The following is a 68149-nucleotide window of genomic DNA, read 5'->3' on the forward strand; positions in this document are numbered from 1 at the left end:
GTTGCTTCCTAAGGCCATTGGTCTCCTGTGTTAGTCTTTCTACAAACATAACATGAAACATAACAAGAAGCCTATCGGCCGCAAAGTTCCAGAAAAGTAGAACGCATGAACCAGACACTCAAGCAGTTACTGAAGAAATATTGCCAAGAGACTCATCGTAAGAGGTCAAAGGAAAGTCCCCTCTTAAATCAAACCAGGGTCCCTCCCTTTTACTAAGGGCCTATTTCTCTGTATTTTGATGCTCGTCAGGCAGCAGACCAAGACTCCCCTGTCCGTGGTAACTTACCTTTAGAAAGATACTGTAGAAATGACAACAAATATGTATGCATGCCAAGAGTAACTCTACCTTGTTCCCCTAGGACCCCAGAAAAAGATTGTTGGCATTGCATATCGTAGCACCCTGGCACACAACAAAGGTCAATTATGCTTACCAAAATGCCGGTGAAACCAGATTTGAAGCAAAAACCTGTCACCCTGTAAATGTCACCATTCTAAAGCCAGACATACCCACGTAGACTGCAGGTCACCCCACACACGTCTATATACACACACACTCAGCAACCTACGTCTATGTCATCAGAAAAAGACCCCGGACCCAGCCAGCCCAGCAACAGTTCCAACTCTTAAATCATTCTATGAGCAAGAAGACCAGAAGTTACCAGAGCCTACTCCTTTAGCTGAAAACCTGTTTGCTCAGCTGGCTGAAAACACTGCTGGCAGCCCAGGCGTTTCATGTTATGTTTGTAGAAAGACTAACATAGGAGACCAATGGCCTCAGGAAGCAAAAGAGTTAATGCCACAAGATAATTTAACTCTCATTGACTCTTCCCCAGAACTGATGCCCACAAGTTCAAGTGTCTGGCTCTTAAAAACTTCTATTATCAAGAGATACTGTGTTGCTTGCTGATGCAGTAGGAGAACTAACCTGCTTAGGACAGCAATATTATATTGAAACACTAAAAAAAAACTTTGTGGCGAGGCAGAGATGACTGCAAAGCACCTCATCCAAATCCATTCTCCTGTTTCTCTCCTGTAAACCACACCTGATATCAGCTTGAAGCTCCAAATGCTTGGCAAGCACCCCCTGGTCTTTACTGGATCTGTAAGCCACAGGCTTATTGACAGTTGTCAGCTAAATGGACAAAGTCCTGTGTGTTTGAAACAATTAGACCATGTTTTTTCCTACTCCCACTGCAACAGGGAGAAACTTTAAAGTATCCCATCTATGATGAAGTTAGAAGAAGCAAAAGAGATGCAGACATAAAAAGAGATACAGAAATAGGAGATTAGAAAGACACAGATTGGCTCTCTGAAAGAATAATTCAATACTATAGGCCAGCTACGTAGGCACAAGATAGGTCATGAGGATACCGCACTCCTATTTACATGCTTAGCTGCATCATAAGTTTGCAGGCAGTACTTGAAATGATCACTAATGAAACAGCAAATGCATTCGATTTACTGGCCCAGCAAGCCACAAAAGTGAAGAATGCTATTTATCAGAACAGATTAGCTTTAGACTACCTCCTAGCCCAGGAAGGAGGAGTATGTGGAAAGTTCAGTCTAACAAATTGCTTCCTGGAAACCGATGACAATGGAAAGGCAGTTATAGAAATAACTGCAAGAATGAGAAAATTACCCCATGTTCCAGTCCAAACTTGGAAAAGGCAGTCTCCAGATTCCCTCTTTGGAGGCTGGTTTTCCTTCTTCAGTGGATTTAATAAGAATAGTCCTGGACATACTAAGAGTTTGCCCAGTACTCCCTTGCCTCTTACCCCTCCTTGTTAGAAGCATTCAGTGAACTATAGAGGCAACAGTAGCTAAGCAAACCACCACTCAGCTAACGGATCTGTGTAAATACCAGCCTGTGCCTAAAGAAGAAAACTTGTCTCTTCAGGCAGAACTAAGTAATAGTGATGCCTTCTATTAAACTTCTTTAATAAAAGGCATCAAAAGGAGGAAACTGAGGCACAAATTTAAAAATAAATATGCATTCATTCACTCCAAGAAAGGTCACAGGCAAGGCAAAGGTTAAAAAGAAAAGCACAAGCTTTCCTCTGCCTAGTAAGCTCACTTCAAAGACAGTTATAAGCTAACACTGTTTGAGAAGCCAAGGCCAAAGGAATAGGCTCCAGACAACCCCCACTTCCAGAGCAAAGTTAAAAGAAAACAAAAGACAGAAAGACAAATTCCTTTACTGTTACTGCTTTCCCTGGCTTCTTAAGCATGATGATGTATTTACAAATGTCTGTATTTAGCCGGTTCTTATTTTTTTTTCGAGGCAGCTACAAGGTCACTGGCTACGCAAGGCCACAAGTTATGCCAAGTCAACAGTTCCCTATAGATTACGTGACCGGTCACTGTATGATTAACAGCTTTTGTTTTGCTTCTGAGTTTGCTTATAAAAGCCCTGCTCCGTCTTTGTTCAATGCTCAGCTTTTTAGACATGAATCCACGAATCCGGTGCATACCCTCAAATAAACAATCCTCCTGTTCTCCATATTGGGCTGCCTAGTCTCTCTAGTCCTCTATTTCCCGCAACACCAGCACTTTTGAAGGCCAAGGTGGGCAGATCACTTGAGGCCACGAATTCGAGACCAGCCTGGGCAACATGGGGAAACCCCATCTCCATTAAAAACACAAAAATTAGCCGGGCGTGGCGGCGCGCGCTTGTAGTCCCAGCTCCTCTGGAGGCTGAGGCAGGAGGATCGCGTGACCCCGGGAGGTGGAGGCTGTAGTGAGCTGAGATCCCGCCACTGCCCTCCAGCCTGGGAGACGGAGGGAGAATCCGTTAAAAAAAAAAAAAAAGTTTTTTCTGTAACAGCAACACTTAGAAGTAAAAAAGAAGTAAGATTACTTGCTAATATAATTGACCAGTTGGCCGCATTCGAATTTTCCCAATATTCCCACAATGTGCCTGGTTGTCAAACCAGGATTTATTAACCAGATTCCACGTCTGTCAGGCGGGGAGACGCCAACCCCGACCCGTCCCCGGCTCCGGCTTGGAACAGAATTTCCCGCCTCGGTACCGCAGTGGCTCGTGGGAAATGCCGTCGCGGCTTCCAATGACGTCACCAGCACTGGACGGTGGGAAGGGCTCTTCCGGATGGCCTTTGCGCATGCGCCGCCCCGTCTACTCCACCATCTTCCGCCTGAGAAACCCGGCTCCTGCTGCCGTCAAGAGGCTGCTCTGGAAGCTCTGGGGTTGGGGTGTTCATCCCTGCAGGCTGGTGGTAGGATGAAACCGGAGACAGCGGGCTTGGAGGCACCATAGGGAGGCGGGCGACGTGCCACAGTTGGTGGGAGCAGAGGCGTGGGCACATCTCGAGGGGGCGGGGCCTGACGCGCAGGTGCAGGCGGCGGTGTAGCGCTGGGGCTAAAAGGGCGGCGCTGCTGGGAGGGCGGGCGTGGGATCCCGGCACTGAAGCCAGTTCCAGAGGCGCCGGAGCGGGTGGGCGAAGCGGGTGGCGCGGGGACGGGATCTGCAGGCCGTCCCACCTGGGAGGTCTGCGGGGAGGCTGCGCTCCGGCACCGCATGGACCTTGTGCGGCATTCCCTGCACCCCCTTGTAAGGTCGGCATACGGACAGTTCTAGGAAGATGCCCCTCATTCCCAGATGAGGAGTACCAAGCGCGTGCACACCGTCCTACTACCTGGCGAGTGTATTAGTGGGGTTTCCTGGTGTCTTTTCAGCAAGTGAAGATTCTGCTTGTGTCCCCTTCCTACGCATCCCATCCCCGCTTTAGTTTATAGGAGTTTATACAAGATCTGGTTTCTAGGGAAGTTGGGGGTGCCAGATGATGGTCCTGTTTTCTTTATAATAAAGTTTGGAGGAGGGCGCCTTTTAGGAATCCACCTAAAAGAACACCTCTCTGGACTAACCCTCTCACTAGTGCTTCAAAGCAGGGGAAGTGTCACAGGCGAAGATTCCAGTTTGTATGACCCAAGCAATTATTTTCCCACTCCCCAGAGTGGTCCAGATTTGGTTGATAATACCTTATCCAGTAGCTCTCAAATACTGGCTGGTAGCGGAAAGTTTGGACCAACATTCAGAAGGAAGAGGGGAGTTTGGCTGCGGGTGACAGGCAAGGGCCAAAGAGATGTTACTTACTGGAGGGAACTTAATAGTGTTGTCCTGGGTGGAAAAATAACCTGTTATACCTGAGAGGATTTGTCTGCAGTACTCTGTAAACACACTTTAATTCGTTCAATCTTTTCTCATTGTTTCCAGTGGCTGAACTTTCTTAAAAGTAGTCTAGGTCAAGGCGGGAGGATCACCTGAAGTCAGGAGTTCGACACCAGCCTGGCCAACATTTTGTGAAACCTTGTCTCTACTAAAAAATGCGAAAATTAGCTGGGCATGGTGGCGCACACCTGTATAGTCCCAGCTACGTGGGAAACTGAGGCAAGAGAATCACTTGAACCCGGGAGGTGGAGGTTCCAGTGAGCTGAAGTTGTGCCACCCTGCTCTAGCGTGGGCAACAGAGCGAGACTCTGTCTCTCAAAAAAAAAAAAAAAAAAAAAAAGCCTATCACAAAATTTAGCGTCCAGTGATATGCCGAAGCTCCCGCTATCCTGGTAGCTCTTCCTGGCAGTTCGGTAAGGTTTTGCCAAACTATTTCCACCTTATGAGAAAGATGAAAAAAATTTGGCTTTGAGGAGCTGTGACTTGCCGGGGTCACATGATATGCAGATGTTATGCTTCCTGACTTTTTGGCTAGTGTTATTCATTTTGCCCCAATTAAGTCAGAAGTTTTTTTTTTTCTTTTTTTTTTAGATTTTTGTTGACACTGAAGTCAACTAAGAACAAACATTGCTTTAAAGTACTTTCTCAGCCCCTCCGTGCCTGCCCACCCCTCCCACGGGAAAAAAAAATAATAAAGTACTTTCCCTTGCCGGGCATAGTGTCTCACAGCTGTAATCATAGCACTTTGGGAGGCCAAGACAGGAGGATCGCTTGTGCGCAGGAGTTTGAGACTAGCCTTGGCCACATAGGGATACCCTATGTGTTTACAAGAAAAAAAAAAATTAGCTGGTTGTGGTGGCGTGCACTTGTGGCCCCAACTACTTGGGGGGCTGAGGTGGGAAGATCACCTGAGCCCAGGAGGGCGAAGCTACAGTGAGCTGTGGTTGTGCCACCGCACTCCAGCCTGGGTGAGAGAATGAGACTCTGTCTCAAAACCGACCAACCAACCAACCAACCAACCAAGCAGAAACATTCCGTTAACCATCTCTCTTCCTGTTATCCCCAACTCTTCCTGTGAATTATGTGACCTCAAGGGCAAATAACACAAGTGTTTCCCACTTAGTGTCAGTAATCTGTTCTTGGAAATCATAAATTCTGTAGGAAAATAATAGCATATTTTACATATTTAAAAAGGGAAGATTAGACTGTGTCTCACTTCTGTTCCAAACCAGTGTCTTAAAATGTAAGTAAAATACAGTACAATGCTTACTTATAAGAGATCCTTTTTGTGTATTATGTTTTTTTAAAGTCAACAGACATTTTTATGATGTGAAGAACCTTAAAACACAATTTACTAATATGCAAAGAGTTGCTTTTTACGATTCACATCGTCTCTTAGCACCAGCAGTCTCACTGATTTCCGTCAAGTTGGCATTGTGATTTGCAAAACTTCAACATAAGGTTGTGATGTTCTAGTGATTGTACTTGACAAGTAATTTCACATTATCTCCTTCACATGATTTTCTTAAAAACATTGAGTTCTGGTGGCGTAGGTGTATCAGTTACTATTTTCTGTCTAAAGAACCAATGAAACTCACTGGCTTAAAAAGAAGTGACCATTTTATTTGATAGAAGTTCTGTTGATTCACATTTTGGTGTGTGTTCACCTGGGCATTTCCTTTGCTAATGTTGTCTGGATCACAAATGAGGCTTTAGTCATCTGGTGCCTTCACTCACATGTCTGGTGGTTCATGCTGACCCTTGTCCGAGAAGGCAAGCACCAGTGGGCAAGTACTTTTCCAGCCTATATTTTCATCATATTTTCTATGTCCCATTGGCAAAAGCAAGTCAAATGGCAGAGCCCTGGTCGTTATCGGAGCATACTGTATGAGGTCTGAGATACAGGGAGACATGTCATTAGGAAACATTACTAAGACAGTATATCCCAAGAAATATACAATATGTACATTTTCCCCCTATATAATTGTGGGCAAAAAATGTTGGGTTGCAAGATGCATCCTTTCAGTGATGCATAGTTATATAAAAGATGCATCCTTTCAGTGATGCGTAGTTATATAAAAGATGCATCCTTTCAATGCTGCGTAGGTATATAAAAGATGCATCCTTTCAGTGATGCGTAGTTATATAAAAGATGCATCCTTTCAATGCTGCGTAGGTATATAAAAGATGCATCCTTTCAGTGATGCGTAGGTATATAAAAGATGCATCCTTTCAATGCTGCGTAGGTATATAAAAGATGCATCCTTTCAGTGATGCAAAGGTATAAAAGCAAGGTGTGTTCTAGTGGAAACACCTATATGGAATCGTGTAGAATCTCCGTGTTAGTAGTGAAATAGTTAATGTGTGAATTATATTTCTACAGTATTAATTTCATTGAAGACTAAGTGTATATTTCTTTGGTTTAAATTTTTACATTGTTTTTTTGGGCAAATTAATTGTTCCTAAATCAGTAGGTAATACATGTTTTCATTAATCCAAAAATAAGTTGTATGTATCTCTACTAGTTAATGTACTTGTGGGTACATCTTCGGTGGGATATTTGTTGTCCCTTATTGAGGCATGAATGACTGTTCTGTCACAGGGAGGTTTTGTTGTTGTTTTAGTCTTTTCCAGCTATTGTGTAGAGCATTTTGGGCAGGAGAATCTAGGACCAAGCCACACCAGTTCTCTCCTTAACCCACTCCATTCGACTGTTTTCCCAGCTATGCTTCCAGAGTGCTCTGTGCGTTTCCACAATCAACAAACAGTGAATAAATCTCTGGTGAGTTATTTGTTTATATATTCCTCACTTTGTTTTACATTGCATTTTTTGCCTTTATGGAGTCCATGGATTAAAATGAAAAAAATAGAAATAAGTAAAATTCAGGTTAAAGGAAATGCACATAAATAAAATATTGCTGGCTTGTAGACATATGCAGGTTATAAGCCATGGAACTTGAGTGCAGATATGTCTCTGGTCTTTCTGATGCTGCAACAAAAAGGCAGTCACATTTGTTACGTGATTGGAATGGAAACTGGAAAGTACGTGCTACATTCTCATGGGACGAGAAGACTTGCTGTCACTAAAGTCTGGAACATTGACTGCATTGGTCACAGAGATGATGTAGTGAAAAGTTTTTTTACTGCCAACCTGGAAATAAACACTATTAGCATTTTGCAGTAGAAATAGTCACTTAGTGCTAAAGCACAACTCCCGTAATGAGGTTTTTCTGGAGTTGCTGAAACAGTGTGATCTCAGACAGCTTTTGGAAGGCCCTACTTAATTCATGGCTAAAACCTAGAACATCTGGAGGATTGAGTTGACCACAGGTCCTTAACTAACCCCCCATATGTTTCTGTCAATTCATCTGTACATGGAAAATTTGTAGCAGATTGTTCACAATTGTATTTTCTGACAAATATTTCCACTGCTCACTTGCGCTTTCATTCAGTGTAGTCTTAATTCGTTTATTCTGATGCTCACCATTAACCTAAATCATGTGCAAATCCATTGGCTATTCTCTAGTCTGCCTTACTTGAATCTTGTGCCATACAGTTATCCCCCTTATCCACAGTTTCGCTCTCTGTGGTTTCAGTTACCCATAGTCAACTGCAGACAGAAAAGACAATAAGATATTTTGAATATCTTGAGTATTTTGATATTTTGAATATGTTGAATATAGTAGAATAAGATATTTTGAGAGACCACATTTCTATAAGTTTTAGTATAGTATATTGTTATAATTGTTCCATTTTATTGTCGTTAGTATCATACTGTGCCTAATTTATAAATTAAACTGTCAAGGGTATGTATATATAGGAAAAACCATAGTGTATATAAGGTTTGGTACTATACAGTTTCAGGGATCTGCTAGGGGACCTGCAGTGTATCCCCCGTGGATAAGGGGGGACTCCTGCATTTCAAATTATCGTTCATGATTTTTCTCCCGGAAATTCTTCTGTGTTAGTTTCTATCATGACCTCACTGATGCTGCTTGTCTTTTTTTTCCTGAATTATTCTCCTTCTCCTTTACATAACTTGTCCAATTGTTTGATCCAATTCCCCATCCATCCCACTGTGCAGTTCTTTTGTTGTTGTTGTTTGTTTGTTTTTTTACCAGTTCTGCTCTCTGGTGTAGCAGTTGTGTTTCTCTCCAGCTTGGACTTCTCCAGCCTTTAGACCAGGGATCCCCAACCCCCAGGCCATGAACTGGTACCAGTCTGTGACCTGTGAGGAACTGGGCTGCACAGCAGGTGAGTGGCAGGCAAGCAAGCATTACTGCCTGTGCTCTGCCTCCTGTCAGATGAATGACAGCATTAAATTCTCATAGGAGCATGAACCCTAATGTGAACTATGCATGTGAGGGATCTAGGTTCCCTGCTCCTTATGAGAATCTAATGCCTGATGAACCGTTTCATCCCAAAACCATGTGAGGGGTCACACCCTGGTATATGGAAAAATTGTCTTTCACAAAACCTGGTGCCAAAAAGGTTGGGGATCGCTGCTCTAGACCACAGGTTCAACTCTCCATTGAATGATTCTTTGTAGCTATCTGAAAGGCACCTCAAGCTTAACAAATCCAAAATAAAAGTTACATCCTTCTCTCTTCCTTTACATAGGGTATTAGATTAGAGAGTAATTAGCTTCTACCTTTCAATAAGAGGGATAGTGAGAATCTGTAGCAGTCTTTAGTAAACCAGTTTTCCCTCTGGCTATAAATTATTTACATTCCTCCCATGTGCAAAATATACTTAGCTGTAAAGTATTCGCCCATGGAACCATCACCACAAACAGTGCGATAAACAACCTTTGCCTACATGAGTTTCTTCCTCCCCACTCCCCACCCCTTTTGGGATACAACCATTTGACATAAGATACATTCTCTGTATAAGTCTGTTCTCCCATTGCTATAAAAAACTACCTGGGACTGGGTAATTTATAAAGCGAAGAGGTTTAATTGGCTGACAGTTCCACAGGCTGTACAGGAAGCGTGGCTGGGGAGGCCTCAGTAGACTTACAGTCGTGGTGTAGGATGAAGGGGAAGCAGGCACGTCCTCTGTGTCTGGAGCAGGAGGAAGTGGGTGGTGAAGGGGGAGGTGCTGTACACTTTTAACAACCAGATCTCATGAGAATTTACTATCACAAGAACAGCAAGGGGCAAGTCTGCCTCCTGATCCAGTCACCTCCCACCAGGCCCCACCTCCAGCCTTGAGGCTTACAGTTTGACATGAGCTTTGGACAAATAAACACATCGAAACCATACCATCCTCTTAACAAATTTTTTTTTTTAATTGTTTTTTTTTTTTAATTTTTTTTTTTTTTTTTTTGAGACGGAGTCTCGCTCTGTCGCCCAGGCTGGAGTGCAGTGGCGCAATCTCTGCTCACCGCAAGCTCCGCCTCCCGGGTTCACGCCATTCTCCTACCTCAGCCTCCCGAGTAGCTGGGACTACAGGCGCCCGCCACTGTGCCCGGCTAATTTTTTTCTATTTTTTAGTAGAGACGGGGTTTCACCATGGTCTCGATCTCCTGACCTTGTGATCCGCCTGCCTCGGCCTCCCAAAGTGCTGGGATTACAGGCGTGAGCCACCGCGCCCGGCCAACAAATTTTTAAGTATGCAATTCAGTATTAACTACATGTGTTGGTCTGTAGATTTGATATTTAGAACTTACTCATTGCATAACTAAAACTTACACCCTGTGACCAGTACCTCCCCAGTTACCCTTCCCCCTCAGCCCTTGGTAACCACGATTCAGCTCTATGTTTTTGTAAGTTTAACTGTTTCACATTTTTATGTACATGGAGTTCCACAGGCTGTACAGAAAATATAGCTTCATTTGTGCTGGAACAACAAAATACTTCAGACTTGGTAATTAATAAAGAACAGAAATTTGTTCTTAACAGTTCTGGAGGCTGGGAAGTCCAAGATCAAGGCACTGTCATCTGGTGCCTGATGAGAGACTTCTTCCTGTATCCTTACATGGTGGAGGCAAAAGGGTGATGGAGAATGAATGCACTCCCAGCCCATTCAAGAGGGAAGAGCCCTCACCTCATCACTCCCTGGAGGCCTCACCTTACAGTACTGTCACCTTGGTGATTAGATTTCAACATAGGAATTTGAGGGGAATACATACATCCAGACTATTGCGTACATGCAGATGGGATTATGTTACACTTTGTTCCTGTTTGGCTTATTTCTTCACTTAGCACAATATCTTTCTGGTATGTGCATGTTTTTGCAAATGGCAAGATTTTCTTTTTAAGGCGGAGTAATATTTCATCGCGTGTATAGACCACATTTTCTTTATGCATTCATTATTATTGAGAGTTCTTATTACAAATGGGGAAGTGGTCTTTAATATTGGTTTAATTTTTGTTATTGAAAACATTTTTAGATGGTTAGATTCTTTTTGAAAATAAATATACTCTGTTAAGGCAGTTTTAATTTTACAGCAGAATTAGGAAGTACATAGATTTCCCATATACCCTGATCCACATATATATGTAGCCTTCGCCCTTTTCAACACCTCCCTCCACCATAGTAGTACATTTGTTAAAATGAGGAACCTACACTGAGACATCATAGTTGTCCAAAGGCCATAGTTTACATTAGGGTTTACTCTTGTGGTTTTACATGCTATGGGTTTGAGTAAAGTTTAATGACATGTATCCAGCCTTGCAGTACCCCACAGGACACTTTCTTTGTTCTAAAAGCCATCCCTGCTCTTCCTGTTTATTATTTATCATCCCTAACCTTGCAAACCATCTTCATCATTTTGCAGAATGTTACACAGTTGCAGTTACATGGTAAGTAGCCTTTTCAGACTGCCTTCTTTTACTTAGTAATATGCATTTAAGGTTCCTCCTTATCTTTTGAGGACAAGATAGCCCATTTCTTTTTAGTGCTGAATTATGTTCCATTGTGTATACCGTAGTTTATCCATTCATTTACTGAAGGGCATCTTGGTTGCTTCCAAATTTTAGCTATTTTGAATAAAGCTGCTATAAACCCTGTTTACAGGTTTTTATGCTAGCATTTATTTTCACCTCCTTTGGGTAAATACCAAGAGGTGCAGTTGCTGGATCATATGGTAAGAATGTGTTTACTTTTGTAAGAACAACCAAATTGTCCTCCAACTGAGTGACTATACTATTTTGCATTTCCACACTCTGAAGGAGAGTTCCTGTTGCTCCACATTCTCACTGTCAGTTGTTGTCAGTGCTCCAAATTTTGGCCATTCTACTAGGTATGTAGCGGTATCTCGGTATCTCGTTGTTTTAATATGTTACCCTAATGTTACATAATATACTGCATTGTTTTATGTGTTTATTTCCTGTATGTTTCTCATCATTGGTGAGGTACCTGTTAAGGTCTTTGGTCTGTTTTATTTAGTGGTTTTCTTACTGTAGAGGTTTCAGTGTTTTTGGAATGTTTTGTGTAACAGTCTCTTTACCCAGGTATGTCTTTTGCAGATATTTTCTCCCAGTCTGTGGCTTTTCTTCTCATTTTTGTGACATTGGCTTTTGCAGAACAGAAGTTTTCAGTTTTAATGAAGTCTTGTTTATGAATCATTTTAAAATGGATCTTGACATTGGTGTTATATCTAAAAACTCATTACCTTTCCTAGGATCATCTAGGTTTTTTCCTTTGTTATTTTCGACAATTTTTTACTTTTGCATTTTACGTTGAAGTCTATGATCCATTTTGAGTTAATTTTTGTGATGGGCATAAGATCTATGTCTAGATTCAGTTTTTTGTTTTTTGTTTTTTTAAATGTGGATTTCTAGTTGTCCCCACACCATTTGTTGAAAAAAGCAACTCTGCTTTATTGTATCAGTTTACTGTATTTATGTGGGTGTATTTCTGGGCTTTTTATTCTGTTCCATTGTTATGTTTGCCTACAATGAATCTATATAATAAGGCTTAAAGTTAGGTAGTGTTAGTCTTCCAACTTTGTTCTTCAGTAGTTGACTATTCTTTTTTTTTTTTTTTTTTTTTTTTGAGATGAAGTCTGGCTCTGTCGCCCAGGCTGGAGTGCAGTGGCGCGATCTCGGCTCACTGCAAGCTCCGCCTCCCGGGTTCACGCCATTCTCCTGCCTCAGCCTCCCGAGTAACTGGGACTACAGGCGCCCGCCACCTCGCCCGGCTAATTTTCTTGTATTTTTAGTAGAGACGGGGTTTCACCGTGTTAGCCAGGATGGTCTCGATCTCCTGACCTCGTGATTCGCCCGTCTCGGCCTCCCAAAGTGCTGGGATTACAGGCGTGAGCCACCGCGCCCGGCTGTTGACTATTCTTGGTCTTTTGCTTCTCCATGTGAACTTTAGAATCAGGTTTACTTGTATTTTGTTTATTAAGGTTTTATTTCCCATATTCCTCATATAGATCTTGTTACATTTGTTAAATTTATATGTAAGTATTTCATCTTTTGGGTGCTAAATATAAGTAGCACTGTGTTTTTCATAGCAAATTGCACTTGGTTGTTGCTGGTGCATTGGAAAGCAATTAACTTCCTCCTTTAACCTTGTATTCTGTAATCTTGCTTTTCAGTTCCTGGAGGGTGTTTTTTTTGGTGTAGTCTTTTTTCTTTTCTTTTCTTTTTTTTTTTAAGATTTTCTGCGTAGACAATCCTGTCGTCTGTGAACAAAGTTTTATTTATTCCTTCCCAATCTGTATGCCTTTAATTATATTTTCTTGCCTGATGGCATTCGCTAGTATTTTCAGTATGATATTGAAAGGGGTGATGAGAAAGTAGATCTTTTTCTTCCTCCTGATATTGTGGAAAAGCTTTGAGTTTCTGATTATTAAGTATTATGTTCACTGTAGTTTTGTGTAGATATTCTTTATTAATTTCAGGAAGTTCCCCTTTTAGCTTATTGAGAGTTTTTATCATGAATGAATGCTGGATTTTGTCAACTGCTTTTTCTGCACCGGATCATGTGATTTTTCCTTTTCAGCCTCTTGATGTAATGAATTACATTAATTGATGTTCAAATGTTGAACCAGCCTGGTATCCCCAGGATAAATCTCACTTGGTGATGGTGTATGATTCTTTCTATATATTGTTGGATTTGATGTGCCAATGTTTTTGAGGATTTTTATATGTATTTTTATGAGAGATCATGGTCTGTGGTTTTCTATTTTGAAATGTTGTTGGAATAATGCTGGCCTCACAGAATGAACTAGGAAGTATTTCAACAGCTTCTATCCTCTGAAATAGATTGTGGGGAATGGGTATAATTTCTTCCTGAAATATTTGGTCAGTTTACCAGTGAATACATCTGGGTCAGGTACTTTCTGTTCTGAAGGTTATTAAAAAATGGATTATTCGGATTGTGTTTCTTCTTCTTCTTTTTTTTTTTTTTTGAGATGGAGTCTTGCTCTGTTGACCAGACTGGAGTGCAGTGGCACGATCTCGGCTCACTGCAAGCTCCACTTCCCAGGTTCACGCCATTCTCCTGCCTCAGCCTCCCGAGTAGCTAGGACTACACGCACCCGACACCACGCCCGGCTAATTTTTTGTATTTTTAGTAGAGACGGGGTTTCATCATGGTCTCCATTCTCCTGACCTCGTGATCCGCCCGCCTCGGCCTCCCAAAGTGCTGGGATTACAAGTGTGAGCCACCGTGCCCGGCCTGTGTGTTTCTTCTTGTGTGAGTTTCAGTAAATTGTGTCTTTCAAGGAAGCAGCCCATTTGAACTGGATGATCAGATGTATGCGCAGAGTTGTTCAGAGTATTTCCTTATCCATTTAACATCCACGGGATGTGTGGTGGCATCCCCTCTTTCATTTATATTATTATTATTATTGTTATTTTTTTGAGATGGAGTCTTGCTCTGTCGCCCAGGCTGGAGTGCAGTGGCGCAATCTCAGCTCACTGCAAGCTCTGCCTCCCGGGTTTACACCATTCTCCTGCCTCAGCCTCCCGAGTAGCTGGGACTACAGGCGCCCGCCACCTCGCCCGGCTAGTTTTATGTATTTTTAGTAGAGATGGGGTTTCACCGTGTTAGCCAGGATGGTCTCGATCTCCCGACCTCGTGATCCGCCCGTCTCGGCCTCCCAAAGTGCTGGGATTACAGGCTTGAGCCACCACTCCTGGCCCTCATTTATGATATTATTAGTTTCTATTTTTTTTCTTAACCTGGCTATAGGCTTTTTAATTTTATTGACCTTTTAAAAGAACCAGCTTTGTTGTTGAGAATATTCTCTTGATTTTTCTGTTTTCAATTTCATTGATTTCTGCAATAATTTATTTTCTTCTTCTTACTTTGGATTTAATCTGCTCATTTTTTTCTTTATTTTAGATCATTCTTATTTTCTAATATATGCATTTGATGCCATAAATTTTCTTCTAAGCCATGCTTTTGCTGTATTCTACACATTTTGATACGTTGTGTTTTTATTTTCATTTTTATTTAGTGAAAATATTTGTTAGGCCCAGCATGGTGGCTCACACTTGTAATCTCGGCCAGGGAGGCTGAGACTTGGGAGGCCAAGGCAGGAGGATTACTTGAGGCTAGGAGTTTGAGATCAGCTTGAGCACCTATAGCAAGACCCTGTCTCTACAAGAACATTTTAAAAAGTTATCAGGGAGGCCGGACGCGGTGGCTCACGCCTGTAATCCCAGCACTTTGGGGAGGCCAACGCAGGCGGATCACGAGGTCAGGAGATCGAGACCATCCTGGCTAACATGGTGAAACCCCGTCTCTACTAAAAATACAAAAAAAAAAAAAAATTAGCTGGGCGTGGTGGTGTGTGCCTGTAGTCCCAGCTACTCAGAGGCTGAGGCAGGAGAATGGCATGAACCCAGGAGGCGGAGCTTGCGGTGAGCTGAGATGCTGCCATTGCACTCCAGCCTGGGCAACAAAGCAAGACTCCGTCTCAAAAAAAAAAAAAAAAGTTATCAGGGAGACATGTGCCTGTATTTTCAGCCACTGGTGAGGCTGAGGTGAGAGGATTGCTTGAGCCCAGGCGTTCAAGGCTGCAGTTAGCTTTGATCATGCCACTGCACTCCAGCCTGGGTGACAGTGAGACCCTGAATCTCATAATAAAATATTAATTTCTCTTGAGATTTCTTATTTGATCCATTCATTATTTAGAAGGTGTTCTTTTGTCTCACTATATTTAGAGATTTTCCATTGTCTGTCTATTGCTCATTTTAAGTTTTGATTTCATTGTGGTGTACGAGTGCATATGGCAAGATTTGTTATTTTAAATTGGTTAAAGGGTATTTTATGGTTCACAGTGTGGTATATCTTGGTGATTATTGAGCCTGAAAAGAATGTATATTTTACTGTTGTTGGATGAAGTCTATAAATAGCAATTGTATTTGTAATAATTAAATAAAGAGGAGAGAAACATGAAAGGTGTCTTGCCAGTTAAGACAGATTTATTTTAGAGAAAACAAACCTGAGAGACGCCTTCTGGCCGAGTTAGGTCAGAGGCTCACTCTTACAGACGGAGTTTTGAGGATTCAGGGCGGGAAAGTTTATTAAGGCTTGGACTGCTTCTGTGTCTGTGTTGTGCTTCTCTGGGAGGGAGAGTTGTGTGTCTGTCCCCGTGCATCCTTCTGCAGCTGCAGGCATGTCCCGAGTCTGCTTTTAGTTTCCCTGTCTGAGTGCACCTGAAGGGAAAGCCATGTGCTGATTAAATTATCAAGGCCCACTGTTTTACTGGGCCTGTTGTATGAGGGTGAAGTTTGGCAGTGGAACTTTACCCAAGAGACTTCCCCTCACCTCCCTCTGGGGCTGAGCTGTCTTCTCGGTATTTTACTGTCTGCTCTGTCTGGCTACTTGTAGTTAGAAGAGAAATGATTTCCTTGAAGTGCATGAGGAGAAGGGAGCTGGAACTTAAAGCGGCAGTGTTTGTCCGAGGTGATGGTGCGCCTGCTCTGTCAGTATCCAGTTTATATTAATACTGAATTCAACTATATTGTTACTAATTTCTGCCTGCTGGATCTGTTTCTCTTTTCTTTCCTTTTTTTTTTTTTTTTTAAATTATGCTTTAAGTTCTGGGCTACATGTGCACAGCATGCAGGTTTGTTACATATGTATCCATGTGCCATGTTGGTTTGCTGCACCCGTATTTATCCTAATGCTATCCCTCCACCCTCCCCCCACCCCATGACAGGCCCCAGTGTGTGATGTTCCCCTTCCTGTGTCCAAGTGATCTCACTGTTCAATTCCCACCTATGAGTGAGAACATACGGTGTTTGGTTTTTTTGTCCTTGCGATAGTTTGCTGAGAATGATGGTTTCCAGCTGCATCCATGTCCCTACAAAGGACAGGAACTCATCCTTTTTTATGGCTGCATAGTATTCCATGGTGTATATGTGCCACATTTTCTTAATCCAGTCTGTCATTGATGGACATTTGGGTTGGTTCCAAGTCTTTGCTATTGTGAACAGTGCCGCAATAAACATGTGTGTGCATGTGTCTTTATAGCAGCATGATTTATAATCCTTTGGGTATATACCCAGTAATGGGATGGCTGGGTCAAATGGTATTTCTAGTTCTAGATCCTTGAGGAATCGCCACACTGTCTTCCACAATGGTTGAACTAGTTTACAGTCCCACCAACAGTGTAAAAGTGTTCCTATTTCTCCACATCCTCTCCAGCACCTGTTGTTTCCTGACTTTTTAATGATCGCCATTCTAACTGGTGTGAGATGGTATCTCATTGTGGTTTTGATTTGCATTTCTCTGACGGCCAGTGATGATGAGCATTTTTTCATGTGTCTGTTGGCTGCATAAATGTCGTCGTCTTTTGAGAAGTGTCTGTTCATATCCTTCGCCCACTTTTTGATGGGGTTGTTTTTTTCTTGTAAATTTGTTTGAGTTCTTTGTAGGTTCTAGATATTAGCCGTTTGTCAGATGAGTAGATTGCAAAAATTTTCTCCCATTCTGTAGGTTGCCTGTTCACTCTGATGGTAGTTTCTTTTGCTGTGCAGAAGCTCTTTAGTTTAATTAGATCCCACTTGTCAATTTTGGCTTTTGTCATCATTGCTTTTGGTGTTTTAGACATGAAGTCCTTGACCATGCGTATGTCCTGAATGGTATTGCCTAGGTTTTCTTCTGGGGTTTTTATGGTTTTAGGTCTAACATTTAAGTCTTTAATCCATCTTGAATTAATTTTTGTGTAAGTTGTAAGGAAGGGATCCAGTTTCAGCTTTCTACATATGGCTGTCTGCTGGGTCTGTTTCTTTTTCTTTTTTTTTTTTTTTTTTTTTTGAGACGGAGTCTCGCTCTGTCGCCCAGGCTGGAGTGCAGTGGCGCAATCTCGGCTCACTACAAGCTCCGCCTCCCGGGTTCACACCATTCTCCTGCCTCAGCCTCCCGAGTAGCTGGGACTACAGGCGCCCGCCACTGCGCCCTGCTAATTTTTTCTATTTTTAGTAGAGACGGGGTTTCACCATGGTCTCGATCTCCTGACCTTGTGATCCGCCCACCTCGGCCTCCCAAAGTGCTGGGATTACAGGCGTGAGCCACCGCGCCCGGCCTGCTGGGTCTGTTTCTAATGGAGAGTGTTGATGTCTCAAATTGTGATAGTGGATCCATCTATTTCTCCTTCCAGTTTTGTTTTTGCCTCATGTCGTTTGATAGTCTGTTGTCAGGTGCATACACATTAAGGATTGTCATCTTTTTGGAGGATTAACTGCTATGTCATGATGAAGTACCATTCTTTTTCCATGATAACTTTCTTTCTTTGAAGTCTACTTTGTGTGAAATATAGTTACTCTTTTTTTTTTGAGACAGAGTTTTACTTTTGTTGCCCAGGCTGGAGTGCAAGGGCGTGATCTCAGCTCACTGCAACCTCTGCCTCCTCGGTTCAAGCGATTCTCTTGCCTCACCCTCCTAAGTAGGTGGGATTACAGGTGCCCAACACCATGTCCAGCTGACTTTTGTATTTTTTTTAATAGAGACGTTTCACCTTGTTGGCCAGACTGGTTTCGAACTCCTGACCTCAAGTGATCTACCCACCTCAGCCTCCCAAAGTGCTGGGATTACAGGTGTGAGCCACTGCACCTGGCCACTCCTGCTTTCTTATTGTTAGCATTGTATATTTTTCTCTATTTACTTTTAATTAATGTGTGGCTTTATATTTAAAATGGGTTTCTTGTAGACAACATATAGTTGGGTCTTGTATTTTGATCCACTCTGACAATCTCTGTTTTAATTCGTGAATTTAGACCATTGATATTCAAAGTGATTATTGATATAGTTGAATTAATATCTGCCGTATTTGTTATTGTTATTATTCCCATATTGTTTTGTCTTCTACTCTTTCTGCCTTTTGAGATGTTAACTGAGCATTTTATATGATTCCATTTTCTCTTCTTTCTTAGCATGTGTTTTCTTTATAGCTATAATTTTTAAAACTTTTTGTACTAGTTTAAAAAGTTGCCCTAGGGTTTCAATATACACTTACAAGTCCAGTTTCAAATAATACTGTACTGCTTCACAAGTAGCGTGACTATCTTCTAACATAATTTTTCTCTTCCATCTTCCTGTCCCTTGTGTCGTTGTCATCATTCATTTCAACTACATGTAAGCACACATAATCGTGCATGTGTATATGATTGCATATGTTTGTACATAATATGTAGATTGGTTAAGATACCCTCATTCTTTCTTTACTGCTCTTCCTTTCCTTATGTAGATCCAGGTATATGACCTATATCTTTTTCTTCTCTCTAAATAATTTTTAATAGTATGAAAGCGATAATTTTAAAAATTGGTTTGATTGATACTTAGTGCATACGATATGTTAGGCTTGATTCTAAGCCATTGCACGTACATATTTAATAGACATGATACATAAATGTTTAAAATTAGGAACCCAGAGATTCATTAGTAGCAACAAATTGACAAGTTTTAAATCCTATTTGGTAACTGTAAAACTATCGTACAAATTTACTATTTAAGTTTACAGTAAATGAACATACCATTGTTAAAAATTTTATTAGAAAATTGGACTAACTAGGCTGGAAGATAAATGGGTAGCACAATTGAACAGTAAGCAGAGGATACACATTATTAGCTAATGATAGACAAAAATATTTTAGAAGAAAAAATACTAGGACTAAAAAATGCGACTGAATTTGTAACAGCAGAAATACAGCAGATCACTTTTTGAGGCATGGTGATATACTAACAGAAGCTATCATTTAATGTGTAACCACAGTCCATTGTGCTCCTCATTACATCAAATAACTTTTTGAACTAATAAACGAATTAAGTAACATTTCAGGATATTGTACCAATGTACCAAAAGTATCACTTGCATTTCTATATCCTAACAATATATCTGACAAAAATCCAGAAATAAATCCATTTAACATAATGTCAAAAAGAATAAAGTACTTAGGAATAAATATAACCAAGATGGTGAAGGATCTATACATCAAAAACTATAAAATATTAATGAAAGCAATTTTAGGAGACACAAATAAAACAAAATATGTTGTGTTCCTGAAAAAGGTTTCTTTAAACATCCGTAGTGCCCAAAGTGATATACAGATTCAAATCAGTCTATCAAAATTTCAATAGCATATTTCACAAAAATAGAAAAAAAATTCTTAAGTTTAGAATCATAAAAGAGTAAAGCAATTTTGAGTAAGAAAGGCAAAGCTGGAGGCATAATATTTCCCGATTTTAAACTGCATAGCAAAGCTGTAGTCATCAAAACGGAATGACACTGGCATAAAAACAGACGCATAGACCAATGGAACAGAATAGAGAGGTCAGAAATGTATCAGTCAGCCTGGCCTGAGTCAATTAATTTTCAACAAAGGCATACAAATGCACACGAGAAAACAAACTCTTCAGTAAATGATGGGCAATCTGGTTATCCACATGCAAAAAAATTGGACCACATTTTACACCATACAGAAAAGTAAATTGAAAATGGATTATGGCAAGATATGAAAACAACCTGAATGTCCATAGAAATATAAGTGAATATAGAAAATGTCATATAGTTGCACACCATGGTTTGTGTCTCAATCCTAATACTTTGGGAGGCTGAGACTGAAAGACTGCCTTAGGCCAGGAATTCAAGATCAGCCTCGGTAACACAGTGAGATCTCATGTCTACAAAACAACAACAAAAAAATTAGCTGGGCATAGTGGTACACTTCTGTAGTCCTAGCTACCCGGGAGGCTGAGGAGGGAGGATTTACTTCAGCCCATGAGGTTACAGTTATCTATGATTGTGCCACTACACTCCATCCTGGGTGACAGAGTGAGATCCAGCAGCAGGATTGTCTAGGTGGCCCTTTTCTCTGGGGAGAGGCTGGTGCTGTGAAGGTGCTGCGAGCGCCTCTGCTTAAACAAAAGGATTACCATGTGTGTACCTGAGAGCAGCGTGAGTCTCGTAAGGCAGACGTCCCTAATTTTTGGAAAACACAATAGGAACAGCTGGGTTTCACACTTTTCCATGTGTGAGCCCATTTTTCTAGATAACTTTGGCCTAGTCGATTGTGTGGTCTCAGTGTTTGTCATCAAAACAGGTATCTCCCAATAGTCCAACCTTGGTAATCACTTGAATTTGTATCTTCCAAATCTTGCAGTAAAATTAGAGGTTAGGCTTCCAAGTAACGATTTTGCGGGGACACACACTTTTAGACCATAGCCGAAGTGGTCTGTAGTCCTGTCAACAGGGCTTATTCTTTTAGTGAGCTCTTCTTTCTTTTGAACTGTGAACTTCACAAGTGTTGCTCTTTTTTTTTTTCCTTCTATTTTAGGTGCGACATGATGGCTAGAGTGGGTTGGAGTTGGGTATTTCCCTTCACTTAGGTCATTGAAGCTGTTAATACCACATCAGGCTAGGCTCTGGTTAAGAAGCAATGCAGTACTCTTTCATATTTCAAAATGATTTGCCTTTTCCCCTCCTGCCTGCAGGTGGAAGCAGGAGGGGAGCTGTCTCCAGTATTTACTGTAGGAGGCTACTTAAGCTCCTAGCAGTAAATTTCACAGTACTGTGGAGTCACCCTCATGACTGGGTCCCCCTGGAGTTTTTAACTTTTGGAGTTGTTCGCACTGAGCCTCTCACAGTTTGTCAGTTACAGTTCAGAATTTCCTCCTCCTGCACTGGTTCCCATGGTGATTTTTGCTAGTGAATCTCTGTTCTTGTTTTTGCCTGTCTATATCTCCAATCTTGGGGCAGTGGATTGTCCTGTGTTCTCCCTCCCTTACAGATCCAAGAAGAGTTGCTGATTTTTCAGTTTCTTCAGCTTTTCATTTGTTGTTAAGATGGAATGATGACTTTCAAGCTTCTTACATGCAGAAATAGAAACCCGGAATGTGTTTCTAAAAGTACGTTGTGTATGTCTATGTGCAAAATTGAAGAATTTTTCTTTATAGAACTGTGAATATGGTTATATTAGTATACTTATTAATATTGAGCTTTATTTGTAGAATAATCTTAGAAAGTTTGTCTTGGTCAGTGTTTCTGTAGATTCTGCATTTGTTCATTTTTTCTTTTAATCTCTTAAACTGTGATGGCTACGAGTACCTTACAAATTCTGATACTTTCCACGTATTTATCTTCTGCTTAGATATCTTTTCTGAACTCTGGAATTGTATATCCAGTTGCTAATTGGACATCCCCATGTACGGTACCTCAGATGTTTCCAATATGTTCTAAGTCTGTGTCACTTCTGGTCGTCATATTTTTAATTTTCTAAATTTGCAGTGCCATTACCTCACTAGACATGATTCTGCATCATCTGAAAGTGAAACTCCCCATTTTACCCTCTGCACAGCAAATTAGCACCAAATTCTTTTTCTTTTCCCCTTTTCCTTTTTAAGGATTGCTTCCCTGTTCTGTATTCTTACTGCTCTGTGATAGGAAGAATGTGGTCATCTATCACTCTGTTTTCTTCCCCTCTGAATCTCCCCAAAGTCCTTACCCATTCTCCCTCTAGGCGACTGTGAAAATGCATATTTGGTCATGTAACATACTTGTTCTTACAGGTATTTACACGCATTACACTCACAGATGAGTGTAAACATTACACAGATTTACACATTATTTACACCGGGTGGTTAGGGAAATAGGAGTGTTCACCCTAAGGGTGGACACAAGTGGTCATTGGGCATGAGGAAGGAAATGTTCAGATGCTTATGTACATTATTTTAATTTATAAATAATTTTAAAATAATTTTTGGAGTTAGGTCAGGTATTTACATGCAGACTCACTCCATAATCAGTTCCTTCAGTGTTGTGTTCTCTCTCATCACAGCCCGGGATCATTCAGCTAGATATGGTGCTGTGTGCAGTTCCGTTAATATGGCATGTGTTCTTCGTGTCCTTATGACTAGACTCCGGTGTTGCCTCATAGTCACGAGAACACATGGTTCACATGAAATACTAAGCATCTTTGGTTTTTCAATGAAGTGCAACCTTCTAATGCAATATAGAACTGTATTTTCTCCTTTCTTACTGCAGTCGACATTAAACTTATGTCTCTACTAATTCATCTATCATGTTGTTCTAGGTATGTGTTTATAATTTTTGTCGTCATACCAGATCACAGAATTTTTTTCTACTTTTATCTTTCACAATAAGGATGATTCTACATCTACAAGGTAAACTTTGTAATCTATTTTATTTACAAAACATGATAGTGGCATGAACAAACTATGCTTGTTCTTTCTCCATATAGAGTACAGAGAAGCTGCCGTTTATGTAAGATACACATAAGAGACATGCCGCTACAGAAGAATGAACTCTGACATTCCTATCTTGTGACCCTGGGCTGATGACTTGAGGAGAAATGTGCCATTACAGGGGTTGGTGTCCTTTGAGGAGGTGGCCGTGCACTTCACCTGGGAGGAGTGGCAGGACCTGGACGATGCACAGAGGACACTATACAGGGACGTGATGCTGGAGACCTACAGCAGCCTGGTGTCACTGGGTGAGTGAAGCTGCCCAGTAACCCCCAGAAGCAACACTTACTTCCATGTTGGTAAATATAGGAAGCATTTATAAGGTTTAATGCTATTCCATGTGAAGAATGTGTCAACCCTCTCTAACAAAAGATTCAAATAGGCTCCTTCATTATACAGCTTCTGAAACCGAGCTGTTGTCATTCTGAAAAGGACCTTACTTTGCAGTTTGGCTAAGTCCTCCATTATTTCCCATTACCAGGCCATTGCATTACCAAACCTGAGGTGATCTTCAAGTTGGAGCAAGGAGCAGAGCCATGGTTAGGAGAAGAATGGGCAAACCAGTGCCTCTCAGGTGAGTCAACTGCATCCTGGGCAGGGAAGCCAGGAAGAGTAAAGCCGGGCAGATATTTGCATCGTTGACTTGTTTTCACCACTTTCTCTCCCAGGTCCCATACCTGAGGACAGCTGGTCTTTATGCATCAAACGTGAATTCTGTCATCTCCAAGGAGGGCTTTCATGCATATATCCCTGCATTTTATTTTGCGAATATTTTAAAATATTTACTCAGTCTAGTCCCTACCTTGCTCTTCTTAGACATGTTTGTTTGCTATTCGTTTTCTCAATTTTCTCAGTTGTTTTCTTTTCCTGCATTTTCATGGACTGTTTTTTTCCCCCGGACATTTATTCATACATCCGTTGATTCTTTCAACACATCTTAATCGAGTAGCTTGTAAGCCACGGTAACTTTATACTTGGCGTTTATAACAGCAGTGGTCAAAATAATGTCTTTTTTCATAAAGTGTACATCGTGATAAGAGAAAGAAAATAATATATGTTAAGTAGTTGTAAAAGAACCATGTGGAATATTTAACCAGAGTGAGTAAAAAAGGGATAAAATCTAGGAAAGATGGTAAGACAATGCAGTGTCAGAGGCGTTGTGAACTTTGGCATAGCTCCAGTTCAATTTAACTCTTTTCCAATTGTGGCACATAGTAGGTGAATATAAATATATATGTAAAGAGTGGACATCACAATTGGAGATACAAACTTAAAAATCGGTAAGTCAAAGCTGGTGTTTAGAATCATAGAGGAGGTCACCTAGGGAGTTGAACAACAAATAAGAACAATCTCATAGTGAGGCTTTTTTTATAATGACATCAGAAATCCTTACAGTGAGGAGGACCCAGCATCAGAGCATGGAACAGGATAGGCCTGGAATTTGGAAGAGAACCAGGAGATTCTGGATTCCAAAGCCTATTGAAGCAAAGGTTTCATGTTGAAGGGCTGAGATTTCTGTTTGGCAGTAGACAGTGAGAAGTGTACAAGAGACCCCATTTTTCTGTGAAACTAGGAGACAGCTGAAACTTGAACACACAAAAGCCTTCAGAAGCGTTGAATTATGAAGCAGGGATGGATGTGCCAAGAATTTGGGGGGAGAATATCAGGTCTATTCATCTCGGAAGGAGCCAATAAATGATTTTTCAAAGATGGTGAACCCCACCCGAGTTCCAGAACTGAATCCTTAGGACCAGCAGGGAGGGGATGCCCACAGTGGTGGAGTGGAGCTTCATGTACCTATTACAGTTCTGAGAAGCTAAGCGAGTCAGGTTAAGTTAGAAATTTGAAAGAGGCAGTCTTCACCTAGTTTGGAGGAGAGATTTTGTATTTGAAAAATGCCCAGATGCCTATAGACATTCCCAGGGAAGCATGAAAGCTAAAGAAACACTGGTGTAGGGCCGGGCGCGGTGGCTCAAGCCTGTAATCCCAGCACTTTGGGAGGCCGAGATGGGCGGATCACGAGGTTAGGAGATCAAGACCATCCTGGCTAACACAGTGAAACCCCGTCTCTACTAAAAAATACAAAAACCTAGCCGGGCAAGGTGGCGGGCGCCTGTAGTCCCAGCTACTCGGGAGGCTGAGGCAGGAGAATGGCGTAAACCTGGGAGGCGGAGCTTGCAGTGAGCTGAGATCCGGCCACTGCACTCCAGCCTGGGCAGCAGAGCGAGACTCCGTCTCAAAAAAAAAAAAAAAAAAAGAAACACTGGTGTAAAATCTGGTCCTGAAGACAAGTGGCCATGGTGGGCACCTGCAGGTAGCTGATCCAGGAATATGTTATCATCTTCAAGGTGGAGTGAGAAAAATAGCACAAGATGCCTCCCATTGTTACAAGAATGAAATGGAGAAAAACAATAGAGAAAACAGTTGGCAGGTGATAAGCCCTTAGGAGAAAATGACAACTAGGTGTAGGTGAATATTTTTTACCAAATATTTTTAATGAAACAACAGTGAAAAACATAATTTCACATTAGAAAATCTAGTAATGTAATTTCTTATGTTAAGTTAGTAGGAACAGCCATGTGCTTATAAAACCAGTCCTGATTATTGATTTTTAAAGAATCTTATGCCACTAGGAGAGAAGGTAACTTCATTGAGTCTTTATATAAGCATTCCATAACAAATGCTTGTGTCTGCTTCATGGATTTTTGTTTTGCTTTGTTTTGTTTTGTTTTTTCTTCGTTACAGATGTCCAGACAGTTGATATAATTGAAAGAAGCCAGGAAATTCATCATAGACATATATGGCAAGTTGCAATCACCAACAGCAAAACATCAACCAAGGAAACAGTTGAATTAGGGAAAATACTTAATTTGAGCTTAAACCATATTCCAGATGTGATGGTAAATAACGCACACTATTCAGGAATGAGGCCTGAGGAGTTAAATGTAAGTCAGAACATACATATCTCGATTGAGCCTCATGAAATGCAGGCAGGAGGAAAACCTGATGCTCGAAGTATAACTGGGAAATCTCTCACGTGTCATGAGTATTTTAGTCACCATAACAAGATTCATATGGAGCAGCAGCTTTTTGAGTATAGTAGACAAGGAAAAGCCTTCAGCACTGAGGCAGAGAAGGGTCACGGTGGAAAGACTGCATGTACTTATAGTGAGCGTGGGAAATCCTGTGATAAGTCAGCACTCATTTGCCAGAAGATAAATATCGAATGTTGTTTATGTGGGAAAGTGTTCTGTAAAAAGTCTAAGCTTACCAAACATCAGAAAATACACACAGGAGAGAAACCCTATAAATGTGTACAATGTGAGAAATCTTTCATTAAGAAATCATACCTTGCAAATCATCAGAGAACACATACACTGGAGAAACCCTTTGCATGTACCAAATGTGAGAAATCCTTCTGTCAGAAGTCAAACCTAATTGTTCATCAGAGAATCCACACATGGGAAAAGCCCTATGAATGTCATGAATGTGGGGAAACCTTCTGCCAAATGTCAGCCATTATTTATCATCACAGAATACACACAGGAGAGAAACCCTATGGATGTATGGAATGTGGGAAAACCTTCTACCAGAGGTCAGCCCTCAATGTACATCAGAGAATTCACACAGGAGAGAAACCATATAGGTGTAATGAATGTGGGGAAACCTTCTATCAGAAGTCAGTCCTCACTGTACATCAGAGAACTCACACAGGTGAGAAGCCATATGAATGTGAAGAATGTAAGAAAACCTTCTACCATAAGTCAGCCCTCACGGTACATCAGAGAACTCACACAGGTGAGAAGCCATATGAATGTGAAGAATGTAAGAAAACCTTCTACCATAAGTCAGCCCTCACGGTACATCAGAGAACTCACACAGGTGAGAAGCCATATGAATGTAAAGAATGTAAGAAAACCTTCTACCATAAGTCAGCCCTCACGGTACATCAGAGAACTCACACAGGTGAGAAGCCATATGAATGTAAAGAATGTAAGAAAACCTTCTACCATAAGTCAGCCCTCACGGTACATCAGAGAACTCACACAGGTGAGAAGCCATATGAATGTAATGTAAGAAAACCTTCTACCATAAGTCAGCCCTCACGGTACATCAGAGAACTCACACAGGTGAGAAGCCATATGAATGTAAAGAATGCAGGAAAACTTTTGCTCAGAAGTCAAAGCTTACTGTACATCAGAGAACTCACAAAGGAGAAAAACCCTATGAATGTAATGAATGTGGAAAAACATTTTGCCTGAATTCAGTTCTCATTATACATCAGAGAACTCACACAGGTGAGAAACCATATGAATGTAATAAATGTGGAAAAACCTTTAGCCAGAAGTCAAACCTCAGGATGCATCAGGGTACTCACACAGGTGAAAAACCCTATGAGTGTAGTGAATGTGGGAAAACCTTCTACCAGAAGGCAGTTCTCACTAAACATCAGAGGACTCACACAGGGGGAAAACCCTATGAGTGTAATGAATGTGGGAGAACTTTTAGCCAGAAGTCAAACCTGAGGATGCATCAGAGTACTCACACAGGGGAGAAACCCTACGAATGTAATGAATGTGGAAAATCCTTCTACCAGAAGTCAGTGCTCACCACGCATCAGAGAACTCACACAGGAGAAAAACCCTTCAAGTGTAACGAATGTGGAAAAACCTTTCGTCAGAGGGCAAACTACAGCAGGCATCAGAAAACTCACACAGGACAGAAGCCTTATAAATGTAATGGATGTAGGGAAACCTTCTTCCAGAAGTCAGCCCTCACTGTACATGAAAGAATTCACATGGGGAAGAAATCCCATGAATGTAAGGAATGTGGGAAAATGTTCTACCAGAAGTCATCCCTCATGATACATGAAAGAATTCACACAGGGGAGAAGCCGTATGAATGTAAAGAATGTGGGAAAAGCTTTTGCCAGAAGTCAACTCTCAATAGACATCAGAGAATTCACACACGTGAGAAACCATATGAATGCAAAGATTGTAGGAAAGCTTTCTACCAGAAGTCAGCCCTCACTGTACATTACAGAACTCACTCAGGTGAAGAGGCCTGTTAACCTACTGAAGGTGTGAAAAGCCTTAGTAGCAAATGAAATCCTACAGTGTATCAGTGGATGCATACAGGAAATAAACCCTTTGCATGTAACCAGTGTGAGAAATCCTTCAACCACAAGTCAAGCCTTACTACCCGTCAGAGAAGTCACACAGGGAAAACCCTGTGGCTGTATGAGTGTTGGAAACACCTTTTAGCAGAAGTCAGACCTCAGGAAGCATCAAGAAATTCATAGAAGGGAGAAAGCCTAAGAGTGTAATGAATGTGGGCTGGGCACGGTGGCTCACACTTGTAATCCCAGCATTTTGGGAGGCCAAGGAGGGCGGGGAGGCCAAGGAGGGTGGATCATGAGGTCAGGAGATGGAGACCATCCTGGCTTACACGGTGAAACTCCGTCTCTACTAAAAATACAAAAAAACTAGCCAGGCAAGGTGGCGGGCACCTGTAGTCCCAGCTACTCAGGAGGCTGAGGCAGGAGAATGGTGTGAACCTGGGAGTTGGAGCTTGCAGTGAGCCGAGTTGGTGCCACTGCACTCCAGCCTGGGCGACAGAGCGAGACTCCAATCTCAAAAAAAAAAAAAAAAAAAAAAAGTGTAACGAATGTGCAAAATCCTTTTGTCTGAAGTAACACCTCAGCAGGTATTAGGGAATTCACACAAGAGAGAAATCCTGTGTGTCAGAGACTGGCTAAATGTGTTCTACAAAATTCACACCTTTTTCTGTTGGACACACAGATGGCATTTCTCAGCCCTCTGTTTTTGTGGGTGCTTCAGATAACTGAGCTCTGCAGTAGAATATGTACCCATGTGGCTGGGAGTGGTAGCTCACGCCTGTAATCCCAGCATTTTGGGAGACTGAGTTGGGCAGATCACGAGGTCAGGAGTTTGAGACTAGCCTGACCAATGTGGTGAAACCCCATTTCTACTAAAAAATAGAAAAATTAATAGCCGATCATGGTGGTGTGCACCTGTAATCCCAGCTACTCTAGAGGTTGAGGCAGGAGAATTGTGTGAACCCGGGAGGCAGAGGTTGCAGTGAGCCAAAATTGCGCCTTTGCACTCCAGCCTGGGCGACAGAGCAAGACTCCGTCTCAAAAACAAAACAAAGTATGCAAGTGATGATCCTTACGGGCCTGGCCCTTACACAGGACGACATAAAACCTTCCACATTTTCTCAGATCCTGTGGTACTGAAGTGCTGAGGACCCCTGTGATGGCCTTGGGAGCCATAGGTGGGAGAAGGTGGCTGCTTTAAGACTGAAGGAATCACATACACCTGTGTCCCAACAAAAATTAAAAATAAAATTATCAAACTGAATGTCTGTCCTTGGCTTACTCCTTTAGGACGTGTGTTAATCCATGGTAAGTGGTGCACACAAGTGTGGCAACGTTTTTCCCCTGAGTACAGTAGTTTAATGGGGAAGAGCAGTATTGAAGAACGTGTCAAAGACAGACACCTGCTGAGGCAAGGTAAGATATACAGGATCTTGACGAATAGGATTTTGCAGCAGTGGAGTGACACAGCTCGATTCCAAATACGGCATGGTGAAATGGGAATGTGTAACAAGGGAGCAGGGTTAGGGTCACTCAGGGTCACGGCCTAGAATCCAAAGATAGGTTTACAATTGTTACGGTGAGAATTAGGGTTGCTGTCAGTGTGAGGGTTAGGATTAGGGTATAATGTTGGGGTTGGGGATGGCATTAGCATAAGGAGTTAGGGTTTAGGGGTTGTGGTTAGGATTAGAATTAGGGTTGGGGGTTATGGATTAGGTTACGTCAGCTTTGGGATTTGGGTTGCGGTTACATTTTAAGGTTAGGGTTAATGTTTTGGGTTAACAGCAGTTACGGTGAGGGGTTGCTGTCGGATTAGGGTTAGGGTTTAGGGTTTGGGTTAGGGTTAGGGTTATGGGCTACAATTAGAGGGTTTGTGTTACGGTAAGGGTTGGGGTTAGGGTTAAGGCTTAGAATTAGGATGAGGGTTAGGGTTAGAAGGTTAGGGATGTGGGTTCAGGTTCAGGTTACGGATAGGGGTTGGGGTTAAGGTTTAGGGTTGGGGGTTGGAGTTAGGGCTAGGGTTAGGGGTTAGGGTTAGGGTTGTTAGGGTTTAGGACTTAGGGTTAATGCTAGGATTAGGCTTGGGGTTAGGTATTAGGTTCAGGGCCAGGACTGGGGTCAGGGTCATGTTTAGGGGTAAAGGTTAAGCATAGGGTTGGTTTAGGGTTAAGTGTAGGGGTAGGGCTAGGGTTTGATTTAGGGATTAGGGTGAAGGTTAGGGGTTAGGGTCAAGGGCCTGGTCGGGGCTTGCAGTTAGGGTTTGGGCTTCAGGTTAGGGCTACGGGTTAGGGTTAGAGCTAGGTCTGTGCTAGAGCTAGGGCTTGGGTTAGGGCAAGGGTTTGGGTTAGAGGTTAGGGTTTAATGCTAGGTGTTAGGGGTTTCTGGTTAGGATAGGATTAGCGTTAAGAATTAGGGCTATAAGGCCGGGCGCAGTGGCTCAAGCCTGTAATCCCAGCACTTTGGGAGGCCGAGACGGGCAGATCACGAGGTCAAGAGATCGAGACCATCCTGGCTAACACGGTGAAACCCCGTCTCTACTAAAAAATACAAAAAAACTAGCCGGGCGAGATGGCGGGCGCCTGTTGTCCCAGCTACTCGGGAGGCTGAGGCAGGAGAATGGCGTAAACCCGGGAGGCGGAGCCTGCAGTGAGCTGAGATCCGGCCACTGCACTCCAGCCTGGGCGACAGAGCAAGACTCCGTCTCAAAAAAAAAAAAAAAAAAAAAAAAAAAAGGGCTATGGGTTAGGGTTAAGTGTTAGGGCTAGGGGTTAGGTGTAGGTGTTAGGGGTTGTGGTTAGGGTTAGGGCAACGGGGTTCGGAGTTAGGGTTCGGGTTGGATTAGGGTTAGGGCCATGGGCTGAGGTTAGGGTAGCTTTAGGGTTTGGGTAGGGGTCAGGGGTCAAGTGTTAGGGTCAACGTCATGTTCAGCATTAAAGGGTCAGGGGTCTGGTTAGGATTAGGATTGGGCTAGGGTTAGGGCTGGGGCTAGGGTTATTTAGGATTAGTGTTAGGGCAGGGTTAGGGTCAGTGGTTAGGGTTGGGGTTACGGTTAGGTTTAGAGGTTAGGTTTTGGGGTTGGGTTAGGGTTAGGGTAGGGTTAGGTTTAGTGTAGGGTAGCGGTTAGGGTTAGGCGTTCGGGTTAGGCTGGGGTTGTGTTGGGGTTAGGATTAGGGCTAGGGCTAGAGTTAAGTTTTATGGTTAGAGTTAGGGGTTGGAGTTGCGTTTGCAGGTATGTATTGAGTTTATGATTATGGGTTGGGGTTGGTGTTAGGGTTTTGGTTCATGTTAGTGGTTAAGGTTAGGGTTTGGTGGTAGGGTTTAGGGTTGCAGTTGGTGTTGGTTTTGGATTGGGGTTAGTGGTTTAAGTTAGGCATAGAGTAGGGTTAGGAGTTGGAGTTGGGGCTAGGGTTTAGGGTTAGGGTAGGCTTAGTGGTTAGGGTTCGGTGGTTAGAGTGTTAGTGTTAAAGGTTATGATTTGGGTTTCGGTTCGGGTTTGGGTTAAAATTAGGTTTAGTGGGTTAGGGTTAAGGTAGGGTTGGTGTAGTGGGTTGAGGGTTAGTGTTAAGGGTTAAGGGTTAGAGTTGGGGTTGTGTTAGGTTAGACTTTGGTGTTGCAGTTGGGGTTCGGGTTTGGGTTAGAGTTAGATTTAGGGGTTTAGGGGGTCAGTAGTATGGTTTGGGTTAGAGTTTAGGGTTAGGGTTATGTGTTAGGGCTAGGCCTATTAGTAGTGCTAGGCTTAGTTGTTATGGTTAGGGTTAGGGTTAGTGTTAGGTGTTATGCGTGAGGGTCAGGGTAAGCGTCAGGGTCAAGGCCATGGCCAGGTCCAGGGGTTAGGGGTTATGGGTTAGGGTTAAGGGTTAGGGTTTGGGGTTTGGATTAGGTCTAGGGCTCACGCTAGGTGTTAGGATTAGGGGTTAGAGTTAGGGGTTAGGGTTGGAGCTCAGGCCGTGGCTGCTTGTTAGGGGTTAGGGTTCGGGTTCAGGTTCAAGGTTAGAGTTAGGGTTTAAGGGCTTGGGTTGGGAGTTAGGGTTGGGGTTAAGGTTTGGAGTTGGAGTTGGGTTAGGCTTAGGGTTATGGTTTAGGGTGTTAGGGTTTAGGGTTGGGTTAGGGTTGAGGCTAGGGCTCTGGCTAGGGGTTATGGTTAGGGTTAGGTTATGGGTTAGGTTTCGGGTCAGGGTCACGGTAGTGTTTGGGTTAGGATTTAGGGCTAGGCTAGTGGTTAGGGTTAGGGTTTAAGGTTAGTGGTTAGGGTTAGTGGTTAGGGTAGAGTTTGGTGTTGTGTTTAGGGTTACAGGCCTGAGCCATGGTGCCTAGCCTCGTCACGTTGATAAATTAGGAAATATAGTGCAAAATAAATTACAACATGACTTTAGATAAATAAAACTTATTATATAAGACCTAATTAATTAGTGAAGGGGTGATTTTCCTCATTGCTTCAACATTTAGCAGTAGAATTTGACCTGTTCTTAAACTTGCTAATAATAAATGTTTCACAGTGGATTGCTGTAATGTTAGTGCAGTGCTCCCATCCATCAACACTGCCATACTCAATGCCTAATATTATTGTAGTTAATTTTTTTTTGGTAAATAGGTTTTTGGGGAATATGATGGGTTTTTAAAAATTTCAATAGGTTTTTGGGGAACGGGTGGTATTTTGTTATATGAATACGTTGTTTAGTGGCGATTTCTGAGATTTTTGGTGTACCTGTCACCCAAGCAGTGTACACTGTACCCAATGTGTAGTGTTTTATCCCTCACCACACCCACCCCACCACTCCCAGCCTTTCCCCTGAGTCCTCGAAGACCATTGTATCATTCTTATGCCTTTGCATCCTCTTAGCTTAGCTCCCACTTATGAGTGAGAGCATACAATGTTTGGTTTTCTATTCCTAAGTCACTTCACTTTTTGCCGTGTATGCATTATTTCATTCCATCTTATGGCTGAGTAGTATTCCGTGGTAAATATATATACCACATTTTCTTTATTGACTTATTGATTTATGGGCATGTAGGCTGGTTTCAAATTCTTGCAATTGCGTATCGTGCTACTATAAACCTGCATGTGCAAGTATCTTTTTCATAGAATGACTTCTTTTCCTCTGGGTAGATACCCAGGAGTGGGATTGCTGGATCAAATGATAGATCTGCTTTTAGTTCTTTTGGAAATCTCCTCACTCTTTTCCATAGCTGTTGTATTAGTTTACATTCCCTCCAAAAAGTGTAAAAGTGTTCCCTTTTTACCACATCCATGCCATCATCTATTATTTTTTGATTTTTTGATTATGACCATTCTTATAGGAGTGATGTGGCTTTGTATTGTATTGTGGTTTTAATTTGCATATCCCTGATAATTGGTTATGTTGAGTATTTTTTCATGTGTTTGTTGGCCAGTTGTAGATCTTCTTTTGAGAATTGTCTATTCATGTCCTTAGCCCACTCTTTGACGGCACTTTTTTTTTTTCTGGTTTGTTTGAGTTCCTTGCAGATTCTGGATATTAGTTCTTTAATCAGAAGTATAGATTGCGAAGATTTTATCCCACTCTATAGGTTATCTGTTTACTCTGCTGATTATTTCTTTTTACTGTGGAGAAGCTTTTCAGTTTAATTAAGTCCCATCTATTTATCTTTGTTTTAGTTGCACATGTTTTTTGGGTTATTGGTCATGAAGTCTTTGCCTAGGCCAATGTCTAGAAGGGTTTTTCCAATATCATCTTCTAGAATTTTTATGGTTTCAGGTATTAGATTTAAGTCCTTGATCCATCTTGAGTTGATTTTTGTATAGGGTGAGAAATGAGGATCCACTTTGATTCTTCTGTGTGTGGCTTGCCATTTATCCGAGCACCATTTGTTGAATAGGGTGTGCTTTCCCTGCTTTATGTTTTTGTTTGAGTTGTTGATGATTAGATGACTGTAAGTATTTGGCTTTATTTCTGGGTTCTCTATTATGTTCCATTGATCTATATGCCTATTTTTATACTAGTACCATGCTGTTTTGATGACCATGGCCTTATAGTATAGTTTGAAGTCAACTTCTAGATTTGTTCTTTTTGCTTAGTCTTGCTTTGGCTATCAGACTCTTTTTTGGTTCTAGGCTTTTGTTACCTTAAGGTATGTCCCTTATATGTCTTTTTTGGTTCCATATGAATTTTTTTAGTTCTGTGAAGACTGATGTTGGCACTTTGATGGGGATTGCATTGAGTTTGTAGATTGCTTTTGGCTGTCTGGTATTTTCACAGTATTGATTTTACCCATCTATTAGCATGGGATGTGTTTCCATTTGTTTGTATCTATGATTTCTGTCAGCAGTGTTTTGTAGTTTTTCTTGTAGATACCTTTTGCCTCTTCAGTTAAGTATTCAAGATATAATTAAGATTTTATCTGCAAAGATTGCATGCAAATTACAATTATAGGAATATACTCTTATAATTATAGGAATTATAATATTCCTAAGGTTTTTATTGCAGCTATTATAAAAGGGGGTGAGTTCTTGATTTGATTCGCAGCTTGATTACTGTTAGTGTATAGCAGAGCCACTGATTTGTATTAATTTAATGATTTACATTAATTTTGTATCCTGAAACTTCACTGAATTCATTTACCAGTTCTAGTAGCTTTTGGGATGAGTCTTTAGGGTTTTCTAGGTATACGATCATGTCATCAGCAAAGAGCGACAGTTCGACTTCCTCTTTACAGATATGGATAACCTTTGTTTCTCTTATCTGATTGCTCTGGTGAGGACTTCTAGTACTATGTTGAATAGAAGTGGTGAAAGTGGGCATCATTGTCATGTTCTAGTTCTCAGGGGGAATGCTTTCAACTTTTCCCCATTCAGTATAATGTTGGCTGCGTGTTTGTCATATATGGCTTTTATTACCTTAAGGTATGTGCCTTCTATGTTGATTTTGCTCAGGGTTTTAATCGTAAAGGAGTTCTGGATTTTGTCCAATACTTTTTCTATGTCGATTTTGCTGAGGGTTTTAAGTGGTGCTGGATTTTGTCAAATCCTTTTTCTGCGTCAATTGAGATGATCATGTGATTTTTGTTTTTAATGCTGTTTATATGGTGTATCACATTTATTGACTTGCAGATGTTTAACTGTCCCTGCATCGCTGGTTTCTCTTCAGATCGTGTACATCTTTCACCTTATGGTTAATTTTATTTGCCAAGTTGAGTTGCCTGATACTTGGTTAAACATTCTGCGTGTGTCTGTGAGGGTGTTCCTTGATGAGATGAACATTTGAATATGTAGACTTAGTAAAGTGGTTGCCCTCCCCATTGTGAACGGGCCTCATCCAATCCATTAAAAACCCAAATAAAACACAAAGGTAGAGGAAGAGAGAATTCACTCTGTCTGTCTGATGATTTCAGAACTGAGATGTAGATCTTCTCTTGCCTTTGAAGTCAGACTTGGACTGTAACTTATGCCATCAGCTTTCTTGGTTCTCAGGACTTTAGACTTGGACTGGAATTCCACCATTGGCAGTCCTGGGTCTCCAGCTTACTGACTGCAGGTCCTGGAAATTCTTAGCCTCCATAACCACATGAGCCAATTCCTTATAATAAACCTATATACATATCCATGCAACTGGTAAATATTTTGTTGTTATAGATTTGGATGACATGTTCTGTTTTGTACCTATTTTAACAGAGTCTCAGTCACAGCCTGCCTTCATCTCTGAAGGGACCAGGAGATCCATGAAATGCCTTGGCAGCCTTGTCATTGCATGCAGGCTTCACAGACAAGATCACACTACAACCACCTTTCTGCAGGAGCACAGGTGTGACATATTGATCACATCATTCTCAGAGAAAATTCATTTTACACACTAAGGACACACAGACACAAGGAGGCTTCCACAAAGGGAATGGACCTTTCCCCAGCACAATAGTGCAAGGGCCTGCCACTTTGCTTCAATTCCTGAAAATGCCTTGGTAAACATGCGGCTGCCCTATTCCCGACACTTTCAAGAAACAGTTATTGATTCTCTGAGCGTCCACAAGGTTAATACAAGCCCAACATTCTTTAATTTGTGTTTTGTTTTCTGGAGACACAGTCTTGCTCTGTCACCCAGGCTGGTATGAAGTGGCGTGATCTCAGCTCACTGCAGCCTCGACCTCCAGAGCTCAAGCAATTCTCCCATCTCAGCCTTCCAAGTAGATAGGACCACAGGTGTGTGCCACCACACTCAGCTAATTTTTTTAAATTTTTTTTGTAGAGAAAAGGTCTTGCCATGTTACCCAGGCTGGTCTTGAACTCCTGGGCTCAAGTGATCCTGGAATCTGTCCAAATTTAAATTAACAGGTGCTCCTATGAATTCCATCAGAGAACACACTGCAGATGCTTGAGCAACCTCTTCTCATGCTTCCTGAAGTATCTGGGTTGCATAGGGTGGCTATAAGTTGTCCATGGGCTTCTGATGTAGAAAACAAACCTGCCCCCTTTTGGCCCTGTGCTGTACAGCATCAGGGCAGTAATTGTTGACCACATACTGGGCCATCTGGAAACAGAGGGCTCTGTGTCCATGTCCGTGAGCCTTCATGCCCATCTGGCCATCAAGCCTTGGGAAGCAGCACCCCACAGCCTTGGCACAGCTGCAGAGACCTCCTTGCCTCAGGATGGAGTCAAATCTGGAACTCTTGCCATTCTCATCTACAGGAAGCACTGGCCTCCTTCATCCTCAGGTTGTGGTGCTGGTACTGGCCGCCTCCATCCTCAGACTGTGGTACTGGAAGTCACCCTTCTCCCAGGCCCCTTGGGATCCCCTGAGTGACCAGCAATGAAGTTCGTCCGCCTTCTGAATGGATGCCATCATCGGACATGATAGAGCTCAGTGGGATGCTGCTGCCTTCCCTCCCTCAGCTAGGATGTCCCTGATAAAGGATGACACCCAAGCCTCAGCACGACCAGCCAAACTTCAGATGGTCATCTCAGCACTGATGCTGGGCCAACAATTAGCCCTATTTGTACATTTTTACAAACTTTTTGGCAATTGCCAAGAATTGTCCACCTCCCCTCCCCATTGAATTAAAGAAACTTCTTGTCTCAGGGATATTCAGAATATCAGTCAAGGTAACAGACGCCTTTATTTTAGCCAGGGACACAGTACGGATCTTACAGGGACACTCCTTATCCCCTGCAGAGTTCCAGACACTACTGATGGGGACCAAGGCAACATTTCATCAGAAAACACAGTGCCGGGCTTGTGAAGAAGATGTCCAGTAGAGTTTCCGCTGCCCTTATCGGCTGCAGGCAGCTGCTTTAATTGAGAGATAGACTGAGCTCCTCAAAGAATTCCTATTTAAGTTACAAAGTAGCAAGTGGATGCCCTGCTGGGTTCCACTCTTGCCACAGGCTTTGATTACTCTAAGTTCATACTCCTTAGGAAAGTGCACTTTTTGCACCAGTGCTACACAGTTCTCTCAGTTGCCTTTAATGGACATCAAAGAGGTCGCATTTTTGACAACCATTCAGTCCTGGACTGTCCAAGGGGTGGAGGTAGCTCTGTACAGGAAGCTGCCTGCTGCATGTGGATCAGTAATATCAGACTTGCCCACCAACTCACTGGAAACATGAAAACCAACGCATGGGGAATGCATGACATCACCCAGATATTTACGAACACGCTTGTCCTGCCAGAGGCCCCGGATCTCTAAACCAGTGCATGGGGAATACGGGACATCACCGAAATATTTACGAACACGCTTGTCCTGCCAGAGGCCCCGGATCTCTAAACCAGTGCATGGGGAATACGGGACATCACCGAAATATTTACGAACACGCTTGTGCTGCCAGAGACCCCGGATCTCTAGACCAATGCATGCGGAATGCATGACGTCACCCAGATATTTACGAACATGCTTGTCTTGCCAGAACCAATGCATGGGGAATGCATGAAGTCACCCACATATTTACAAACACAGCTGTGCTGCCAGAGGCCTCCTTTCTTACCTCCTGCTAAACAAATGGGGGCAGTAGCTTTGCATCTGCTTCCACATTTCATTACTCATAACTGTGGCCTTACTAATCTCTCATGCCCCAAGCACTTATTACAGTGTCTCAACAGCCTTCTCTCAGCCTCTTAAAATATTGGTCATCATGGCCGGGCGCGGTGGCTCAAGCCTGTAATCCCAGCACTTTGGGAGGCCGAGACGGGCGGATCACGAGGTCAGGAGATCGAGACCATCTTGGCTAACATGGTGAAACCCCGTCTCTACTAAAAAATACAAAAAACTAGCCAGGCGAGGTGGCGGGCGCCTGTAGTCCCAGCTACTCGGGAGGCTGAGGCAGGAGAATGGCGTAAACCCGGGAGGCAGAGCTTGCAGTGAGCTGAGATCTGACCACTGCACTCCAGCCTGGGCGACAGAGCGAGACTCCGTCTCAAAAAAAAAAAAAAAAAAAAAATTGGTCATCATTAAAATAAATATCTGATGTTAAAGCATCAGGGGTCAATTGTATTGTGACACCTAAAATTTCGTGCAGCACCCCACCAGGTCCTCAGCGTGATGGCTTTCATGCCCCCACCAGACTGCAAAACTCTTTGAAATAGTCAAGTATATCCCTCAAGGGACCAGGGGTTTCCCCACCCTCTGATTTCTACCAGGCCTGCCTCCCTCACCCTCTGCTTCAGAGTCCAATCCCCGGGTAGTCCTGCATAGATTCAGTGTCTTCCTCTGCTGGGCGGAGTATGTGTAACGAATAAATTACCGTGAATTTCGTCTGCTCAGTGTTTGTTGTGTCTGCAGCCATTCCCAGAATCCTAGGGCCACACTAGCTTCTTCACCAATGGGGTAAACAGGAAGGAACCCAACTAGGAATTGCCTTTTTAAAAAAATCCCTTCCCACCCTCTTAGTTATGTAATGCAGGCATTTTTATAGCTCTTTTGCTCATTCCATTATCTGAGGTCAGCCACTGATATTTAACCCATCCTTAGCCTCGGAGGAGGGCAGAGGAATGCTGGTCATGTTGATTTCCCTAGCGGCAATGTGGTTTCCTCCTGTGACACTCAAGTTCTCTCCTTCTTTAGGTGGATGCTCAGTCGGTTGCATTTCACTCATCTTTGCAGATTGTTAGGAAGATGAGAATCAGCTTTCATTTCTTTTTCTTTTTTTTTTTTTTTTTTTGAGACGGAGTCTCGCTCTGTCGCCCAGGCTGGAGTGCAGTGGCCGGATCTCAGCTCACTGCAAGCTCTGCCTCCCGGGTTTACGCCATTCTCCTGCCTCAGCCTCCCGAGTAGTTGGGACTACAGGTGCCCACCACCTCGCCCGGCTAGTTTTTTGTATTTTTTAGTAGAGACGGGGTTTCACCGTGTCAGCCAGGATGGTCTCGATCTCCTGACTCGTGATCCGCCCGTCTCAGCCTCCCAAAGTACTGGGATTACAGGCTTGAGCCACCGTGCCCGGCCCAGCTTTCATTTCTGATGTTGCCATAGAGAAGACTCTATGGTAATGTTTATTTACACAATCAACTTTCTCTTTTTTTCCCCCAGAAATTGCAAACTCTTATATGAGAGACAGCTTTCTGGAGTCTGCAAACAAAGACTATCCTCCCTCTTTTGATGGCAAATTTCTTATATCCCCACCAACAATAAAATACATATGATTTTGGTATGTCATACTGATTGCCAACTACAAGTAAGAACATTCCTTGATTTTAAATCTAGATTAATTATGAAAATTTGGTTAGTCACAAAAAATTATGTACAAATTTATAGACCTCTTAGGATGAAATGAGTTACTATTAACAAATAATTATTGTGCACTTAGCATATGGCAGAAGCTTCCTGCATACTATTTCATTTTATACTTAAAACGATATTCTATGCAAAATGCTATAATTTCCCCGTGCCTCTAATTTGTACGTGATAAAACTGGGCCTCGTAAAGTTTTCACCCCAGAATTCTCTACTTAGTAAGAAGTAGAGGCAAGTCTAAACCTGTCATCTGATTTCAGAGCCCATATAGTTAAATGCTCTAAATGCAGCTTCCCGTGATGATGGTGACTGTGAGAGCCTGTCACATGTGATGTAGGACCCCAGTGCTTCCCTGTAACATGCACAAGATTAACCAGGGGATCTTATTAAAGTGCAAACTCATAGACCACACTTTGACTAGCTAAAATAAGAGCATTTAAATGGGTGTCCAGGTGACAGTGCTAAGATGATACTGTTCATGTGGGCACTGGCTCACCATATTAACGAAGCTTAGGACCTCCAGTCCCTGCTGGAAAAAAAATACAGATACATAGGATGTGACTGTGAATATGAAATATCTGTTGTGTTCTGGACATTGTACTAGGCACTACAGATAAAAGGTCAAATAATCCCTTGTCTCTATCTGAAAGGGGTTTCCTACACAGTGGTTTCTGACCTGGGAGAGTGAGCTCTACCTCAATATTGGTAACTGAACACTGCCCAGTGGGTTGGATGGGGGAGACCATAGCTAGCTGTGCTCCCACATAGGTATGACCATAGCATATCTCATGATGCCATTTCCCCCCTTGTGTGTGTACAGTGTGTGTGGTGTCTGTGTGGGGTGTGTGTGTGCACATGGTGTGTGTGCAGTGGGTGTGGGGTGTGTGTGGTGTGTGTGCAGTGTGTGGAGGGTGTGTGCATGTGCACATGGTGTGTGTGCAGTGTGTGTGTGTGCATGTGCACATGGTGTGTGTGCTGTTTGGTGTCTGGGGTTTGTGTGTGTGTGCACACGGTGTGGTGTGTGTGGGGTGTGTGTGCGTGTGCACATGGTGTGGTGTGTGCAGTGTGTGTGTCATGAGTGGCTGCTTCTCTTAGCATGTGGACATCAGTCTTCCAGACCAGCTTTCTCCATGTATCTGGGAACATAAGAAACACATTTCTGCAATAATTGTTACACAGTTTTTCCAGAGAGGGACCCAACCTCTGCCGTGAGTGGGTATCTGCATTGCAGGAGGGATTGTGAGGTCCCGGCTTGGCTCACACCCTCTGTGGGTTTAGGCAGGGTCCAGGGTTTGGAGCCTTTCTTGGCTCAGGTTCCTGCTGGATCCCTCCCTGTGGCCAGAGAGCGAGGGCTCTGTTTCACCACAAGGCACCAGAAGAGGACTGGTGTGCGGGAAGACTAGGTAATCGTAATGGTATTAGTAATAGCAGTAATCATACTGTTTTATACATTGTATATGTCATAAGGATTTTAACTTTTATGTAACATAATTGTAAAAATGTCCCCAGTTGTTTGTCTGGTGTTTTTTACATAGTGTTCAAATGTGTAAGAACTTTACATTTTAGGCAGTTTCATTTATTACTCCAATAATACCACCAGTGGGATAATTATTCTTGATTTGTAGGTTCTAAGTGTTACCCCATTACTACACAAAATTACACAAAATTTCTGTGTTTTTAATTCCCTTTCTTTTATATGTCTATTTTTGTGCCATATCAATGTTTAATTTTGAAAAGTTATAATGACCTTAAATATCTTACAGATTTATTTTGTAATATTTGCTCTCAGTGTGTGTGTGTTCGTCAGATGAATTTGAAATCACATTTTCTTGTTCCAAAATATTCTTCATGGAATTTGTATTGAAATGTGAGCATATTTTAAAATAATTTACAGCAAATTAGTGAGTTAATATTATTGAGTCCTGTCATCCAGAAGGTGACGAGCAAATTCCTCAAACCTCCTTTAATGCCATTTAGTGAAAATTAATATGTTAAATCAATATAAGTTAGCATAAATGAATATAGCTAATAATTACATAATGTGTTTGGCTCCGCTTTTCTGTCTTCTGCCTTCTGTCACTGATGTTTTATTCCTATGTTTGTTGTTTTCTACATTTTGTTTTATTATGTCTTTGTCTCTGTCTTGTGATTTGGAAAGTATATGACATATTGTAATTTTTAATTTTTTAATGTTTTTTAGTTTTAATAAATAAACTTTATTTTTTAGAGAAGTGCAGGTTCACAGCTAAACAGAGCAGAGAGTACAGACTTCCCCTGTGTCCCCTTCCCCACACACAGCCTCCCCACGACAGCTTCCTGCCTCACACAGCGCACCTGTGACAACCAGGACCTACCTGGACCCTTCATTATCGCTCAAAGCTTACAGAGCACATTCACGTTTACTCTTCACATTGTACGTTCTGAATCTTGACAAAAGTATAACGGCAATGGGATATTACTCACTGCTAACAGGAGATGATTTATCAAGCCACCAAAAAATACAATGAGGAAACTTAAATTCGTATTGCTAGGAGAAGAAGCCAATCCGAAAAGGCTACATACTGTTCGATTCCAATTATATGACATTCTGGAAACGGTGAAACTATGGGAACAGTAGAAAGATCAGCGGTTGCCATGAACCAAGGGGAAGGAAGAGATGGATACACAGAGCACCAAGAATCTTTACAGCAGTAAAACCATTCTGTGTGATACTATTATGGTAGATATATACATTTGTAAAAATATATTTTAACTTTTAAAGTATATTTTTGTTTTAAAAACTACAGATAACCTGGGTGTGGTGGCTCATGCCTGTAATCTCAGCACTTTGGGAGGCCAAGGTGGGAGGATTGCTTGAGCCCTGGAGTTTAAGACCAGCCTGGGCAACAGTGAAACCCCATCTCTACAAATAAAAACTAGCCAGGTGCAGTATTGCATGCCTGTAGTCCCAGCTACTCAGGAGGCTGTGATGGGAGGATCACTTGGCCCCAGGAATTCGAGGCTGCAGTGAGCTATGATCATGCCACTGCACTCTAGCCTTGGTGACAGAGTGAGACCTCATCTCAAAACGTAAAACAACAAAAAACCTACAAGCACACCTCAGAAGTATTGTGGACTTGGTTCCAGACCACGGCAAGAAGACAAATGTTGCAATGAAGTTAGTCATACAATTTTTTTGGTTTTCCAGTGCATATAAAGGTCATGTTTAAATTATACTGTAGTCTAATGAGTATGTTAATAGCCTTATGTCTAAAAACTGTATGTGCATACCTTAATTAAAAACACTTTATTGCTAAAAAAAAATACTAACAAATGTCTGAGCCTTGAACATAATCTTTTTCTTGGCGGGGATATTGCCTCTGTATTGATGGCTGCTGACCGCTCAGGGTAGGGGCTGCTGAAGGTTGGGTGCCTGTGGCAATTTCTTAAAATAAGACAATGAGGTTTGTTGCATTGATACCCTGTTCCTTTCACAAAGGTTTGCCTGTAGCATGTGATGCTGTTTGATCGCATTTCATCCACAGTAGAACTTCCTTCAAAACTGGAGTCAGCCCTCAGACCCTGCAGCTGCTTTATCAACCAGGTTTATGGAATATCCTAAATCCTTCACTGTCATTTCAGCAATGTTCATAGCATCTCCACCTGGAGCAGATTATATCTCTAGAAAATACTTTCTTTCCTTATCCATAAGAAGCAACTCCCCATTTGTTCAAGTATCATCATGAGTTTACAGCAATTTCATGTCATCATAAGGCTGTAATTCTAGTTGACTTGCGATTTTTACCGCATCTGCAGGAACTTCCTCCACTGACATCCTGAGCCCTCAAAGTCATCCATGAGGGCTGGAATCAACTTCTTCCAAACTCCTGTTAATGTTGATGTTTCAACCTCCTCCCAACAACCACAAATGTCCTTAATGGCATTTAAGGATTACTATTAAGGACATTTGTGATTCACGGGAGGAGGTTGAAATATCATTAAAGGATTAATGGTGAATCCTTTCCAAAAGGTTCTTCAAATCAGTTTATCCAGATTCATCAAAGAAATCACTATGACACTATACCTTTACAAAATGCATTTATTATTTAATAATAAGACTTGAAAGTCAAAACCACTCCTGGATTCACAGGCTAAAGTATAGATATTGTATTAGCAGCCATGAAAATAAAATTAATTTCCAAGTACATCAACATCTAAGCTTCTAGGTAGCTAGGTGAATTGTCAATAAGCAGCAATCTTTTTCCTTTTTTCTCTTCTTTCCTTCTTTTTTTATTTTTATTTTTGTTAGTTTCACTCTTGTCGCCCAGGCTGGAGTGCAGTGGTGCAATCTCAGCTCACTGCAAGCTCCGCCTCCCGGGTTCATGCCACTCTCCTGCCTCAGCCTCCCGAGTAGCTGGGACTACAGGCGCCCGCCACCACGCCTGGCTATTTTTTTAAATTTTATTTTTAGTAGAGACGGGGTTTTACCGTGTTAGCCAGGATGGTCTCGATCTCCTGACCTCGTGATCCTCTCGCCCCGGCCTCCCAAAGTGCTGGGATTACAGGCGTGAGCCACCGCGCCCGGCCCATCCTTCCAAGTTTTGAAGCCAAGCATTGATTTCACTCTAGCCATGAAAATTCTACATCGTCACTAAGCTTAATCATTTCTAGTTCTGGACTTAAACTGAGAGACGTGCAATTCTTCCTTTCATTTGAACTCTATGAAGCCACTGTGGTAATTGACACCCCAGCGGGTGTCACCCTCCTCCCTCCTCTATCACCTTCACCTACACCGGGGCGTGGGGAAGGGGGCTTCCCACACCCCACATGCCCTGCGCGCCGGAGGCTCTCCCACAGGGGGCTTTCGGGAGCGAGGGAACAGGGACCGTCGACCCGCTACACCGGCACGCGGAAATTGGGATTTTGCCTACGCCACCCTGGCTTCTCCGGAAGGGGCGCTCTCCCACCCTCAGACCCCCCGGGGGTGGCCTCCGCGCCCGAGCCAATGGCGGGGGGACCAGGACCCGCAGCACCACAGCCTGCCGGGCCCTTGCTCGGTGGGACAGCCTGGGCCCGCCGGAGCTGAGCCGCAGGGCCAGGGTGTGCTCGCGCCGCCCACGTCCCAGGGGAGTCCGTGGTGGGGCTGGGGCCAGGGGCCCCAGGTCGCCGGGGCGGCGTGGGAGCCCCAAATCGGGGCAGCTCCACCTCCGGGGCCCGCGCCCCGGGAGGCCTCCGCGGGGCAGGAGCAGATGCAAGCCGTCCGGGCGCCCTCCCCGCCGCTCCAGGAGCCTGGGCGCTCGTCTGCACTCCCCTCCAGCCTGCTGGATGAGCTCCTGGAGACCCCCGAGTTTCTGCAGCAGGCGCAACCTCTGCTAGAAACGGAGGCCCCGACGGAGCTGCAGGACGTGGGAGAGCCCGCTTGGCTGGAACCGCTACTCCTCAGCGAGGAGGAATACCGGGCTCTGCTGGAGGAGCTTTAGGACGCGGGGTTGGGACGGGATCGGGGGCGGGGCGGTGGCCTCCCTTTGGCGGTGGGCACCGGGCTCGGTGTGGAGAGGCCTGTTTTCCCTCCGGGCTGAGCAGCCTGGCATTCCTGCCTTCCGGGTCTGGGCGCGGCGGCGGCGGCGGCGGCGGCGGCCGGAGACTCCACACCGAGGAGAACTGAGCATCCCGGGGATTCCAGAGCCGGCCCAGGTTCCAGGAGGGGGGACCGTCTACTGCGCATGCGCGGGTGTGCGGGCAGCGGCCTAGGCTCTGGGAGCGGCCCCGGCAGAGCTCTCATGCTTTTCCACCACCCGACCCCCGCCCGATGCCCCACCCCACTCCCCAACGCGGCGCGCACACACACACCCACACACACGCACCCCCCGACACACCCACACAACCACACCCCCACACACCCAAACACACCACCCCCACCCCCACCCCCACCACGACCGCCAGCAGCACCACCGTGTTCTGCACTGGGCTGCTGGTTGGAGACCTCCATGCCCCGAAACACCGGGCCCGGGCAGCGTCCGGGCCTGCTCTCCCTCCGGCGGCTCGCCTCCTCTGTGCCTCCGCTCCACCGTCACTCGCCCACCCGTGCCCCTGCCGCCTTCCCCGCCGTCGGCATGGAGCACCTGGCGGCTACATGCACCCCCCAGATCCCACACAAACCCGGGATGCTGACCGCTCCAGGCGGGGGGAAGGCAGGCAGAGATGGAGAGATGAGAGCCAGACCTCGGGGGATGGACGCAGGAGGGACGTTGGAAGGGAGGGAGGGAGGGAGGGAGGGACGGAGGGACGGAGAGAGGGAGGGAGTGGGGAACGGAGGGAAAGACGGAGCGACGGAGGGACGGGGGGGGGGGCGGGCGGGAGGGAGCAAGGGTCAGAGGGACTCCGGCAGGGAGGAAAAGCGGTCTCCGGCCTCCAGCAGCAACAGGGCCGCCCCTCCCCCACGCCCCCGCGCGCCGGGGGAAAAAAGGCGAGCGCCCAGCGCGGGCAGAGGGCGGGGCCCACGGCCGCCGCGTGGGCCGGCGGGGCACTCATTCCCCGAGGAACGGGCCATGTCCGCCAAGGCGAAAGACCCAGACTCGGGTGGCCGTCCGGTTTTCACCCGCATGGTTTGCCGACCTCCCATCCCCAGGCTGAGCCCTGCAATGCAGCGCGAGGCGGGCAGCCCCGTCCACACAGGAGTCACACTCAGGACGACTGAGGCACGAATCGGGATTCCACGTTGCTTTGCCGTCTGCCGGGGGGGGGGGGGTCGGGTGCTCACGTCTCTGAAGCCCCCGGAAGCCTGACCGTGCTGACTGTTTGATTCCCGAGCTCTGCGGAGACCCAGAATCTTCCAGGGAGGCGTGGAACGCCAGCACCGTGCCTTCGCTCTACTCGCCTGTTTCCAGGGCGGGCCACGGTGGAGACTCCCCCTACGTTGCGTTGCGTGATGCAGGCATCCGTGGTCAGGCCGCGACGCCGGGGATGCAGTCTTTCTCCGGGGTGTCGCTCCGCCCTTCCGCGTGGAAGTGAACGCGACCCACACACCTGCGTGTGTGAGCCTGTGATGACAACGGCGACAACCACGGGCACGGCCTCCTTCCCGGGGAGAGGGCCCGGAAAACTCAAGACTCTCACGGAGGTCCAGTTCCACACTCCACTCCACCCTTCCGGGCTGGCTTCTCCCTGCTGAAGACGCCCGCGGAGCCCCGAGAGCGGCTTCCAGTCCCCGCAGAATCCCTGGAGAGGCCCAGAGAGCCAGCCCCTGAAGCCCGCCCCCCGCCCCCTCCCCCCTCCCCCCACCCCACTCCCCACCCCACTCCCCACCTCCCGGGCTTCTCCGGCCCCACCCACACCCAGGCCACAGTGACCTGGGCCCTGTGGGTCCCGGCTTCCGAGGGCGAGGGCGGGCTGGCCCTGGGCTCCTCCTGCATTCCTGAAGGGGTGGAGCCTGTGGGCCTTTATAAGGGCCGCTGGCCGGCTGGGCCGGCCTCCTGGCTGGACCTGCTCGCCCTGCACAGGCCGACTGAGGGGCACGGGAGCCCGCCGGCCTCTCTCTGCCCGTGTCTGTCCGCGGAATTCCGGCCAGGTCTCCCCGCGATGGCTCTCCCGACACCTGGAGACGGCGCCCTCCCGGCGGAGGCCCGAGGACGAGGACGGCGAAGGAGACTCGTTTGGACCCCGAGCCAGAGGGAGGCCCTGCGAGCCTGCTTTGAGCGGAACCCGTACCCGGGCATCGCCACCAGGGAAGAGCTGGCCCGGGCCATCGGCATTCCGGAGCCCAGGGTCCAGATTTGGTTTCAGAACGAGAGATCACGCCAGCTGAGGCAGCACCGGCGGGAATCTCGGCCCTGGCCCGGGAAACGCGGCCCGCAAGAAGGCAGGCGAAAGCGGACCGCCGTCACCCGGTCCCAGACCGCCCTGCTCCTGCGAGCCTTCCAGCAGGATCGCTTTCCGGGCATCGCCACCCGGGAAGAACTGGCCAGAGAGACGGGCCTCCCGGAGTCCCGGATTCAGATTTGGTTTCAGAACCGGAGGGCCAGGCACCCAGGCCAGGGTGGCGGGGCACCGGCGCACGCAGGCGGCCTGTGCGACGCGGCCCCCGGCGGGTGTCTCCCCGCCCCCTCGCCGTTGGCCTTCGCCCACACCGGGGCGTGGGGAACGGGGCTTCCCGCGCCCCACGTGCCCTGCGCGCCCTGGACTCTCCCACCGGGGGCTTTCGCGAGCCAGGGAGCAGGGGCCGTCGCCCCGCTGCAGCCCGGCCAGGCCGCGCAGGCAGCGGGGATCCCCCATCCAGCCCCGGCAGGCGGGGATTGGGAACTTTCCTACGCTGCCCTGGCGACTCCGGAAGGGGCGCTCTCCCACCCTCAGACCCCCCGGGGGTGGCCTCCGCGCCCGAGCCAATGGCGGGGGGACCAGGACCCGCAGCACCACAGCCTGCCGGGCCCTTGCTCGGTGGGACAGCCCGGGCCCGCCGGAGCTGAGCCGCAGGGCCAGGGTGTGCTCGCGCCGCCCACGTCCCAGGGGAGTCCGTGGTGGGGCTGGGGCCAGGGGCCCCAGGTCGCCGGGGCGGCGTGGGAGCCCCAAATCGGGGCAGCTCCACCTCCGGGGCCCGCGCCCCGGGAGGCCTCCGCGGGGCAGGAGCAGATGCAAGCCGTCCGGGCGCCCTCCCCGCCGCTCCAGGAGCCTGGGCGCTCGTCTGCACTCCCCTCCAGCCTGCTGGATGAGCTCCTGGAGACCCCCGAGTTTCTGCAGCAGGCGCAACCTCTGCTAGAAACGGAGGCCCCGACGGAGCTGCAGGACGTGGGAGAGCCCGCTTGGCTGGAACCGCTACTCCTCAGCGAGGAGGAATACCGGGCTCTGCTGGAGGAGCTTTAGGACGCGGGGTTGGGACGGGATCGGGGGCGGGGCGGTGGCCTCCCTTTGGCGGTGGGCACCGGGCTCGGTGTGGAGAGGCCTGTTTTCCCTCCGGGCTGAGCAGCCTGGCATTCCTGCCTTCCGGGTCTGGGCGCGGCGGCGGCGGCGGCGGCGGCGGCGGCCGGAGACTCCACACCGAGGAGAACTGAGCATCCCGGGGATTCCAGAGCCGGCCCAGGTTCCAGGAGGGGGGACCGTCTACTGCGCATGCGCGGGTGTGCGGGCAGCGGCCTAGGCTCTGGGAGCGGCCCCGGCAGAGCTCTCATGCTTTTCCACCACCCGACCCCCGCCCGATGCCCCACCCCACTCCCCAACGCGGCGCGCACACACACACCCACACACACGCACCCCCCGACACACCCACACAACCACACCCCCACACACCCAAACACACCACCCCCACCCCCACCCCCACCACGACCGCCAGCAGCACCACCGTGTTCTGCACTGGGCTGCTGGTTGGAGACCTCCATGCCCCGAAACACCGGGCCCGGGCAGCGTCCGGGCCTGCTCTCCCTCCGGCGGCTCGCCTCCTCTGTGCCTCCGCTCCACCGTCACTCGCCCACCCGTGCCCCTGCCGCCTTCCCCGCCGTCGGCATGGAGCACCTGGCGGCTACATGCACCCCCCAGATCCCACACAAACCCGGGATGCTGACCGCTCCAGGCGGGGGGAAGGCAGGCAGAGATGGAGAGATGAGAGCCAGACCTCGGGGGATGGACGCAGGAGGGACGTTGGAAGGGAGGGAGGGAGGGAGGGAGGGAGGGACGGAGGGACGGAGAGAGGGAGGGAGTGGGGAACGGAGGGAAAGACGGAGCGACGGAGGGACGGGGGGGGGGGCGGGCGGGAGGGAGCAAGGGTCAGAGGGACTCCGGCAGGGAGGAAAAGCGGTCTCCGGCCTCCAGCAGCAACAGGGCCGCCCCTCCCCCACGCCCCCGCGCGCCGGGGGAAAAAAGGCGAGCGCCCAGCGCGGGCAGAGGGCGGGGCCCACGGCCGCCGCGTGGGCCGGCGGGGCACTCATTCCCCGAGGAACGGGCCATGTCCGCCAAGGCGAAAGACCCAGACTCGGGTGGCCGTCCGGTTTTCACCCGCATGGTTTGCCGACCTCCCATCCCCAGGCTGAGCCCTGCAATGCAGCGCGAGGCGGGCAGCCCCGTCCACACAGGAGTCACACTCAGGACGACTGAGGCACGAATCGGGATTCCACGTTGCTTTGCCGTCTGCCGGGGGGGGGGGGGTCGGGTGCTCACGTCTCTGAAGCCCCCGGAAGCCTGACCGTGCTGACTGTTTGATTCCCGAGCTCTGCGGAGACCCAGAATCTTCCAGGGAGGCGTGGAACGCCAGCACCGTGCCTTCGCTCTACTCGCCTGTTTCCAGGGCGGGCCACGGTGGAGACTCCCCCTACGTTGCGTTGCGTGATGCAGGCATCCGTGGTCAGGCCGCGACGCCGGGGATGCAGTCTTTCTCCGGGGTGTCGCTCCGCCCTTCCGCGTGGAAGTGAACGCGACCCACACACCTGCGTGTGTGAGCCTGTGATGACAACGGCGACAACCACGGGCACGGCCTCCTTCCCGGGGAGAGGGCCCGGAAAACTCAAGACTCTCACGGAGGTCCAGTTCCACACTCCACTCCACCCTTCCGGGCTGGCTTCTCCCTGCTGAAGACGCCCGCGGAGCCCCGAGAGCGGCTTCCAGTCCCCGCAGAATCCCTGGAGAGGCCCAGAGAGCCAGCCCCTGAAGCCCGCCCCCCGCCCCCTCCCCCCTCCCCCCACCCCACTCCCCACCCCACTCCCCACCTCCCGGGCTTCTCCGGCCCCACCCACACCCAGGCCACAGTGACCTGGGCCCTGTGGGTCCCGGCTTCCGAGGGCGAGGGCGGGCTGGCCCTGGGCTCCTCCTGCATTCCTGAAGGGGTGGAGCCTGTGGGCCTTTATAAGGGCCGCTGGCCGGCTGGGCCGGCCTCCTGGCTGGACCTGCTCGCCCTGCACAGGCCGACTGAGGGGCACGGGAGCCCGCCGGCCTCTCTCTGCCCGTGTCTGTCCGCGGAATTCCGGCCAGGTCTCCCCGCGATGGCTCTCCCGACACCTGGAGACGGCGCCCTCCCGGCGGAGGCCCGAGGACGAGGACGGCGAAGGAGACTCGTTTGGACCCCGAGCCAGAGGGAGGCCCTGCGAGCCTGCTTTGAGCGGAACCCGTACCCGGGCATCGCCACCAGGGAAGAGCTGGCCCGGGCCATCGGCATTCCGGAGCCCAGGGTCCAGATTTGGTTTCAGAACGAGAGATCACGCCAGCTGAGGCAGCACCGGCGGGAATCTCGGCCCTGGCCCGGGAAACGCGGCCCGCAAGAAGGCAGGCGAAAGCGGACCGCCGTCACCCGGTCCCAGACCGCCCTGCTCCTGCGAGCCTTCCAGCAGGATCGCTTTCCGGGCATCGCCACCCGGGAAGAACTGGCCAGAGAGACGGGCCTCCCGGAGTCCCGGATTCAGATTTGGTTTCAGAACCGGAGGGCCAGGCACCCAGGCCAGGGTGGCGGGGCACCGGCGCACGCAGGCGGCCTGTGCGACGCGGCCCCCGGCGGGTGTCTCCCCGCCCCCTCGCCGTTGGCCTTCGCCCACACCGGGGCGTGGGGAACGGGGCTTCCCGCGCCCCACGTGCCCTGCGCGCCCTGGACTCTCCCACCGGGGGCTTTCGCGAGCCAGGGAGCAGGGGCCGTCGCCCCGCTGCAGCCCGGCCAGGCCGCGCAGGCAGCGGGGATCCCCCATCCAGCCCCGGCAGGCGGGGATTGGGAACTTTCCTACGCTGCCCTGGCGACTCCGGAAGGGGCGCTCTCCCACCCTCAGACCCCCCGGGGGTGGCCTCCGCGCCCGAGCCAATGGCGGGGGGACCAGGACCCGCAGCACCACAGCCTGCCGGGCCCTTGCTCGGTGGGACAGCCCGGGCCCGCCGGAGCTGAGCCGCAGGGCCAGGGTGTGCTCGCGCCGCCCACGTCCCAGGGGAGTCCGTGGTGGGGCTGGGGCCAGGGGCCCCAGGTCGCCGGGGCGGCGTGGGAGCCCCAAATCGGGGCAGCTCCACCTCCGGGGCCCGCGCCCCGGGAGGCCTCCGCGGGGCAGGAGCAGATGCAAGCCGTCCGGGCGCCCTCCCCGCCGCTCCAGGAGCCTGGGCGCTCGTCTGCACTCCCCTCCAGCCTGCTGGATGAGCTCCTGGAGACCCCCGAGTTTCTGCAGCAGGCGCAACCTCTGCTAGAAACGGAGGCCCCGACGGAGCTGCAGGACGTGGGAGAGCCCGCTTGGCTGGAACCGCTACTCCTCAGCGAGGAGGAATACCGGGCTCTGCTGGAGGAGCTTTAGGACGCGGGGTTGGGACGGGATCGGGGGCGGGGCGGTGGCCTCCCTTTGGCGGTGGGCACCGGGCTCGGTGTGGAGAGGCCTGTTTTCCCTCCGGGCTGAGCAGCCTGGCATTCCTGCCTTCCGGGTCTGGGCGCGGCGGCGGCGGCGGCGGCGGCGGCGGCCGGAGACTCCACACCGAGGAGAACTGAGCATCCCGGGGATTCCAGAGCCGGCCCAGGTTCCAGGAGGGGGGACCGTCTACTGCGCATGCGCGGGTGTGCGGGCAGCGGCCTAGGCTCTGGGAGCGGCCCCGGCAGAGCTCTCATGCTTTTCCACCACCCGACCCCCGCCCGATGCCCCACCCCACTCCCCAACGCGGCGCGCACACACACACCCACACACACGCACCCCCCGACACACCCACACAACCACACCCCCACACACCCAAACACACCACCCCCACCCCCACCCCCACCACGACCGCCAGCAGCACCACCGTGTTCTGCACTGGGCTGCTGGTTGGAGACCTCCATGCCCCGAAACACCGGGCCCGGGCAGCGTCCGGGCCTGCTCTCCCTCCGGCGGCTCGCCTCCTCTGTGCCTCCGCTCCACCGTCACTCGCCCACCCGTGCCCCTGCCGCCTTCCCCGCCGTCGGCATGGAGCACCTGGCGGCTACATGCACCCCCCAGATCCCACACAAACCCGGGATGCTGACCGCTCCAGGCGGGGGGAAGGCAGGCAGAGATGGAGAGATGAGAGCCAGACCTCGGGGGATGGACGCAGGAGGGACGTTGGAAGGGAGGGAGGGAGGGAGGGAGGGAGGGAGGGACGGAGGGACGGAGAGAGGGAGGGAGTGGGGAACGGAGGGAAAGACGGAGCGACGGAGGGACGGGGGGGGGGGCGGGCGGGAGGGAGCAAGGGTCAGAGGGACTCCGGCAGGGAGGAAAAGCGGTCTCCGGCCTCCAGCAGCAACAGGGCCGCCCCTCCCCCACGCCCCCGCGCGCCGGGGGAAAAAAGGCGAGCGCCCAGCGCGGGCAGAGGGCGGGGCCCACGGCCGCCGCGTGGGCCGGCGGGGCACTCATTCCCCGAGGAACGGGCCATGTCCGCCAAGGCGAAAGACCCAGACTCGGGTGGCCGTCCGGTTTTCACCCGCATGGTTTGCCGACCTCCCATCCCCAGGCTGAGCCCTGCAATGCAGCGCGAGGCGGGCAGCCCCGTCCACACAGGAGTCACACTCAGGACGACTGAGGCACGAATCGGGATTCCACGTTGCTTTGCCGTCTGCCGGGGGGGGGGGGGTCGGGTGCTCACGTCTCTGAAGCCCCCGGAAGCCTGACCGTGCTGACTGTTTGATTCCCGAGCTCTGCGGAGACCCAGAATCTTCCAGGGAGGCGTGGAACGCCAGCACCGTGCCTTCGCTCTACTCGCCTGTTTCCAGGGCGGGCCACGGTGGAGACTCCCCCTACGTTGCGTTGCGTGATGCAGGCATCCGTGGTCAGGCCGCGACGCCGGGGATGCAGTCTTTCTCCGGGGTGTCGCTCCGCCCTTCCGCGTGGAAGTGAACGCGACCCACACACCTGCGTGTGTGAGCCTGTGATGACAACGGCGACAACCACGGGCACGGCCTCCTTCCCGGGGAGAGGGCCCGGAAAACTCAAGACTCTCACGGAGGTCCAGTTCCACACTCCACTCCACCCTTCCGGGCTGGCTTCTCCCTGCTGAAGACGCCCGCGGAGCCCCGAGAGCGGCTTCCAGTCCCCGCAGAATCCCTGGAGAGGCCCAGAGAGCCAGCCCCTGAAGCCCGCCCCCCGCCCCCTCCCCCCTCCCCCCACCCCACTCCCCACCCCACTCCCCACCTCCCGGGCTTCTCCGGCCCCACCCACACCCAGGCCACAGTGACCTGGGCCCTGTGGGTCCCGGCTTCCGAGGGCGAGGGCGGGCTGGCCCTGGGCTCCTCCTGCATTCCTGAAGGGGTGGAGCCTGTGGGCCTTTATAAGGGCCGCTGGCCGGCTGGGCCGGCCTCCTGGCTGGACCTGCTCGCCCTGCACAGGCCGACTGAGGGGCACGGGAGCCCGCCGGCCTCTCTCTGCCCGTGTCTGTCCGCGGAATTCCGGCCAGGTCTCCCCGCGATGGCTCTCCCGACACCTGGAGACGGCGCCCTCCCGGCGGAGGCCCGAGGACGAGGACGGCGAAGGAGACTCGTTTGGACCCCGAGCCAGAGGGAGGCCCTGCGAGCCTGCTTTGAGCGGAACCCGTACCCGGGCATCGCCACCAGGGAAGAGCTGGCCCGGGCCATCGGCATTCCGGAGCCCAGGGTCCAGATTTGGTTTCAGAACGAGAGATCACGCCAGCTGAGGCAGCACCGGCGGGAATCTCGGCCCTGGCCCGGGAAACGCGGCCCGCAAGAAGGCAGGCGAAAGCGGACCGCCGTCACCCGGTCCCAGACCGCCCTGCTCCTGCGAGCCTTCCAGCAGGATCGCTTTCCGGGCATCGCCACCCGGGAAGAACTGGCCAGAGAGACGGGCCTCCCGGAGTCCCGGATTCAGATTTGGTTTCAGAACCGGAGGGCCAGGCACCCAGGCCAGGGTGGCGGGGCACCGGCGCACGCAGGCGGCCTGTGCGACGCGGCCCCCGGCGGGTGTCTCCCCGCCCCCTCGCCGTTGGCCTTCGCCCACACCGGGGCGTGGGGAACGGGGCTTCCCGCGCCCCACGTGCCCTGCGCGCCCTGGACTCTCCCACCGGGGGCTTTCGCGAGCCAGGGAGCAGGGGCCGTCGCCCCGCTGCAGCCCGGCCAGGCCGCGCAGGCAGCGGGGATCCCCCATCCAGCCCCGGCAGGCGGGGATTGGGAACTTTCCTACGCTGCCCTGGCGACTCCGGAAGGGGCGCTCTCCCACCCTCAGACCCCCCGGGGGTGGCCTCCGCGCCCGAGCCAATGGCGGGGGGACCAGGACCCGCAGCACCACAGCCTGCCGGGCCCTTGCTCGGTGGGACAGCCCGGGCCCGCCGGAGCTGAGCCGCAGGGCCAGGGTGTGCTCGCGCCGCCCACGTCCCAGGGGAGTCCGTGGTGGGGCTGGGGCCAGGGGCCCCAGGTCGCCGGGGCGGCGTGGGAGCCCCAAATCGGGGCAGCTCCACCTCCGGGGCCCGCGCCCCGGGAGGCCTCCGCGGGGCAGGAGCAGATGCAAGCCGTCCGGGCGCCCTCCCCGCCGCTCCAGGAGCCTGGGCGCTCGTCTGCACTCCCCTCCAGCCTGCTGGATGAGCTCCTGGAGACCCCCGAGTTTCTGCAGCAGGCGCAACCTCTGCTAGAAACGGAGGCCCCGACGGAGCTGCAGGACGTGGGAGAGCCCGCTTGGCTGGAACCGCTACTCCTCAGCGAGGAGGAATACCGGGCTCTGCTGGAGGAGCTTTAGGACGCGGGGTTGGGACGGGATCGGGGGCGGGGCGGTGGCCTCCCTTTGGCGGTGGGCACCGGGCTCGGTGTGGAGAGGCCTGTTTTCCCTCCGGGCTGAGCAGCCTGGCATTCCTGCCTTCCGGGTCTGGGCGCGGCGGCGGCGGCGGCGGCGGCGGCGGCCGGAGACTCCACACCGAGGAGAACTGAGCATCCCGGGGATTCCAGAGCCGGCCCAGGTTCCAGGAGGGGGGACCGTCTACTGCGCATGCGCGGGTGTGCGGGCAGCGGCCTAGGCTCTGGGAGCGGCCCCGGCAGAGCTCTCATGCTTTTCCACCACCCGACCCCCGCCCGATGCCCCACCCCACTCCCCAACGCGGCGCGCACACACACACCCACACACACGCACCCCCCGACACACCCACACAACCACACCCCCACACACCCAAACACACCACCCCCACCCCCACCCCCACCACGACCGCCAGCAGCACCACCGTGTTCTGCACTGGGCTGCTGGTTGGAGACCTCCATGCCCCGAAACACCGGGCCCGGGCAGCGTCCGGGCCTGCTCTCCCTCCGGCGGCTCGCCTCCTCTGTGCCTCCGCTCCACCGTCACTCGCCCACCCGTGCCCCTGCCGCCTTCCCCGCCGTCGGCATGGAGCACCTGGCGGCTACATGCACCCCCCAGATCCCACACAAACCCGGGATGCTGACCGCTCCAGGCGGGGGGAAGGCAGGCAGAGATGGAGAGATGAGAGCCAGACCTCGGGGGATGGACGCAGGAGGGACGTTGGAAGGGAGGGAGGGAGGGAGGGAGGGAGGGAGGGACGGAGGGACGGAGAGAGGGAGGGAGTGGGGAACGGAGGGAAAGACGGAGCGACGGAGGGACGGGGGGGGGGGGCGGGCGGGAGGGAGCAAGGGTCAGAGGGACTCCGGCAGGGAGGAAAAGCGGTCTCCGGCCTCCAGCAGCAACAGGGCCGCCCCTCCCCCACGCCCCCGCGCGCCGGGGGAAAAAAGGCGAGCGCCCAGCGCGGGCAGAGGGCGGGGCCCACGGCCGCCGCGTGGGCCGGCGGGGCACTCATTCCCCGAGGAACGGGCCATGTCCGCCAAGGCGAAAGACCCAGACTCGGGTGGCCGTCCGGTTTTCACCCGCATGGTTTGCCGACCTCCCATCCCCAGGCTGAGCCCTGCAATGCAGCGCGAGGCGGGCAGCCCCGTCCACACAGGAGTCACACTCAGGACGACTGAGGCACGAATCGGGATTCCACGTTGCTTTGCCGTCTGCCGGGGGGGGGGGGTCGGGTGCTCACGTCTCTGAAGCCCCCGGAAGCCTGACCGTGCTGACTGTTTGATTCCCGAGCTCTGCGGAGACCCAGAATCTTCCAGGGAGGCGTGGAACGCCAGCACCGTGCCTTCGCTCTACTCGCCTGTTTCCAGGGCGGGCCACGGTGGAGACTCCCCCTACGTTGCGTTGCGTGATGCAGGCATCCGTGGTCAGGCCGCGACGCCGGGGATGCAGTCTTTCTCCGGGGTGTCGCTCCGCCCTTCCGCGTGGAAGTGAACGCGACCCACACACCTGCGTGTGTGAGCCTGTGATGACAACGGCGACAACCACGGGCACGGCCTCCTTCCCGGGGAGAGGGCCCGGAAAACTCAAGACTCTCACGGAGGTCCAGTTCCACACTCCACTCCACCCTTCCGGGCTGGCTTCTCCCTGCTGAAGACGCCCGCGGAGCCCCGAGAGCGGCTTCCAGTCCCCGCAGAATCCCTGGAGAGGCCCAGAGAGCCAGCCCCTGAAGCCCGCCCCCCGCCCCCTCCCCCCTCCCCCCACCCCACTCCCCACCCCACTCCCCACCTCCCGGGCTTCTCCGGCCCCACCCACACCCAGGCCACAGTGACCTGGGCCCTGTGGGTCCCGGCTTCCGAGGGCGAGGGCGGGCTGGCCCTGGGCTCCTCCTGCATTCCTGAAGGGGTGGAGCCTGTGGGCCTTTATAAGGGCCGCTGGCCGGCTGGGCCGGCCTCCTGGCTGGACCTGCTCGCCCTGCACAGGCCGACTGAGGGGCACGGGAGCCCGCCGGCCTCTCTCTGCCCGTGTCTGTCCGCGGAATTCCGGCCAGGTCTCCCCGCGATGGCTCTCCCGACACCTGGAGACGGCGCCCTCCCGGCGGAGGCCCGAGGACGAGGACGGCGAAGGAGACTCGTTTGGACCCCGAGCCAGAGGGAGGCCCTGCGAGCCTGCTTTGAGCGGAACCCGTACCCGGGCATCGCCACCAGGGAAGAGCTGGCCCGGGCCATCGGCATTCCGGAGCCCAGGGTCCAGATTTGGTTTCAGAACGAGAGATCACGCCAGCTGAGGCAGCACCGGCGGGAATCTCGGCCCTGGCCCGGGAAACGCGGCCCGCAAGAAGGCAGGCGAAAGCGGACCGCCGTCACCCGGTCCCAGACCGCCCTGCTCCTGCGAGCCTTCCAGCAGGATCGCTTTCCGGGCATCGCCACCCGGGAAGAACTGGCCAGAGAGACGGGCCTCCCGGAGTCCCGGATTCAGATTTGGTTTCAGAACCGGAGGGCCAGGCACCCAGGCCAGGGTGGCGGGGCACCGGCGCACGCAGGCGGCCTGTGCGACGCGGCCCCCGGCGGGTGTCTCCCCGCCCCCTCGCCGTTGGCCTTCGCCCACACCGGGGCGTGGGGAACGGGGCTTCCCGCGCCCCACGTGCCCTGCGCGCCCTGGACTCTCCCACCGGGGGCTTTCGCGAGCCAGGGAGCAGGGGCCGTCGCCCCGCTGCAGCCCGGCCAGGCCGCGCAGGCAGCGGGGATCCCCCATCCAGCCCCGGCAGGCGGGGATTGGGAACTTTCCTACGCTGCCCTGGCGACTCCGGAAGGGGCGCTCTCCCACCCTCAGACCCCCCGGGGGTGGCCTCCGCGCCCGAGCCAATGGCGGGGGGACCAGGACCCGCAGCACCACAGCCTGCCGGGCCCTTGCTCGGTGGGACAGCCCGGGCCCGCCGGAGCTGAGCCGCAGGGCCAGGGTGTGCTCGCGCCGCCCACGTCCCAGGGGAGTCCGTGGTGGGGCTGGGGCCAGGGGCCCCAGGTCGCCGGGGCGGCGTGGGAGCCCCAAATCGGGGCAGCTCCACCTCCGGGGCCCGCGCCCCGGGAGGCCTCCGCGGGGCAGGAGCAGATGCAAGCCGTCCGGGCGCCCTCCCCGCCGCTCCAGGAGCCTGGGCGCTCGTCTGCACTCCCCTCCAGCCTGCTGGATGAGCTCCTGGAGACCCCCGAGTTTCTGCAGCAGGCGCAACCTCTGCTAGAAACGGAGGCCCCGACGGAGCTGCAGGACGTGGGAGAGCCCGCTTGGCTGGAACCGCTACTCCTCAGCGAGGAGGAATACCGGGCTCTGCTGGAGGAGCTTTAGGACGCGGGGTTGGGACGGGATCGGGGGCGGGGCGGTGGCCTCCCTTTGGCGGTGGGCACCGGGCTCGGTGTGGAGAGGCCTGTTTTCCCTCCGGGCTGAGCAGCCTGGCATTCCTGCCTTCCGGGTCTGGGCGCGGCGGCGGCGGCGGCGGCGGCGGCGGCCGGAGACTCCACACCGAGGAGAACTGAGCATCCCGGGGATTCCAGAGCCGGCCCAGGTTCCAGGAGGGGGGACCGTCTACTGCGCATGCGCGGGTGTGCGGGCAGCGGCCTAGGCTCTGGGAGCGGCCCCGGCAGAGCTCTCATGCTTTTCCACCACCCGACCCCCGCCCGATGCCCCACCCCACTCCCCAACGCGGCGCGCACACACACACCCACACACACGCACCCCCCGACACACCCACACAACCACACCCCCACACACCCAAACACACCACCCCCACCCCCACCCCCACCACGACCGCCAGCAGCACCACCGTGTTCTGCACTGGGCTGCTGGTTGGAGACCTCCATGCCCCGAAACACCGGGCCCGGGCAGCGTCCGGGCCTGCTCTCCCTCCGGCGGCTCGCCTCCTCTGTGCCTCCGCTCCACCGTCACTCGCCCACCCGTGCCCCTGCCGCCTTCCCCGCCGTCGGCATGGAGCACCTGGCGGCTACATGCACCCCCCAGATCCCACACAAACCCGGGATGCTGACTGCTCCAGGCGGGGGGAAGGCAGGCAGAGATGGAGAGATGAGAGCCAGACCTCGGGGGATGGACGCAGGAGGGACGTTGGAAGGGAGGGAGGGAGGGAGGGAGGGAGGGAGGGAGGGACGGATGGACGGAGAGAGGGAGGGAGTGGGGAACGGAGGGAAAGACGGAGCGACGGAGGGACGGGGGGGGGGGCGGGCGGGAGGGAGCAAGGGTCAGAGGGACTCCGGCAGGGAGGAAAAGCGGTCTCCGGCCTCCAGCAGCAACAGGGCCGCCCCTCCCCCACGCCCCCGCGCGCCGGGGGAAAAAAGGCGAGCGCCCAGCGCGGGCAGAGGGCGGGGCCCACGGCCGCCGCGTGGGCCGGCGGGGCACTCATTCCCCGAGGAACGGGCCATGTCCGCCAAGGCGAAAGACCCAGACTCGGGTGGCCGTCCGGTTTTCACCCGCATGGTTTGCCGACCTCCCATCCCCAGGCTGAGCCCTGCAATGCAGCGCGAGGCGGGCAGCCCCGTCCACACAGGAGTCACACTCAGGACGACTGAGGCACGAATCGGGATTCCACGTTGCTTTGCCGTCTGCCGGGGGGGGGGGGGGTCGGGTGCTCACGTCTCTGAAGCCCCCGGAAGCCTGACCGTGCTGACTGTTTGATTCCCGAGCTCTGCGGAGACCCAGAATCTTCCAGGGAGGCGTGGAACGCCAGCACCGTGCCTTCGCTCTACTCGCCTGTTTCCAGGGCGGGCCACGGTGGAGACTCCCCCTACGTTGCGTTGCGTGATGCAGGCATCCGTGGTCAGGCCGCGACGCCGGGGATGCAGTCTTTCTCCGGGGTGTCGCTCCGCCCTTCCGCGTGGAAGTGAACGCGACCCACACACCTGCGTGTGTGAGCCTGTGATGACAACGGCGACAACCACGGGCACGGCCTCCTTCCCGGGGAGAGGGCCCGGAAAACTCAAGACTCTCACGGAGGTCCAGTTCCACACTCCACTCCACCCTTCCGGGCTGGCTTCTCCCTGCTGAAGACGCCCGCGGAGCCCCGAGAGCGGCTTCCAGTCCCCGCAGAATCCCTGGAGAGGCCCAGAGAGCCAGCCCCTGAAGCCCGCCCCCCGCCCCCTCCCCCCTCCCCCCACCCCACTCCCCACCCCACTCCCCACCTCCCGGGCTTCTCCGGCCCCACCCACACCCAGGCCACAGTGACCTGGGCCCTGTGGGTCCCGGCTTCCGAGGGCGAGGGCGGGCTGGCCCTGGGCTCCTCCTGCATTCCTGAAGGGGTGGAGCCTGTGGGCCTTTATAAGGGCCGCTGGCCGGCTGGGCCGGCCTCCTGGCTGGACCTGCTCGCCCTGCACAGGCCGACTGAGGGGCACGGGAGCCCGCCGGCCTCTCTCTGCCCGTGTCTGTCCGCGGAATTCCGGCCAGGTCTCCCCGCGATGGCTCTCCCGACACCTGGAGACGGCGCCCTCCCGGCGGAGGCCCGAGGACGAGGACGGCGAAGGAGACTCGTTTGGACCCCGAGCCAGAGGGAGGCCCTGCGAGCCTGCTTTGAGCGGAACCCGTACCCGGGCATCGCCACCAGGGAAGAGCTGGCCCGGGCCATCGGCATTCCGGAGCCCAGGGTCCAGATTTGGTTTCAGAACGAGAGATCACGCCAGCTGAGGCAGCACCGGCGGGAATCTCGGCCCTGGCCCGGGAAACGCGGCCCGCAAGAAGGCAGGCGAAAGCGGACCGCCGTCACCCGGTCCCAGACCGCCCTGCTCCTGCGAGCCTTCCAGCAGGATCGCTTTCCGGGCATCGCCACCCGGGAAGAACTGGCCAGAGAGACGGGCCTCCCGGAGTCCCGGATTCAGATTTGGTTTCAGAACCGGAGGGCCAGGCACCCAGGCCAGGGTGGCGGGGCACCGGCGCACGCAGGCGGCCTGTGCGACGCGGCCCCCGGCGGGTGTCTCCCCGCCCCCTCGCCGTTGGCCTTCGCCCACACCGGGGCGTGGGGAACGGGGCTTCCCGCGCCCCACGTGCCCTGCGCGCCCTGGACTCTCCCACCGGGGGCTTTCGCGAGCCAGGGAGCAGGGGCCGTCGCCCCGCTGCAGCCCGGCCAGGCCGCGCAGGCAGCGGGGATCCCCCATCCAGCCCCGGCAGGCGGGGATTGGGAACTTTCCTACGCTGCCCTGGCGACTCCGGAAGGGGCGCTCTCCCACCCTCAGACCCCCCGGGGGTGGCCTCCGCGCCCGAGCCAATGGCGGGGGGACCAGGACCCGCAGCACCACAGCCTGCCGGGCCCTTGCTCGGTGGGACAGCCCGGGCCCGCCGGAGCTGAGCCGCAGGGCCAGGGTGTGCTCGCGCCGCCCACGTCCCAGGGGAGTCCGTGGTGGGGCTGGGGCCAGGGGCCCCAGGTCGCCGGGGCGGCGTGGGAGCCCCAAATCGGGGCAGCTCCACCTCCGGGGCCCGCGCCCCGGGAGGCCTCCGCGGGGCAGGAGCAGATGCAAGCCGTCCGGGCGCCCTCCCCGCCGCTCCAGGAGCCTGGGCGCTCGTCTGCACTCCCCTCCAGCCTGCTGGATGAGCTCCTGGAGACCCCCGAGTTTCTGCAGCAGGCGCAACCTCTGCTAGAAACGGAGGCCCCGACGGAGCTGCAGGACGTGGGAGAGCCCGCTTGGCTGGAACCGCTACTCCTCAGCGAGGAGGAATACCGGGCTCTGCTGGAGGAGCTTTAGGACGCGGGGTTGGGACGGGATCGGGGGCGGGGCGGTGGCCTCCCTTTGGCGGTGGGCACCGGGCTCGGTGTGGAGAGGCCTGTTTTCCCTCCGGGCTGAGCAGCCTGGCATTCCTGCCTTCCGGGTCTGGGCGCGGCGGCGGCGGCGGCGGCGGCGGCCGGAGACTCCACACCGAGGAGAACTGAGCATCCCGGGGATTCCAGAGCCGGCCCAGGTTCCAGGAGGGGGGACCGTCTACTGCGCATGCGCGGGTGTGCGGGCAGCGGCCTAGGCTCTGGGAGCGGCCCCGGCAGAGCTCTCATGCTTTTCCACCACCCGACCCCCGCCCGATGCCCCACCCCACTCCCCAACGCGGCGCGCACACACACACCCACACACACGCACCCCCCGACACACCCACACAACCACACCCCCACACACCCAAACACACCACCCCCACCCCCACCCCCACCACGACCGCCAGCAGCACCACCGTGTTCTGCACTGGGCTGCTGGTTGGAGACCTCCATGCCCCGAAACACCGGGCCCGGGCAGCGTCCGGGCCTGCTCTCCCTCCGGCGGCTCGCCTCCTCTGTGCCTCCGCTCCACCGTCACTCGCCCACCCGTGCCCCTGCCGCCTTCCCCGCCGTCGGCATGGAGCACCTGGCGGCTACATGCACCCCCCAGATCCCACACAAACCCGGGATGCTGACCGCTCCAGGCGGGGGGAAGGCAGGCAGAGATGGAGAGATGAGAGCCAGACCTCGGGGGATGGACGCAGGAGGGACGTTGGAATGGAGGGAGGGAGGGAGGGAGGGAGGGAGGGAGGGAGGGACGGATGGACGGAGAGAGGGAGGGAGTGGGGAACGGAGGGAAAGACGGAGCGACGGAGGGACGGGGGGGGGGGGGCGGGCGGGAGGGAGCAAGGGTCAGAGGGACTCCGGCAGGGAGGAAAAGCGGTCTCCGGCCTCCAGCAGCAACAGGGCCGCCCCTCCCCCACGCCCCCGCGCGCCGGGGGAAAAAAGGCGAGCGCCCAGCGCGGGCAGAGGGCGGGGCCCACGGCCGCCGCGTGGGCCGGCGGGGCACTCATTCCCCGAGGAACGGGCCATGTCCGCCAAGGCGAAAGACCCAGACTCGGGTGGCCGTCCGGTTTTCACCCGCATGGTTTGCCGACCTCCCATCCCCAGGCTGAGCCCTGCAATGCAGCGCGAGGCGGGCAGCCCCGTCCACACAGGAGTCACACTCAGGACGACTGAGGCACGAATCGGGATTCCACGTTGCTTTGCCGTCTGCCGGGGGGGGGGGGGGTCGGGTGCTCACGTCTCTGAAGCCCCCGGAAGCCTGACCGTGCTGACTGTTTGATTCCCGAGCTCTGCGGAGACCCAGAATCTTCCAGGGAGGCGTGGAACGCCAGCACCGTGCCTTCGCTCTACTCGCCTGTTTCCAGGGCGGGCCACGGTGGAGACTCCCCCTACGTTGCGTTGCGTGATGCAGGCATCCGTGGTCAGGCCGCGACGCCGGGGATGCAGTCTTTCTCCGGGGTGTCGCTCCGCCCTTCCGCGTGGAAGTGAACGCGACCCACACACCTGCGTGTGTGAGCCTGTGATGACAACGGCGACAACCACGGGCACGGCCTCCTTCCCGGGGAGAGGGCCCGGAAAACTCAAGACTCTCACGGAGGTCCAGTTCCACACTCCACTCCACCCTTCCGGGCTGGCTTCTCCCTGCTGAAGACGCCCGCGGAGCCCCGAGAGCGGCTTCCAGTCCCCGCAGAATCCCTGGAGAGGCCCAGAGAGCCAGCCCCTGAAGCCCGCCCCCCGCCCCCTCCCCCCTCCCCCCACCCCACTCCCCACCCCACTCCCCACCTCCCGGGCTTCTCCGGCCCCACCCACACCCAGGCCACAGTGACCTGGGCCCTGTGGGTCCCGGCTTCCGAGGGCGAGGGCGGGCTGGCCCTGGGCTCCTCCTGCATTCCTGAAGGGGTGGAGCCTGTGGGCCTTTATAAGGGCCGCTGGCCGGCTGGGCCGGCCTCCTGGCTGGACCTGCTCGCCCTGCACAGGCCGACTGAGGGGCACGGGAGCCCGCCGGCCTCTCTCTGCCCGTGTCTGTCCGCGGAATTCCGGCCAGGTCTCCCCGCGATGGCTCTCCCGACACCTGGAGACGGCGCCCTCCCGGCGGAGGCCCGAGGACGAGGACGGCGAAGGAGACTCGTTTGGACCCCGAGCCAGAGGGAGGCCCTGCGAGCCTGCTTTGAGCGGAACCCGTACCCGGGCATCGCCACCAGGGAAGAGCTGGCCCGGGCCATCGGCATTCCGGAGCCCAGGGTCCAGATTTGGTTTCAGAACGAGAGATCACGCCAGCTGAGGCAGCACCGGCGGGAATCTCGGCCCTGGCCCGGGAAACGCGGCCCGCAAGAAGGCAGGCGAAAGCGGACCGCCGTCACCCGGTCCCAGACCGCCCTGCTCCTGCGAGCCTTCCAGCAGGATCGCTTTCCGGGCATCGCCACCCGGGAAGAACTGGCCAGAGAGACGGGCCTCCCGGAGTCCCGGATTCAGATTTGGTTTCAGAACCGGAGGGCCAGGCACCCAGGCCAGGGTGGCGGGGCACCGGCGCACGCAGGCGGCCTGTGCGACGCGGCCCCCGGCGGGTGTCTCCCCGCCCCCTCGCCGTTGGCCTTCGCCCACACCGGGGCGTGGGGAACGGGGCTTCCCGCGCCCCACGTGCCCTGCGCGCCCTGGACTCTCCCACCGGGGGCTTTCGCGAGCCAGGGAGCAGGGGCCGTCGCCCCGCTGCAGCCCGGCCAGGCCGCGCAGGCAGCGGGGATCCCCCATCCAGCCCCGGCAGGCGGGGATTGGGAACTTTCCTACGCTGCCCTGGCGACTCCGGAAGGGGCGCTCTCCCACCCTCAGACCCCCCGGGGGTGGCCTCCGCGCCCGAGCCAATGGCGGGGGGACCAGGACCCGCAGCACCACAGCCTGCCGGGCCCTTGCTCGGTGGGACAGCCCGGGCCCGCCGGAGCTGAGCCGCAGGGCCAGGGTGTGCTCGCGCCGCCCACGTCCCAGGGGAGTCCGTGGTGGGGCTGGGGCCAGGGGCCCCAGGTCGCCGGGGCGGCGTGGGAGCCCCAAATCGGGGCAGCTCCACCTCCGGGGCCCGCGCCCCGGGAGGCCTCCGCGGGGCAGGAGCAGATGCAAGCCGTCCGGGCGCCCTCCCCGCCGCTCCAGGAGCCTGGGCGCTCGTCTGCACTCCCCTCCAGCCTGCTGGATGAGCTCCTGGAGACCCCCGAGTTTCTGCAGCAGGCGCAACCTCTGCTAGAAACGGAGGCCCCGACGGAGCTGCAGGACGTGGGAGAGCCCGCTTGGCTGGAACCGCTACTCCTCAGCGAGGAGGAATACCGGGCTCTGCTGGAGGAGCTTTAGGACGCGGGGTTGGGACGGGATCGGGGGCGGGGCGGTGGCCTCCCTTTGGCGGTGGGCACCGGGCTCGGTGTGGAGAGGCCTGTTTTCCCTCCGGGCTGAGCAGCCTGGCATTCCTGCCTTCCGGGTCTGGGCGCGGCGGCGGCGGCGGCGGCGGCGGCCGGAGACTCCACACCGAGGAGAACTGAGCATCCCGGGGATTCCAGAGCCGGCCCAGGTTCCAGGAGGGGGGACCGTCTACTGCGCATGCGCGGGTGTGCGGGCAGCGGCCTAGGCTCTGGGAGCGGCCCCGGCAGAGCTCTCATGCTTTTCCACCACCCGACCCCCGCCCGATGCCCCACCCCACTCCCCAACGCGGCGCGCACACACACACCCACACACACGCACCCCCCGACACACCCACACAACCACACCCCCACACACCCAAACACACCACCCCCACCCCCACCCCCACCACGACCGCCAGCAGCACCACCGTGTTCTGCACTGGGCTGCTGGTTGGAGACCTCCATGCCCCGAAACACCGGGCCCGGGCAGCGTCCGGGCCTGCTCTCCCTCCGGCGGCTCGCCTCCTCTGTGCCTCCGCTCCACCGTCACTCGCCCACCCGTGCCCCTGCCGCCTTCCCCGCCGTCGGCATGGAGCACCTGGCGGCTACATGCACCCCCCAGATCCCACACAAACCCGGGATGCTGACCGCTCCAGGCGGGGGGAAGGCAGGCAGAGATGGAGAGATGAGAGCCAGACCTCGGGGGATGGACGCAGGAGGGACGTTGGAAGGGAGGGAGGGAGGGAGGGAGGGAGGGAGGGAGGGAGGGACGGATGGACGGAGAGAGGGAGGGAGTGGGGAACGGAGGGAAAGACGGAGCGACGGAGGGACGGGGGGGGGGGGGGCGGGCGGGAGGGAGCAAGGGTCAGAGGGACTCCGGCAGGGAGGAAAAGCGGTCTCCGGCCTCCAGCAGCAACAGGGCCGCCCCTCCCCCACGCCCCCGCGCGCCGGGGGAAAAAAGGCGAGCGCCCAGCGCGGGCAGAGGGCGGGGCCCACGGCCGCCGCGTGGGCCGGCGGGGCACTCATTCCCCGAGGAACGGGCCATGTCCGCCAAGGCGAAAGACCCAGACTCGGGTGGCCGTCCGGTTTTCACCCGCATGGTTTGCCGACCTCCCATCCCCAGGCTGAGCCCTGCAATGCAGCGCGAGGCGGGCAGCCCCGTCCACACAGGAGTCACACTCAGGACGACTGAGGCACGAATCGGGATTCCACGTTGCTTTGCCGTCTGCCGGGGGGGGGGGGGTCGGGTGCTCACGTCTCTGAAGCCCCCGGAAGCCTGACCGTGCTGACTGTTTGATTCCCGAGCTCTGCGGAGACCCAGAATCTTCCAGGGAGGCGTGGAACGCCAGCACCGTGCCTTCGCTCTACTCGCCTGTTTCCAGGGCGGGCCACGGTGGAGACTCCCCCTACGTTGCGTTGCGTGATCAGGCATCCGTGGTCAGGCCGCGACGCCGGGGATGCAGTCTTTCTCCGGGGTGTCGCTCCGCCCTTCCGCGTGGAAGTGAACGCGACCCACACACCTGCGTGTGTGAGCCTGTGATGACAACGGCGACAACCACGGGCACGGCCTCCTTCCCGGGGAGAGGGCCCGGAAAACTCAAGACTCTCACGGAGGTCCAGTTCCACACTCCACTCCACCCTTCCGGGCTGGCTTCTCCCTGCTGAAGACGCCCGCGGAGCCCCGAGAGCGGCTTCCAGTCCCCGCAGAATCCCTGGAGAGGCCCAGAGAGCCAGCCCCTGAAGCCCGCCCCCCGCCCCCTCCCCCCTCCCCCCACCCCACTCCCCACCCCACTCCCCACCTCCCGGGCTTCTCCGGCCCCACCCACACCCAGGCCACAGTGACCTGGGCCCTGTGGGTCCCGGCTTCCGAGGGCGAGGGCGGGCTGGCCCTGGGCTCCTCCTGCATTCCTGAAGGGGTGGAGCCTGTGGGCCTTTATAAGGGCCGCTGGCCGGCTGGGCCGGCCTCCTGGCTGGACCTGCTCGCCCTGCACAGGCCGACTGAGGGGCACGGGAGCCCGCCGGCCTCTCTCTGCCCGTGTCTGTCCGCGGAATTCCGGCCAGGTCTCCCCGCGATGGCTCTCCCGACACCTGGAGACGGCGCCCTCCCGGCGGAGGCCCGAGGACGAGGACGGCGAAGGAGACTCGTTTGGACCCCGAGCCAGAGGGAGGCCCTGCGAGCCTGCTTTGAGCGGAACCCGTACCCGGGCATCGCCACCAGGGAAGAGCTGGCCCGGGCCATCGGCATTCCGGAGCCCAGGGTCCAGATTTGGTTTCAGAACGAGAGATCACGCCAGCTGAGGCAGCACCGGCGGGAATCTCGGCCCTGGCCCGGGAAACGCGGCCCGCAAGAAGGCAGGCGAAAGCGGACCGCCGTCACCCGGTCCCAGACCGCCCTGCTCCTGCGAGCCTTCCAGCAGGATCGCTTTCCGGGCATCGCCACCCGGGAAGAACTGGCCAGAGAGACGGGCCTCCCGGAGTCCCGGATTCAGATTTGGTTTCAGAACCGGAGGGCCAGGCACCCAGGCCAGGGTGGCGGGGCACCGGCGCACGCAGGCGGCCTGTGCGACGCGGCCCCCGGCGGGTGTCTCCCCGCCCCCTCGCCGTTGGCCTTCGCCCACACCGGGGCGTGGGGAACGGGGCTTCCCGCGCCCCACGTGCCCTG

At 52.4% G+C, this 68149-nt stretch overlaps 8 protein-coding genes across 36 annotated transcripts in view; all 8 read left to right on the top strand.

Moving 5' to 3' along the window:
- The first annotated feature begins 3122 nt into the window (after positions 1-3122).
- On the top strand, positions 3123-38690 carry LOC119619272 (uncharacterized). Of its 29 annotated transcripts, none has more exons than XR_012089840.1 (10): positions 3322-6968; positions 8308-8440; positions 10090-10155; positions 10968-10992; positions 11362-11432; positions 21382-23103; positions 23337-23429; positions 25601-25658; positions 35623-36144; positions 36277-38690. XR_012089840.1 is itself a non-coding variant. In XM_073008000.1 (9 exons), the coding sequence occupies exons 7-9, from the start codon at positions 23070-23072 to the stop codon at positions 27115-27117; spliced, it is 1644 nt and encodes a 547-aa protein (XP_072864101.1). In that variant the 5' UTR covers positions 3407-6968; positions 8308-8440; positions 10090-10155; positions 10968-10992; positions 11362-11432; positions 22684-22774; positions 22852-23069; the 3' UTR covers positions 27118-29238. The 29 variants fall into 29 exon arrangements, 22 of the variants coding, with proteins under 22 accessions (XP_072864099.1, XP_072864108.1, XP_072864110.1 ...); XR_012089842.1 differs by having other exon boundaries at positions 36631-38690; XR_012089839.1 differs by having other exon boundaries at positions 3325-6968; positions 35623-35752; positions 36029-38690.
- Positions 38691-47221: 8531 nt separating this feature from the next.
- On the top strand, positions 47222-48499 carry LOC140709407 (double homeobox protein 4C-like). Its single transcript, XM_073008154.1, has one exon. It carries the CDS (start codon positions 47222-47224, stop codon positions 48497-48499), a length of 1278 nt encoding a protein of 425 aa, XP_072864255.1.
- A 2105-nt stretch (positions 48500-50604) lies between these two features.
- On the top strand, positions 50605-51882 carry LOC140709408 (double homeobox protein 4C-like). The gene has a single exon (XM_073008155.1). It carries the CDS (start codon positions 50605-50607, stop codon positions 51880-51882), a length of 1278 nt encoding a protein of 425 aa, XP_072864256.1.
- A 2109-nt stretch (positions 51883-53991) lies between these two features.
- On the top strand, positions 53992-55269 carry LOC119623049 (double homeobox protein 4C-like). Its single transcript, XM_073008156.1, has one exon. It carries the CDS (start codon positions 53992-53994, stop codon positions 55267-55269), a length of 1278 nt encoding a protein of 425 aa, XP_072864257.1.
- A 2109-nt stretch (positions 55270-57378) lies between these two features.
- Positions 57379-58656, top strand: LOC140709409 (double homeobox protein 4C-like). Its single transcript, XM_073008157.1, has one exon. The coding sequence runs from the start codon at positions 57379-57381 to the stop codon at positions 58654-58656; it is 1278 nt and encodes a 425-aa protein (XP_072864258.1).
- A 2114-nt stretch (positions 58657-60770) lies between these two features.
- Positions 60771-62048, top strand: LOC140709410 (double homeobox protein 4C-like). Its single transcript, XM_073008158.1, has one exon. It carries the CDS (start codon positions 60771-60773, stop codon positions 62046-62048), a length of 1278 nt encoding a protein of 425 aa, XP_072864259.1.
- A 2057-nt stretch (positions 62049-64105) lies between these two features.
- LOC119619274 (double homeobox protein 4C-like) lies at positions 64106-65443 on the top strand. Its single transcript, XM_073008160.1, has one exon. It carries the CDS (start codon positions 64166-64168, stop codon positions 65441-65443), a length of 1278 nt encoding a protein of 425 aa, XP_072864261.1. The 5' UTR covers positions 64106-64165.
- Positions 65444-67559: 2116 nt separating this feature from the next.
- Positions 67560-68149, top strand: part of LOC119623053 (double homeobox protein 4C-like) — a 1278-nt gene continuing 688 nt past the window's right edge. Inside the window, exon 1 of the mRNA XM_073008161.1 lies at positions 67560-68149. This exon is cut by the window's right edge and continues 688 nt beyond it. Coding sequence (XP_072864262.1) covers positions 67560-68149 — 590 coding nt within the window.

Source organism: Chlorocebus sabaeus, chromosome 20 (genome assembly GCF_047675955.1).
Source record: "Chlorocebus sabaeus isolate Y175 chromosome 20, mChlSab1.0.hap1, whole genome shotgun sequence".
Lineage (NCBI taxonomy): Eukaryota > Metazoa > Chordata > Mammalia > Primates > Cercopithecidae > Chlorocebus > Chlorocebus sabaeus.

Excerpts from the sequence above, each read along its gene's own strand:
- LOC119619272 (XM_073007998.1), top strand. The coding sequence starts at position 23,070 with ATGCTGGAGACCTACAGCAGCCTGGTGTCACTGG. Across the intron at positions 23,104-23,336 it reads CAGCAGCCTGGTGTCACTGG|GCCATTGCATTACCAAACCT; the intron begins GTGAGTGAAGCT and ends TCCCATTACCAG. Across the intron at positions 23,430-25,600 it reads GGCAAACCAGTGCCTCTCAG|ATGTCCAGACAGTTGATATA; the intron begins GTGAGTCAACTG and ends TCTTCGTTACAG.
- LOC140709407 (XM_073008154.1), top strand. The coding sequence starts at position 47,222 with ATGGCTCTCCCGACACCTGGAGACGGCGCCCTCCCGGCGGAGGCCCGA.
- LOC140709408 (XM_073008155.1), top strand. The coding sequence starts at position 50,605 with ATGGCTCTCCCGACACCTGGAGACGGCGCCCTCCCGGCGGAGGCCCGA.
- LOC119623049 (XM_073008156.1), top strand. The coding sequence starts at position 53,992 with ATGGCTCTCCCGACACCTGGAGACGGCGCCCTCCCGGCGGAGGCCCGA.
- LOC140709409 (XM_073008157.1), top strand. The coding sequence starts at position 57,379 with ATGGCTCTCCCGACACCTGGAGACGGCGCCCTCCCGGCGGAGGCCCGA.
- LOC140709410 (XM_073008158.1), top strand. The coding sequence starts at position 60,771 with ATGGCTCTCCCGACACCTGGAGACGGCGCCCTCCCGGCGGAGGCCCGA.
- LOC119619274 (XM_073008160.1), top strand. The coding sequence starts at position 64,166 with ATGGCTCTCCCGACACCTGGAGACGGCGCCCTCCCGGCGGAGGCCCGA.